Raw genomic sequence first — 72,089 nt, forward strand, 5'->3', positions numbered from 1 at the left:
AATGAATAAGAGCATGAGGCTGTGGATCCCGTACGCTACAACTGTACACAATCCTCCTGGAACACAAAGCCAGAGCTGAAGCCCGTTCCTGTGGAGCTCTGTGCACTTCACCTACTCCTCCAACATTTCTTCTGAAAGGTTTCTACTCTTCTGTGAAGGTCCAACCTTGACACTGGAATATTTCGGTGAAAATCTGAGGGCAGTCAGCCATGTAAACATTAATGAGGCTTGGTATTGATGTTGGATGATTAGTCCTAGACCACAAACACCAATCCAACTCATCCCAAAAGGAACTGGGGGAGAGCCAAAATGTTCAGCCCAGTACTGGTTAAGGTTTCAACCCCCATTAGGCGTTCTGAACTTGTCCATGTGCAGCTGCTCCAGAGCACACCATTCTGTGGTTTTCTGTGAAGACTAGGCCCATGTAAATTCTTTCATGTTCTGTTCTGAGTGTGAACGATGTGTGATCCTCAAAATACAGTAATTGCAGCAGGTGTCTGGATAATTTGCTGACTTGTGCTTTAAAATCTGCCCACACACACAGTATATAGACGTGCAGGTGGCTGGGAAGTCATGAACAATAAGGTGTGTCAGTTTTACTTAGCTAGTTGTAAGCTATGTGTTTGACTGCATTTGTTATCACCCAAAAGGCATGTTCCTTGCTTTGTGTGTGTTGTTGTGTACTTTATGAAACACAGACAGCTAAGCTACATCGATAAATTAAGTCAAATTAGTCTCTGCCAATAAGGCTGCATTTTACAATTTATTCACGGCACTGAAAAAAGTGAGTGACTATTCAATAACAAAGTATTAGTTTCATTCATTCATTATCTGTAACCCTTCTCCAGTTCAGGGTCGCGGTGGATCATTGGGCGCAAGGCGGGAATACACCCTGCAGGGGGCGCCAGTCCTTCACAGGGCAACACACTCACACCTACGGACACTTTTGAGTCGCCAATCCACCTACCAACGTGTGTTTTTGGACTGTGGGAGGAAACCGGTGCACCCGGAGGAAACCCACGCAGACACAGGGAGAACACACCACACTCCTCACAGACAGTCACCCGGAGGAAACCCACGCAGACACAGGGAGAACACACCACACTCCTCACAGACAGTCACCCGGAGGAAACCCACGCAGACACAGGGAGAACACACCACACTCCTCACAGACAGTCACCCGGAGGACACCCGGAGGAAACCCACGCAGACACAGGGAGAACACACCACATTCCTCACAGACAGTCACCCGGAGGACACCCACGCAGACACAGGGAGAACACACCACACTCCTCACAGACAGTCACTCGGAGGAAACCCACGCAGACACAGGGAGAACACACCACACTCCTCACAGACAGTCACCCGGAGGAAACCCACGCAGACACAGAGAGAACACACCACACTCCTCACAGACAGTCACCCGGAGGAAACCCACGCGAACACAGAGAGAACACACCACACTCCTCACAGACAGTCACCCAGAGGAAACCCACGCAGACACAGGGAGAACACAACTCCTCACAGACAGTCACCCGGAGCGGGAATCGAACCCACAACCTCCAGTTGTGTGACTGCGACACTACCTGCATGTACATTTATGTTTTCTAATTATTACAAATTATTTTACATTCATTAAGTGAGCCCCCACCAACTGTTGACAAGAAAAGCCACAGAAACAGTGCTGTTAACTGTTTGTGTGAGTGTTACACAAACACAAAACCCTGCTGTTTTTAATCTTTTGGGGATTACATTTAGGTTTACAGTTATGTTTAGGGATAAGGTTAAACTTGTGATTAGGTACAGGTTTATGGGTTATATTTCACACTGGTTAGCCGTCAGAAATCTTCTGTTTCTTATCTTCTAAAGAGTTAGCTTTAAGGTTAGCTTTAGGGTAAATGTTACGTTCTCACAGCCTAATGTAGCCTAATTAGCATGTGCAAGGCTTGCATAACTACTGTCTTGAATTTCCACCGCTGGATGGAAACTGGCTTCAGCAATGTCATGTGTGTAATTCACTTTCAGTTTTCACAACAGATATTCTCACACTTGAAGACAACATTATTTCACAATGTTCAGGGGTAAAGTTTTAATCTTCCTTCTTTCTCCAGATTTGCACAGAAACAGCACGCTCTTGCACCAGAACGCTGTAAATTAGAGCTGCACACTGTCTCTTAGCCTCTGCTTGTGATTTGCTAAAGTCATTACGGCATTAGAGACTGCTGTGGTGTTGGTTACAGTGTTTTCCTGGAAAGAGCTGCTCTCTAATACTGTGAAAACAGAGCGGCGGATCATGAAGGAGGAACGCTGAGCAGGACATGAGAGATGATGGCAGACTCCAACATGTTGGAATCAACCTCCTGTATTACATAAGATTCCTGTCAGAAACATTGTACAGAGCTATCTTCCTCCGTCACAGTGGTTGGAACTGTGTTTCTGAGCTAATATGAGACTTTACTTGTGTGTTGTTAAAGCAGAAGGTCAGAGAATAGCACACTCCCACGATTTTCTTTTATTTTCCCTTACTCCAAATGTAGGCAGGTTGAGTGTCAAGAAATGCCCTGCCTTTGTTGTGAACCCTTGAAGCTTTATTTAAGTAAAGGAAACTAATACTTGGGTGGCACTGTGGCGCAGCAGGTAGTGTCACAGTCACACAGCTCCAGGGACCTGGGTGGCTGTCTGTGAGGAGTGTGTTGTGTTCTCTCTGTGTCTGCGTGGGTTTCCTCCGGGTGACTGTCTGTGAGGAGTTGGTGTGTTCTCCCCGTGTTCGCGTGGGTTTCCTCCGGGTGACTGTCTGTGAGGAGTTGGTGTGTTCTCCCCGTGTTCGCGTGGGTTTCCTCCGGGTGCTCCGGTTTCCTCCCACAGTCCAAAAACACACGTTGGTAGGTGGATTGGCGACTCAAAAGTGTCTGTAGGTGTGAGTGAATGTGTGCCTGTGTTGCCCTGTGAAGGACTGGCGCCCCCTCCAGGGTTTATTCCCGCCTTGCGCCCAATGATTCCAGGTAGGCTCTGGACCCACCGTGACCCTGAACTGGATAAGCGCTTACAGATAATGAATGAATATAGCCTTATATGTAAATGTTTAGCATTTAAAGCATTTTTGAGTTACAAGGTTTTATCACAACAGTAGTAAGAAAGATGACGAAAACAAGCATCTGTCAGAAGATTGGTCATATGCAGAAATGTGAATGTACCCATGGCCCAAAGGCTTGTATTGATATTTTGGAGAGACATATGCTGCCAATAATTTGATATCTTTTCCAGGGTAATTCCTGTCTACTTCAGCAGCTGACCGTCAGGTGTGTTCAGACCTGGTTTAACAGCAAAGACACCTGCGAATACCAATTGTAAACCGGCTTTTTGAACATCTCCATGTGGAATTTTGTCTTAATGACTTTGAATGCCTCTCATATCTTCAGTTTGAACTGTAGAGAAAAGAGAGGCACTGCATCAATTCCATGTGAATACAACAATACACAGTCATTATCTGAGGGAAAATAAGCAGAGTGAACCGTGCTGAAATGACTTCATTCAATGTACAGCTCATATTCAGTATAACTCCCAGGTTGCCAGTGTGTTCAGGCCACGTTCCAGCAGAGCCCTGGCATCTGGGAATTTAGTATTAAACTAGAAAGGCAACTGTGGTGTGCTCATTGTTGGCTTTAACAATCCATCCAAATCATTTTTGCGTAATCTCCATTTCCCCGCACTGGTTCGGTTTAAAGAGCTTGGCCAGGGAGTGTATGTTTACGTGGGTAATGAAGAACAGGATGGACTGGCTCTTCTGCAGGACCCTGGAGCCTTCACAGAGGATAGAGCCTAATAATAACAGTCTGCCAAGATGCAATAATATTGTAATATTAATAATAATGACGACGATGATGATGATGAAGATATGTGTATATAACTGTAAAGCTTGTAAACAGTTTGACAGTATAAGAGCTGGCAGCACTGGACGGTAGTGAGTAAAAGCTGGACTGGACGTTGAGTTTATCAGGTTAGGATTTTAATGCAACTTGCCATGTATTTAATATCTAATTGGATTTCTCTGTGTTGTAACTTTATGCTGCTGGACAGCAATGCACTGTGATTCAAACCTTAACCTGCAACAAAAGAGACCAGGAAAACAAAAAGTGAGAAGACGGAAGAGGCATTTTGCCTAAAGCTGTTTGGACTGATGCCTCGAGCGTAATGCTGAGGCATGAGGATGTTCTAAAGTGTGCATTAAATATGCCGTACAGGGTTTTTTTTCTGGTACAAATAACACCTGGCTGCAGCATGTGTGATCACAGATATGTTCATCTGTACAAAAGATGATTTTACTACCAACGTGCACATGTAGAGAGGGCTTAATAAAACATCTGACCTGCTTTGGTCAAAATACCACAAGGATCAAACAACACAGCATTGTCATCCCCCTGTCCAAACCGCCCAATTCTAAACCCCTGTACCTTTTAAATGGGGGTGAGCCACAGCTCAGTTCAGCACAAGAGCCCAGGAGTGAGGAGCAAAGAGTAGGAGCTCTGGATTTTAGTCATTTTTGATTGGTCGTCTTACTTGTCCGTTCTTCTTTTCAAGGTGTGAATTCAGTGCTCATGTTTCTCCATACTAAATAGTGGTTTGCTATATTTAACATTGTCTTTGAACTCTCATATAAGCAAGGGCCCAACGCTGTGATTGGAGAGATGTAGTCAAGGAGACAGGACAATTGTAAAGTCTAAACAATGCATATCAATTTATGCAGAGCACAAAATCAGAACAACTCAATGTAGCAGAATACAGTAATCCCTCGCTACTTCGCGGTTCATCTTTCGCGGATTCGCTATAGTTTCTGTCAAGGAGGGGGTTATTATTTACATGTATTAGACTGGGCCTGTAGGTGACAAAATATATAATTTACAAGTGTTTCTTACGTACAGTACATGTATTGTTCATGTCCACATCCGAGTGAAATTTACTGACGCTAAATCACAGCTTAGGAACGACTCAATTTGTCACGCCCTCGTTCTGTCATGCCTGTTTTCCCTGCCATGTGCTCTCTCTGCACATGGCTCTGTCTGTTGTTGTCCTTGTCTCCGCCCTTGTCCCGGCTTCTGTTCCGCCTCCTTGTCCTTAAGCCTCGTTATCTGTTTCAGGTGTGTCTTGTCTGTTCATGTATTTAAGTTCCCTTGTGTCACTTCCTTGTATCGGTCACTTGTTTCGTGTTGTTTCCTAATCCTAGTCATGTCCACGTTTTAATTCCTAGTCAGTTGTTCCTTGTTTTCGTTTCCTCATTTCATGTTGTTGTTTCTAGTCCTTTCATTTATTCAGTCGTTGTGTTTGCCCTCAAGTCCGTTTGTTTTGTTATATTCTTTCGTTAATAAAGTATCTGTGTTTTAGCGTGTGCGTCCGCCTCCGTCAGTCCGCCCTCCGCAATTCCTGACACTATTAAAGAAACTGGTGGGATATCACATGTAGTTCCAGCTGAAAAACATTATAGAACGACTGTTTAATGCAATGGGTTGGTTCTTAACAGCACAGGGAGGGTTTTAAAAGTCCAAATACTCGTTAAATAAATAATATCTTTCCTCTACTTCGCGGAAATTCGTTTTTTCGCGGTTGGTCTTGGAACGCATCCCCCGCCAAAAACGAGGGATCACTGTAACAATATGTAAATTGCTGTCCAGCGTGCTGATGGAAAAGCAACGTGAATGATCAGCATCTGAACAAGGCATGATAGTGGGTACCAGACAGATGGGACATGTACCATTCTTCAGTTCAGAGTGTCACGTGTACCAGGAATGAGTAACAGAATGCATTACCACCCACAGTGGACAGTGCAGCAGTGTCTACTCACTTAAATTAAGTAAATTCGGTGCAGCGTTTTTTAAATGTCCCCTGCCCTCGGTTTTTTCCTGGTTCCTTTGTGACTTGTTCCATTTGGATTTAGATGAAAAAGGCCAGAGTAAACACAGAATGAATGACTTCCACTGCTCAAGGCTTCAAATGTTACAGAACTCTTTAAGTTACATCAGTAGCAAATGGTCACTGATAAAACGTCTCAAATATATTTTCTTGTCAAAATCCTTTCTGCTCTACTTTCAAATAATAGACCAGTCATAGGAGCTCACACGTTTTCAACAGAAATAGGTCCCGATTATTAAAAAAAAAAACAGGAAAAACGTATTCAGAGCAACCAATGGATACAGTCTGTAATTTTAGGACGGCAAAGTTCCCCCGTGTGGTCAGTGGAGCTGAGAGAACGTAGACTGACTTGAGAATCAATGCCTAGTCTGTCATATGGAAATCACCAGTACCATGAATCACCATGAATATTTCACATTATTGTAGTTACTGACAGATATAAGTATGAATTAAAATGAAAATAGCAGCTTAATTTGCTTTAAAACTGACAATTTTATTAAATTGACGGAAAAACCCGAGCTCGCTACGGAAATTCTTGAACGCGACCGTGACGTCACTGGTGGACAACAGCTGAACAACGCCGCGGTAAAACATCGTTATGACTGACTGTTATGACAGCATCTAGCTAAATAACCAACATTATTCATGACAATAGCCTAGCAATAAGCTAAACTCAAATGTAGAGGTACCGTTATTCTTGTAAATGTGATCGAAGTCGAACTCGAATTCATCCGACACTATAAACCTCCGTAATGCAGCTACGTAGCCGAGTATAATCTGAGCCACCGAGTTTAGCGAGTCAAGCTAACGTTAACTAACACCAACTAAAACAGGCGAAGTGAGTGTCCTTACCCTGTTTACCTCCATGTTACAGAGGCTCTTGAACACCTTTCGTTGGTGTCCTTACATGCCCATATTGTTGGAAAAGCGCCAGTGAAATGAGCTACAGATAACGGAGTGAGCGGATGGTCCTTTCCAAAGTGCCCGTTTAAAGTGGACAAATTTAGTCCATTTTCTGGATATTTTGGGATCTTTGGGCCATTTGTTCACAGATGTCCCACTGTACATTGAATGATTGCAGCCAAAAACAACACACCTTTTCCTCATTTTGCATTAAATTAAGTGCAGCTTCTAGAGTTGTTGTCCACCATCTACGTCACAGACAAGACGCCTATTAGAGTTTCCCAACAGCGTTTGGGGGGGGGGGGGGACCAACGGTCTTTTAAACCTTATTCCTTCAATTAGTAAGAAATAACATGTTTTCTGACTATCAATAAACACAAGTTAGGAACTCAAACTCCACTGTATTTATTTGTTTGACACTTTCATATCGCTGGTGCTTAGCCTTTAAGACTCCATAGAACTATATGTTAACTTGTGGAAAAGGGGTAGAATAGGTCCCCTTGCTTGTTCAATAAGTACAATCCAGAATAATATTAGTCTGAATAATAAGTGCCAGTGTGGTCAAGAACATACTAATGTTAATGAATGTTAAGTCATTGTTATTTTGAGGTGTATTTGAACACTATTAAAAAAGTTCTTTCAATGTTCTTTGAATATTTCCATGGTGAAATGTAAGAAATGGTGCTTCAGATTGTTATATGTGTTATATTTGGTTCTATGAAGCAAATCAGGTTTAGTATACACATAAATATGCAGGTTTCTTATGGGTTTCTTGAGTTACTTCCATCTAGAGCATGTTGTCATCAGGATGATTTGAATGAATGTGGAAAGCCAGTAACTATGGTATTACCTCTGCATGTAAACACACTGTTTGGCTGAGATATGAGAGCTGTGTGTTTTTGGCATTCATTCAATACAAAAGAAGCAAACAACATCATAGTCTGGAGTGAGAAACAACGTGTGGAGAATGAAGGATTAGATACGGCTCAGGGATGATTCAGTCTCATCATTATGGGATTCTTGCAGTGGAAGACGGCGTTATCCCAGCTCAGTGACTGCTGACACTGTGAATAATGAAGAAAATGGCATTTGTTCAGTTTTTAGGGCTGAGTCACGCTGTCATTGTAGCATCTGTCAACACCAGCTCTCTCAAACTGCTTCTGCAGTCTCCCTTTTAAATCTGAACAGAAAGAGCGTGGTATTTAAAAAGATTGGGAGTATATAATGACAGAGTAGACAGAAGGTGTGATAGAGTTAAAGAACAGGAGTAAAATGAGAGAGAGAGAGAGAGAGAGCGAGAGAGAGAGAGAGAGAAAGAGAGAGAGAGAGAGAGAGAGAGAGAGGGAGAAAGAGAGAGAGTGAGAGAGGGAGAAAGAGAGAGAGAGAGCGAGAGAGGGAGAAAGAGAGAAAGAGAGAGAGAGAAAGAGAGAGAGAGAGAGGGAGAAAGAGAGAGAGCGAGAGAGGGAGAAAGAGAGAGCGAGCGAGAGAGGGAGAAAGAGAGAGAGAGAGAGGGAGAAAGAGAGAGAGAGAGAGAGAGAGAGAGGGAGAAAGAGAGAGAGAGAAGAGAGAGAGAGAGAGAGAGAGAGAGAGAGAGAGAGAGAGAGAGAGAGAGAGAGAGAGTTGGCAGTAGTGCCGTGTAAGTTGAGCTGATCATCAATCACTCTCAGTAATGTTATGTAATGCAGTGAAGGGCCTGTGGAGGAGGGGGTTGGAGGGAAAGGAGGGGGAAGCTCACCAGAACAGCTGCTGTATCTGAGCTTGTTCAGTTCGAGCCAGAGCTATTGTAGCGGTTAAATTAAAGAGTGAAAGTGAAAAAGTTATGCATTGAATTTTCTCAATCCAGATGTGTTCATTTTTAAAAATGAGTGAGGTGCCTATTACATCAAAAGTTATTTTCAGAAGTGTGAACATGGAACGATAACTGTGTGTAATGGGTTTTAATCAGGTTTAAATGCTGCACTTCAGTGCAACACATTCATTAGTAAATATATGGGTACCACTTTAAAATAAGACTACACTTATAAAGGTTTATAAATGGGTTCAAAATCTGATTATTACGTGTTTATTAATTAGGTTGCAAACACATTAAAAGTCATTAATAATAATTTGTAACACGCAGCAGGTAGGTGTCGCGGTCACACAGCTCCAGGGACCTGGAGGTTGTGGGTTCGAGTCCCGCTCCGTGTTCTCCCTGTGTCTGCGTGGGTTTCCTCCAGGTGACTGTCTGTGAGGAGTGTGATGTGTTCTCCCTGTGTCTGCGTGGGTTTCCTCCTGGTGACTGTATGTGAGGAGTGTGGTGTGTTCTCTCTGTGTCTGCGTGGGTTTCCTCGGGGTGACTGTCTGTGAGGAGTGTGGTGTGTTCTCCCTGTGTCTGTGTGGGTTTCCTCCAGGTGACTGTCTGTGAGGAGTGTGGTGTGTTCTCTCTGTGTCTGCGTGGGTTTCCTCCGGGTGACTGTCTGTGAGGAGTGTGGTGTGTTCTCTCTGTGTCTGCGTGGGTTTCCTCCGGGTGACTGTCTGTGAGGAGTGTGGTGTGTTCTCTCTGTGTCTGCGTGGGTTTCCTCCGGGTGACTGTCTGTGAGGAGTTTGGTGTGTTCTCTCTGTGTCTGCGTGGGTTTCCTCCGGGTGACTGTCTGTGAGGAGTTTGGTGTGTTCTCCCTGTGTCGGCGTGTGTTTCCTCTGGGAGCTTCCATTTCCTCCCACAGTCCAAAAACACACATCGGTAGGTGGACTGGTCACACACAAGTGTCCATAGGTGTATGTGTGTGTGTCGGCCTGTGAAGGAATGGCCATGCACCCAATGATTCCGGGTAGGCTCCGGACCCACCGCGACCGTGAACTGGATAAGGGCTACAGACAATGAATGAATGAGAATCTCATGTTAGAGTACACCACATTATCATTGAAGTATAAAAAGACACTGCCTGTGGTTAATTGATTAAACTTGGTTGTTAAAGGGTTAAACTTGTTAACAAATATGTGGTGAAGCTGACAGGGTTTATTTTGACTGATGGAGAAGACAAAGTAGGGTAAGTATCCAGAGATCTGAGTTTTAAATCTGTAGTTCGATGTGGGTTCACTATTTGGCAAAGAGCAGGTCATTTTCGAACTTTTATAAGTGATTATTAATGACTTTTAATGCATTTACAGCCAATATGGTACCAATATTTGTGGACTGTATATAAATGAAGCAGGGCTCTGTAACCACTTCATCCTGATCAGAGTAGAGGAGGGTAACACACACCTGGTGCTTTTCAACTGCATGGTACCTACTCTACTCAGTGCTACCTGTTTTTGGATGTTAAGGGAGGAGACAGCACTGTTCCTTACCTCACGTGGCCCCAGTTTTTCAGCATCACTCAGTGTCATGCAACCCAGCTTGGGCATGTGGTAACTGGCATAAAACATCTTGTCAGTTATTGTATTAAGCGTGATGTGCTCTGGTAGTGATACTTTAGGAATAGTTCAAAAAGAACTGGTGGCTTGTTTCAATGATCCATTTCAAACGGAACTTCCCAAATGACATGCTCTCTGACTGCAGGTTTGCCCCAAGACTGACCCTGTACTTTTATATTCCAGTGAGAATAGCTTTACAGTATAAACACAGTGAGCATGTGACTGTAGTGGGTTTTCATATCAAGCTCTGGCATCTATCCATAGGACCTGTAGCAACAAAACAGGATTTACTGACCAGACCATGTCTAACAGATGATGTGACAGCAGCGCTCATATGATCTTCATTCATAATCTGCCATGGTGGTTTAGGCCCAGAGTTCCTTTTTCCAATGAGTCAGTAAATGTTAAGGTTTTTAACTATCTTTCTTCACAAAGCAAAGCTTTTATCAGCACAACCACAGGCTCTGAAAACTGCTTATAAGACATCATTTAAACCATCCCGAACCACCAGGGGGCCCCACATGCATGAGGTACCACTATAAATATATGTTTAATTGTTATTTTAAACGTATACATTATTCATTACTAAACACAGACCCAGTGGCATGCATCAGTAGTCTCCAAGATTGTGTGTGTGAGAGAGAGAGAGAAATAGCGCCCCTTGTGGTGCAACTCATAAGTAAATGACTGAGTAAGTTGATGAGTATGTGTGAGTGAAGTACTGAGTAAACACTGAGTGAGTGAAAGTTACAAACCTGTTCCATGAGGTGCTTCCCAAAGATTTTGAGCCATTTCTATTGCATCGTTTTCAATCACAGTCTGGAGTTTTCAAATGATGTCACAAAAGAAAAGACATTATTTTAAAAACAATGCAAAATCTAGGTTCCAGACCAAAAGGGGTCCAAATCAATGCTCATCTTCCTTTTGTTATAAAAGGATAAGGTCACGCTGAGCGGTGCTTAAAGCTCAAGCAACCGTTCTATAAACTGTATATCTTGCTAATTTGCATAATACGGCAAATGTCTCAACCAAGTCGACTCTCTAACAGACGTTGGGTCAAGTACGATGTACGGTTTTTACAGCTACACAGGAGTCAATGCATACACAGTGATAAAAGCAGCCCAAATAAAGATGTAAGACAGTCTGGTCATTAGGGGCCCCCTTTACGCTACAGGCCCCAGGGCAAGGACCATATAAAAATCCTTTGCTGTCCCACCTTCACATTACTCAAACATGTGCAAAGCTAACACTGTTACTTTGTCACACATTACTTTCCACTGATATAATCCCAACAATCATCTTGCAACAGTTTTACACAACACTTGTTCTGTCTGACTGCTTATTATTGGTTAAAGATTTGGTGAGCACTGAGTGGTCAAGGTCAGTCACCCAGGTCCAGGCGTATTTGCACTGGCCTGCCTATAATAGAAGTACTTGCACCTTGGATCACTCTTTACTACAAGCGAATTAAAGATGTCCACAAAAACAGATCAGTAGCTTGACTCAGAACTCAGTACATTCTTCCTGGAGCTCACTGCAACAACCCCAGCTGAGCTGCGCTGTCTGGGAGTTGTTAGCAACGCGCACTTTTGTTGCGCATACATCTGTAACTTCGTTTGATGTGACAGTTTTATAAAGTAACCCAGAGCTAATGCGCATGGTGGTAGCAATTAGGCATGAGATACTTTCTACAAAAACGGATATAAGAGAAGGCTCTTGCAGTTACAGTGAGTATCAAGACCCTAGCCGACTTCTGCAGCTCTGGATTTGATGAGATCTCACACACTTACAAGTAGACCTCTGTATGTCATAGGGGTTTTCAATGTGTTACCCTTTAATAGTGTCTCCCAGTAAGGAAATGAGAGGCAGCGAGGACGTTTTATGTAGAAAGAGCCTGCCAACGCAAAACATTTTAGGAAATACTCCCTGCTCTCAGTGAATGAGCTGGAGCATCCAATACCTAGAGAGGCACTTTTAAAAATGACTCTTCATTAGGAGCTTGAGGATCAGAACACAAATCGCCAAAGCTCAGCATGCACTAGATATATGCAGATATCAGAGGCGATTGCTCTAAGACTGAAAGGGAAGCTCAGCTTCCCCTAAAATGTAAAAAAATAAGTGATCACATATATACTGCTGTGTGTACGTCATTGAATAAATATGCACTACAACACGCTCAACTTTTGTTCAGAATCAGCTTCTTATCACTGGTAAAGACGCAGCTTTCCTCTCAATCATTCCCACAGCTTCACAGTGCTTTAAACAGTGTCCACAGAGTTCAAACGCGAAGCAGCGAAACAAGACGAGTAATTGGATAAATGCTGGGCTTTGTCCCGCCCATCGGACGCTCAGCGTCTCTGGGGGTCTATGGGGCAGTGGGCTGGCCTCGGCTGGCCCGGATGCTCAGCTTCTGCATGATGATTGGATGATCTGTCTGAGGCTGAATCCCTTTTTGATTGACAGTGAAATGAGCGAATCAGCGATCCTTTGGTGTAGAGATCCGTGGGAGCATTACATTTTTCATTCTGTTCTGAGTTGAACCGGAGACTTAATCCTCTTAGCGGCATTTTCTTTGTTAAAAACGACTAGCGACAAATCGAGCTTCTATTTCTGGTGGGTTTTTTGTAGCTGCTTGTGTTTGGAGACTGACTTCTATCACTCTTTCTGACTTCTATCGCAGTTTCTGTCCAGCGGGTGCTGCTGAGCCCCTCCACCGTCACAAAGCACTCACAGGCGGACACACTTCACATGGGCCAAGGCCGTTTAAGCCTAGCTCTGCTGGCCATTGAGAGGACACTAGTCAAGTCCCTGGAAGAGACGCCTTGTTGGTACGACAGGGTCACAGATCATTTTCTTAAAAAGGAACGGAGGGTAGAATTTACGTATAAATAAACCGACACATTTTATGATGTAGGCCGAAATTGAGCTTCCCCTCCTTGAAAGACCAGCATCCGCCACTGGTAGATATGTAAATGATTACAGCAGGGCCTCCACCCAAAAATAAAATTCCCTGCTGCTGTATGTAAAGGGTCTCTGAAGCTACTTTTTGGTAGTGTACCTCTTGGTGAGAGATAGTTAACTGCTAGACATCTCTACGACACACTCAGCCATTTTGCCCAGTTGACAGACTGAGAGTGGGCTGAGAATCTGAAAATCAAGATGGATGTTTTGACACACTGTCCACCATCTAGGACGCAACATTTCCTTGACCTGCCCCATCACCAGATTTATGGCCAATCCAGCATTCCCGGGACCAGCTTGTATGCCAGCTTCAGCAACCTATGAGTACGAAGGGTCTACAGGCCCAGCTGCGACATCTGTAGGAAAATGAAACTGTAGGTAAATGCCACTTTTGAACTGTTGTCAGATGAAGGACAAAGTTGGCTCACTATATGTGAACTGATATGTTGCGATGCTAGCAGCGTGGGGGGCTTGGCAAATCCCCTGATGTTAAAACAGCAGTTTGACAACTTTATCCAGGCTCAAGTTGGGTCTGAAGCTAATGTGAAACCACTGTGTGAGGAAGAAGCACACTTTGGACACGGTGCCAGTCCATCGCAGATTATCACATGCTTATCCAGTCACTCACATACTCACCCCTGAAGACAATTCCACTCACAGAACACAGTTCAAATGTTTCTTAGCCCAGCGCTAGCGGTGCTCTTTCCTACCCCACCCTCCTATGCATGTCAATGAACATGACCTTAGGCTTGTGTGCAGCTACTCCAGTGTCTATCTTCAATGCATTTCAGTGGAGATTGTGTCAGTAACAGGGATACCTTAAAACAACCGAGAGTACACATTAGAGCCTGGAAACTCTTGGATATTACAGAGCACTAAAATCTTCCTTAGTTTACTTTGAAGTCATTCTCTCTCTGCTCTTGTCTTCCCAGCCTTCCGTCTCACACTTAAAAGAAAGCTGTGTTTGACTGGAACCACATTGCCAACTGACCAATGTCCAATAAACACATTTATTTAGAGCCTTGTGATGCTGTCTGCGTGTTGTTTTCTGCACGCAAATCTCAGTTTCCTGGAAGTGGACCATAGCCCATATGGTGTTTTGCTGGAGCAGCTTGTGTTAATAATAAGACACCTTCCTCAATGACAGTTTTGTGGCTATTCCTTTAGTGCGAAAACAGCACGTCCTGTGGAGTAGTACTACCATCTAGTGGAGGGGCTGAGCAGTTACACCACTAACTTGAATTGTGTGTAATACTCATTTTTTTTAAAGGCAGCTTTCATTTATATAAAAAATAATGTGGTTTGATGTGAAATGTTTCATTGTAGAAGCCTCAGTGGTGACCTTAGGGCCAAGGGTCGTGATACCACTATGAAATTATTTCTGAACCTAAAGTCACTGTAAGTAACCCTGATAATAACAGTGTAAAAATTAGTATGTTTTAAACCTTGGATGATCATTTAATGTTTTAGATTACTACCTAACCCTCTCAAAACCATCTCCTGGTGATTACCAACTTGTACTCCAACCCCGTTTGTGACCGGGAATACAACAAATAAAAGGCCGTCTCTGGCTTTCGCACACTAGATGATAACCAAAGTTAAGGGCTTTTTATGAAGGTTTGGATTATGGGCTGCTGTCGACACTATTCTCCTGAGACTGATGGGGTCAGACAGACGGGGATGTTCTGCCAATCTGCCAACAGGCTGAAATTTAAGACCCTCACTCCCGCCCTTCTCCTCTCTCACTCTTACACACTCCACTCTAAGATCAGTTATTCTGGGCACCTACCAAGATTTATGCCACGCGCTTGAGTCTGTCCTCAAGCCTGAGACAGCTGGAAGGGTAAGGAGCTTGATTCGGGCCTTTGCATGGAGTAGACTTGGAGGACTGGCATTTTTCAATGGGCTAAAAAGGGATTTTTATCTAGTTCTTTTTTTATGGGGAAAAACTCTGTAAAGCATTGTTTGACGTACAGATAAACCTCAAGCTTGGTCTGTGACATGCATGGTGTGCACTGTTGTACATTGAATGCTTAAGTTCATATATATGGCCAGCATTTTCATAACACAAGTTTACCACCAGCCAAAAAATACCCACACAGAAACACCCTATTAGAACATCTGTAAGGTTGTGACCTGTGTATGTATTAGTCCTAATGCTATGAGAATTAGAATGCTACTAGGACGCATGTTAGCCACATTTTATGTATGCTACTTGCTAATATGCTTAAAATCTACCACAATTTAAACCAGCCTTGTAAAACCTGGTGGGGTGTTTTCCTGAGATGGTTATACAGGGCCGGGGGGGGCGTTGTGTGCTTATCTGAGCCTATGTGTGCTTTTATATCATTTACAACTTTATTTGCTGCACAAAATATGCGAATTTCCTTTTTAATTCACCCGAGAACTTTCATTTACGTTTCGGCATAGCTGCTCGAGATGAGGGTAGGTTCATGAGCTTTGCCTGACGTAAACAAGGACTACTGACTGACCAATTAAATGTTTACAGAGAAGGTTATCGACCAATAACGGTAGCGCTACAGTCAGACCGTCCAATCAGAAGATTTTAGGCTACTTCACCACGTCCCCTTCTCGCTCAAGCGAACCAATCGGAGTAGGGGAGGGCGGGACTAGTTTGTGAACGAAACTTCTCGAAGTTCTATGTAAGCTCTAGAAAAACAAAATGCCGGACGTTTGTGAAATTCCGCTCGGACATTTTTTAAGTCTAAAAAAGTGGACATGTCCGGGTAAAAGAGGACGTCTGGTCACCCTATGTATATATATATATATATATATATATATATATAAGACTACAATTAAATTAAAAACAATTAATTCGCTCTACAATTAAAGCCCTGTATATTTGTGGTGTGGTGGTTGTGGTGTGTTATTGTGTAGCTCTGACTGGATTAGACACAGCAGTGCTACTGGAGTTTTTAAACACTTTGTTGACTCACTGTCCACTCTGTGAGACAATAGCTCATTTGTTGCTGATCCGTAGTGTTCACGTGCGGGTAACGAGCATCGAAGAACGGGGTGAAATGGGGGTAAAATGTATGTAGGACAACAGATGAACTAGAGTCTGTAATGGCAGAACTACAAAGTGTTCCTCTATGGTCAGAACTGTGATAGGTGCAAGCTGTTAAAGGCTGTAGTAAGAAAAAAACAACACTATACTCCGGAAATAGACTGTGGTACCAGCTGTAACAAGGCGCAGAGTCATTGTAGAATACAGTTTGATCCATTTTACTGAGCTTTAAATGGGATCTGTCTGCACATGCGTTTACTTCGTAGACATGTGAAAACCCCTTGGACTTGCTGACGTCAGCAGCGCATGCGCAGACGCAGGATTTCTCTCTAACGTGGATAAAGTGTTGTAAAAATGAAAATACGCTGTGTAACAAGGACAACCCAAGACGTGATAGAAATGTACCCATTGTTTTGGGAGTAGACCCCCCCCCAGACCCCGTAAAAACATAATGAATGCCGGGGGCTCCTTTTGAAGTCCTAGTTAATGCAGAAAAACGGAAGCGCGCACCAGGCTGGAGTTGCTTGTCTGTGATTTTTCGCTGGTTTTGGGGATGATCACTTGATTCTGAGCTCGTGGGTGAACGCAGACACATACAAGTATCTTCATGCAAACACAAATGAGTGTCTAGTGCAAAACGGTAGGCTCCGCTTCTTTGTGTTTACATGCAACAGAGAAACAAGTGGGTGGAAAGTTGCATGCAGCTCTCGTGCAAAACACTGCTTCCTCTCGCCTGATTCAATGGCGTTTGACTAGTAATGCACAGCAACGCAGCGGGTATAAACGTTACATGTATTACCGCTGGAATACTGTTCGTAGATAATGACGTTTTAAGCATGTTGCATGCTTTAGTTCACTAACCTGTGGGATTGCATTGACTGACCCGTTTTCCTGTTCTACCATTCTATCCCTCCATAGATGCACCAAGTGCTGAAGCGCAGGGTTTTAGCCCTGGTCCTTGATATTGAGCTTTTCTGCTCGATCAAACCTACTTTACACACCCCTACCCCTCTACACTTGGCTTTGGTGACCTTAGGCTCAGCTGAGAAAGCTGATGTGTTGTATACGGTGTGTTAAAAAAGTGCAGGACATTTGTCAAGGACCAGGTTTTAAAGCCACTGTGGTGAAGCAGCACTACGTTACTCCACATTCACAAGGACAAAATACACAACGGGATGCTGGACGAGTGACTGTAGCAATGCGTTGTCTTGTGCTTTAACTATAGTATTTTAAAGGAACACTGGATTACATTTAGGGCGGCACGGTGGCGCAGCAGGTAGTGTCACAGGTCCCGCTCCAGGTGACTGTCTGTGAGGAGTGTGGTGTGTTCTCCCTGTGTCTGCGTGGGTTTCCTCCGGGTGACTGTCTGTGAGGAGTGTGGTGTGTTCTCCCTGTGTCTGCGTGGGTTTCCTCCGGGTGACTGTCTGTGAGGAGTGTGGTGTGTTCTCTCTGTGTCTGCGTGGGTTTCCTCAGGGTGACTTTCTGTGAGGAGTGTGGTGTGTTCTCCCTGTGTCTGCGTGGGTTTCCTCTGGGTGACTGTCTATGTCCACGTGGGTTTCCTCCGGGTGACTGTCTGTGAGGAGTGTGGTGTGTTCTCCCTGTGTCTGCATGGGTTTCCTCCGGGTGACTGTCTGTGAGGAGTGTGGTGTGTTCTCTCTGTGTCTGCGTGGGTTTCCTCCGGGTGACTGTCTGTGAGGAGTGTGGTGTGTTCTCCCTGTGTCTGCATGGGTTTCCTCCGGGTGACTGTCTGTGAGGAGTGTGGTGTGTTCTCCCTGGACAATGTAGTGTAGGTACTAGCTGTTCCTGATCCAGTGATTGTTCAGTGTATGACATTGTTGATTTTGCCAAATGTCTCCCAGGATTGTAACTGTGAACCGGTTTCTCTGAGCATTTTTTAACACTAAGCTATGATTATGTTTGTGGCAGAGGCCATGCCTGCAGAGGACATCCGCCCGAGGAAAGGAGGAGGAGGAGGAGGACGGAAGAAGTCGAAGAAGGGAAAGGGAAAAGGTCAGGGAGGTAGTGACCACAGTGGCAGCTTAAATGGTCAGGATGAAGCACCGCTACTTCCTCCCGTCGTTCCCCCCAAAAAACCTGTGGAGGAGAAGAAGAAGACCTTGCAGGTGAAGACAGAGGAGGAGTCGTCCAGGGCCATCTGCCTCCAGGTCATCTTCCCGTACCTGCTGGCAGGCATGGGCATGGTCATGGCAGGCATGGTGCTGGACAGCGTGCAGGTAGGACGCTTCTTGTTTTGCTTATTAAGGGTTACTTATCAGGTTATGACTGGGCAGCCATGGCCTTGAGGCTAGAGAAGCGAGCTTGAGGCCGGAGGGTCGCTGCTTCATCTCTGAGGACAGGCAGGAGAAAATTAATTCACGGCTCAAGTGCCCTTGAGCATGGCACCTAACCCCCAAACTGCTCCGGTTGTGTGTATGTTCATTGCACTTAAGGTATGTGTGTCTGTGTGTTCACTGCCACGGATAGTTCAAATGCAGAGAAGCAATTTCCCGAAGGAGATCAATAAATGTGCTTCTTCTTCTTAAACATTATATTAAAGTGGTCACGAGCAGCAGTACATGCTTTTAAAGAAACACGGTGTAAAACAGGAGTTACATAGCTCAGTTTCTTTAGTGCTGAGCCCATAGTAGCAATGACAGAGGCTGTATTCTCTCTCTTATAGTTCAGAGTATCATTACAATGATTTTGAAGGTGTAATTTTAAGGTAGGGCGGCACGGTGGCGCAGCAGGTAGGTGTCACAGTCACACAGCTCCAGGGACCTGGCGGTTGTGGAATCGATTCCCGCTCCGGGTGACTGTCTGTGAGGAGTGTGGGGTGTTCTCCCTGTGTATGCGTGGGTTTCCTCCGGGTGACTGTCTGTGAGGAGTGTGGTGTGTTCTCCCTGTGTCTGCGTGGGTTTCCTCCGGGTGACTGTCTGTGAGGAGTGTGGTGTGTTCTCTCTGTGTCTGCGTGGGTTTCCTCCGGGTGACTGTCTGTGAGGAGTGTGGTGTGTTCTCTCTGTGTCTGCGTGGGTTTCCTCCGGGTGACTGTCTGTGAGGAGTGTGGTGTGTTCTCCCTGTGTCTGCGTGGGTTTCCTCAGGGTGACTGTCTGTGAGGAGTGTGGTGTGTTCTCTCTGTGTCTGCGTGGGTTTCCTCCGGGTGACTGTCTGTGAGGAGTGTGGTGTGTTCTCCCTGTTTCTGCGTGGGTTTCCTCCAGGTGACTGTCTGTGAGGAATGTGGTGTGTTCTCCCTGTGTCTGCGTGGGTTTCCTCCGGGTGACTGTCTGTGAGGAGTGTGGCGTGTTCTCTCTGTGTCTGCGTGTGTTTCCTCTGGGTGCTCCGGTTTCCTCCCACAGTTCAAAAACACACGCTGGTAGATGGATTGGTGACTCAAAAGTGTCCGTAGGTGTGAGTGTGTGAGTGTGTGTGTGTTGCCCTGTGAAGGACTGGCGCCCCCTCCAGGGTGTATTCCTGCCTTGCGCCCAATGATTCCAGGTAGGCTCTGGACCCACCGCGACCCTGAACTGGATAAGCACTTACAGATAATGAATGAATGAATGAATGAATGAATTTTAAGGCAAAATATTATGTAGTATTCATTTACATGGCTGTTCAGTCAATTTCTGCCCTTTTACAGTGTTCTGTAGAGTGTTGTACATTGTGTTTTTATACTAAGTGCTTTTTATGGCTGGATTTAGAGCTCTCTCACACAGATGACCAGTGAGGTGAGAAGGAGAATGTATCGCTTCTTGGAAAAGAACATTTAGCATGAAATTTAGGCACAAATACATGCTTCAAATAGTGTGCAGGGTATTTTATGTTCCTTTTATAGCATTAATGAATAACTAAATGAATGGATGAATGTTTCATTCTCTGGCTAAAAGCCTTGAGATCTAGAACCTCACCTTTTTAAGACTGTATTTAAACACATTAAAAACAGAAAGTTGCTCTCTTGCTCTCAGTGAAAGTATAACAGCTAAAGGGCTAAAGTATAACAGCTAGGTTGGTGGTGGATCATTCTCAGTGCTGCAGTGACACTGATGTGGTGGTGGTGTGTTAGTGTGTGTTGTGCTGGTGTAGAGTGGATCAGACACAGCGGTTACTGCTGGAGTTTATAAACCCTGTGTCCACTCTCTGTCCACTCTGAGAGACACTCCTCCCTCGTTGCTCCACCTTGTAGATGTAAAGTCAGAGACAGTAGCTCATCTGTCGCTGCACAGTGTGAGTCGATCGTCCTCTAGTCCTTCGTCAGTGGACACCTGAGCACTACCAGTATGACACACACTGACACACCATACCACGTCAATATCACTGCAGTGCTGAGAATGATTCACCACCTAAAATCATACCTGCTCTCTGGTGGGGTTCCTGAGGGCGATACAAAACAAAGACAATAAAATCTCACACTCAAAAGGACTCCTATGTAGCCCACTCTTTATCACTTGCTTATTACTTCCACAGTACAAGTGGATTCATATTCTACAGCGACTGCACTTCACAGGGTCGTGTTGCCCATTTGCTTATGGTAAAACGCTCCGGTGATCTGAGTGAGGACCCTTTAGGTCGAAAGTCACTGGGTTCATTGCAGTGGACTAGACAGAGCGTGTTCTATACTGATGTGGATGTTTAATAGATGAGCGGAAGTGTGGGGTGGTGGTAACTCAGATGAGGATTGGCAGAGAGTTTGCTGCGTCACTCGTCTGTCTCAGGGCTCCCTCTGTGGAGCTGAATCATGCTTCTCTCCCTCTCTCTCTCTCTCTCTCTCTCTCTCTCTCTCTCTCTCTCTCTCTCTCACTCTCTCTATCTCTCTCTCTCACTTCCTCAGTTCACTTTGTTTTGCTCATTTTATTTATGCCCTCTTTCATGCTCTTTGTATTTTCACTCTCCTTCTCTCTGTTTCTCACTCTTTTTGTCCTCACTCACTCTCTTGCTCTCCCTCCTCTCTCTGTTAGTAATCAGCTCATTTACTGCCGATAAGACAGAAGTGCATGCGGAGCGGCACCTCATCATGAGCAGGCACTAGCAGAGTTAATACTGAGATAATACTCTAGAAACACAGAGCTTATAGTGAACTGCTACTGAGTTTATACTGAACGGACACTGAACTAGTAGTAGTTGTATATAGATACCAGACCTGTGGCTATCGATCAAAGGAAGAGATAAAAGAGGAGGAAGGAGGAGGAGGGGAAAGATGAAAAGAGAAGAGGAGAGGAGGAACGAGGAGAAGATGCGAGGAGCGATTGGTGGAGGACGCCCAGAGGGTGGATGGCTCACGGAATGGAGGACAGAAAACAAAATCTCAACATGTGTTTGTGTCAGGTGCTGAAGCTGCTGGACAGAGCAGGGAACGCTTACAGGAAAGGAACTACTGTGTGTTTGTGTGTGTGTGTTTAAATCGCTAGCAAGTGTGTGTTGTGGAGACCGTGAGTCACGACAGCAGTGACGAAGTGAGGATGCCACACAGATATACACACATCCACCTCTAGGCTGGTGCTTTCACACAGATGGATGTGGCAGTGTGATGTTGTAGCAGCGATTCGGGTCTTTATGGGAACCTGGATTGCAGTTGAGTGCGAATAAATCGATTTTTGTATTATTTTTTTTGACAATTGAATGGAAATGTTCAAGGAGTGACACTCTGAAGGACCAGCCAAATCACTGACTTAAACCACCAGCTGGTCAAGAAGGACTTTAGAAGTTAAAGCAGTGAAGAAGACTGGATATGTTTTCATTTGTTCTTCTTCGTGTGAAAAATTAAGGATTGTGCAGAAAGATTCTTTCTCCATTCAGTGTAACTTTGTTGAGGGAAACTGTTAAAAAGCCGAAACACTACTGGAGTGACTCTGGACTGAAAACTATCAAGAAAAGATTTCAGAAGCTAATTTTAGTAGCAACACAGGCTTGTTAAGTTTAAGTTTGCTGTTGTGGATGTTGCTAAATTGAGGATTGTGGAAAAAAGTAGCTTTTCTTGTTCACAAAAGTGAGACTTTAGTCTTTTCAGCATAGTCAGCGTATGAAAACTGGAGAAAAATTGTCAAGAACTGAATTTCTGGAGGACAAACAGGCTTGTTGGCTCATGCTAGCAGATAATCAACAAGGACTATGCTAATATGAAAGCTAATATTAGCTTGTTATGATTTGGTGAATTATTGTAAATGTTGCTGAAGTAAGGATAGTGAAAATGCTGTAATCTTTATTCTGTGTCAGTAATTGAAATTTAACGGAAAACAAAGCTCTGGAAGATTACAAAATTACACTAGAAAAGAATCAAAAAATCATTTGAAGGCTAACTTGAAGATTTTACTTTATATATTTATTTATTTTGGTAATTCTGATAAACTAGGGTTTTGTGAAAAATAAGAGTTGTCCATTTTATGTCAGTGTGAAAATTTAAGGAAGTTTCTTTAGAAAAGTAACTCTGGATAACTATATGCTAGCAATTAATTAAAAAAATACTTTAGAGGCTAACATTAACAAAGGCTGGGTTTGCTAGCTTTTGTAATGTGAAGTATCCCATTTTAAGGGAGACTCAGGAGTGTCCACTGACTCACTGACATGTTAGCCTGAAATTTGACATCCAAAAGAACATTGTTAATGAAATTACAGAGGAACAAACAATTTACTTCTTGACTTTAGCTAGCAACAGACTTTAGAGGCTAGCAGCTGAAACCTGTGTCTCACTGTGTTCTTCTAAAAGCTGTGAAAAATTATGATGTCTGAAAGGAAATAGTATTGGAAATTCAGGAGGAATCTGACAATGAGTTACACTTCTAGCTAATTTAGGAGGATTGTGGAGGCTAATGCTAGTGTGAAGTAAACCGGAAACACTGCAGGTTTGCTACTTCCAAATTTTGTGTTAAATTTGTGTTTGATGTAATAGATATTATACTTTAAAGAAACTGAGAAGCTCTGCAACATTTTCACACATAACTTGAGGACTAATTTTAGCTGTTAAAAATTCATCATTATGAACTCTATGAATTGTGTAGCTTGTTCTCTTCATTTGAATTAAGAAGTCTTTCCTTTCTCCACACTCTGGACAGAGACTCCTCACCCTCTCTGGACCCTGTATTCTTACCATCATACATTTGAAAACAAGGAATTCAATGATTCAATTATATTGAATATATATTTCAATATAAATCAAATATATTGGCTTATATTCTCAATGTAAGGAACTAGCTGTTAGCATTGGGTCTTAAACACTTTCCGGAAACATACCAAGGACTTCCCAGACCCCTGAGAGTTGTCCCTGTTGGGGATGGGGTAGCAGCAATGGTGGTAACTCAGTTAGAGCTTGAGCTGTGCTACCAGGGGAAGAAGCTTCGAGGTTTCACCTGTAAACTGACCCGGTCAGCTCACGGCTTCCTGCCAGAGAGCTCCTACCTCATCGCTGCACAGGTTACTCTCCCATACCTGGTCTCTGGGCTGGGCATGGTGGCTGCTGGACTCGTCATGGACCTCGTTCAAGTACGGCTATTTCACAGTGATTTGTTGTGGTTTTAGACTTGGTGTCAGAACTGTAGTTGGTTTCTCTGTCATAAAATTGAACGGTATCTTTTTCCAGAGGCATATTCCGTTGTATTTAGTTTAAAAAAAGTCTGAGAAATTTGTGAAAAGTATGATTTTGCTATGCCACGAGCACTAGCACATTTTTTTGCGCTAAACACAGAAATTTGTTGATGTTGTACCAGTTCAAAAAAACTAACAAACAAAAAACTTATTTTGCATGTACTAAAACCACTTTATTATTATATTATTATAGTATATTGTTGCTGTCCAATTAAAAACATGTATCTCCATTTTAGTTTACTACATCATTTGAACACAGCAGCTGTTCTTCACATTGTGTAAAAATTTCATGAAGAAAAAAACCAATAGAAATGCTCCAAAATTACATGGATTTAAATCTTCTAACATTCACTTTCCATTGAAAGTTAAGAACGCAATTGGACAGCAACGATATGCAGACCCTCAAAATTTACATAGGAGTGAAAATACGGTACTGTGCAGAAGTCAGAGACCACTCTTCTACATTTATTTATTTTTCCAGTCGAAACAAAAGTACAAATTGTTCTTTTTCAGGAGGTATGTCCAATGAGATTAGATAACAATTTTAAATCAAAGCAAAAACGAAGGAGCTCCATGTGTTCACAGAGCAATTAACACGTCCCCAGAGCCCACACCTCAGCATCACTGAATGTGTTTGAGATTATTTGGACAGTGGGAAACAGAAAATGCAACTAAATTTTAAGACTGAAATTTGGAAGCATGAAGAAACATCCCTGCAGATTTCTTTGAAATAAAAGCAGGTCTCTTGATAAAATGGAAACTGTTGTAAAGGCAAAGGGTATAGTACCTTAAAAATATTTGATGTTGTATTTAATCATGGAGGCTTCTGACTAAAGTTCGGATTATAACACCCCCCCCCCTCCCCCAACCACTGACACCGAGAACTGTAAAACGTGTACGTAATAGGTGTTTTCAATGGAAATGAAAGGCAGTAGCTGTGATTGTGGGGAACTGATGTTCTTCCTGGTTTGTTTACATTCAGAAGCTCAGCATCTTTTAAGGTGGAATGGTATGTTTGAGGGGAAAAAAAGACACGGGGTGTTTAGTTTTGTAGCACTTTGGGTCTGGGTTAGGGTTAGGGTTCGTGCAGTTGGCTGTCTTCAGAATTTAGAGTCAGTTCCACATTAAGTAATTAATTAATGTTACCCACCTTTGTAGTTCGTGATTTTCAAAGTTTCATCTAAACATCTCCAGATGCAGTTTCTCTGAAAAATGAGAGAGAGAGAGAGAGCATATCACGTCAGACAGAGACCCTTTGTTTTTGCTTTGGTTGGTTTTGAGAACACAAACAGCCTGAAGAACCAGCAAATGGTGAGGAAACATCTGAATTTTATAAAAAGTGTTTTTTTTTTATTTTTATTAAAATTGAACATTGAGTTTAAATCAAAGAAATAAGGTGAAATGCTTTAGAAGTGTAGACTAGACTATAATCTAGAACCTCATTACAGTCCTGACAATCTAGAATGGAGGTTTGTTTGATGCCCGCTGTTTATGATTTTTTGGGTGTGGGGGTTGGGTGTAGTGTGAGAGGAGGCAGGTGGTCTGGGCACTGCTCTACGCCTGGTAATTGAATTGAGAGTGAGAGAAGAGATACTGTGTGTGTGTGTGTGTGTGTGTGTGTGTGTGTGGGCTTGCTCTCAGAATGAAGCTGGACAAAACTGGCGTATCAGAAGCATCTCAATCCCCCCGGGACACTGTTATAAGAGAGTTATAAATATCTGGACGATAGCTGCCTGGCACCACAGCCCTTATCTGTTTATTTAAACATTAGGGATATTTTTAGATGCAGGACTGTGGAGCAGAGAGCACTCAGCTCATTCACTAACAGCTGCCAAAACTGCCACAAACTATTTAGAGCTGATGTTTTAACATTTATTTCTTATTTGGAGTGTTTATCTTGGGTTTAATGGGCTGTAATGCTTTTCTATGGACCATGGATTGCCACAGGTTCCAAAGGTTGTAACAGCTGTAGTTTTGGTGGTTTGCAAGTCAGAGAGCCAGCTGTTAGACATCTGTCTGACTCTGAATCACAGGAAATATCTGGGAAATATATTGAGAAAGTACAGAGAGCAGGTAATGGAATTGATTAGCCATGGCTAAGGCTTCAGTGTCGTTTTCTAGTAGATAATTTACATATTCCTTGATGCTGAAATTGAAATGAGTCTGGAAAATTAAGACACGAAGCGTGGTTCATAACGTTGGAGCAGTGATGTTCACTGATCAACCGTAATATTATGATCACCTTCTTGTGCCTACTGTCACTGTCCATTCTCTGAGTTCCACTGACCACACAGGAGCAAGTGCGAGTGGATCAGACACAGCAGTGGCTGCTGGAGCTTTTAAACACTGTGTCCACTCACTGTCCACTCTGTTAGACACACTTCCTTCTTTGAATCACCTTGTAGATATAAAGTCAGAGACAGTAGCTCATCTGTTTGCTGCACAGTTTGTATACAGTGGACACAGGAAACTCCAGCTGCACTGCTGTGTCTGATCCAGTTATATCACCACAAACACACACTAACACACCACCACCACCACATCAGTGTCACTGCAGCACTAAGAACGATCCACCATCCCAATCAATGAATTTTATTAACGGATGAATAAAAAAGAACTGAGTTAGCGAGGCACTGATTTTTAGCTTTTCAAGAGTAACTCCATCTTAAGGCTTTCATTTAACAGCGTAATGTTATATGATATTAAAATATTAAAATTGGGGGCAGGAGGAGAGAAGGAACAGCAATGTCTGGATCACATCCAGTTCCACGCTATGGATTTCTTGTTCTGCAGCACTGGCCTTCTCGCCACAGATGGATTAAATGCAGAAAACTCCTTTATTTGTAAATTGTGCAACTAAATGCATGTTTACATTTGTGTTAAAAAATATACTTCCACTGTAAATGAAAAGAAAAAAACCCACAAACACATCCATGCTGTGGTTTGGCATCTACAGCGCCTCCATCAGGTTCAGGCTATAGATGCAGGTTATGTCTTAATACTAAAGTAAAATAACATGTACTCTAACAAAGTATGCAAATTAGTGGGTTAATGTTCTTGCCCTCTGATGATGCTCTCCTTATGCTGTGTGTGTGTGTGTGTGTTTGTTTCAGCACTGGGATGTGTTTAAGGTAATCACCGAGGTGTTTATCCTGGTGCCCGCTCTGGTCGGACTGAAGGGGAACCTGGAGATGACCCTGGCCTCTCGTCTCTCCACTGCTGTAAGCTCTTATAAGATTTTCAGTTCTGTTTTCTATACGTAGTGCTCACTTTCCAGTGTGACAGTCTGTCAGTGAAAGGAGCCCAGGTTTAATGTAGTCATGCTTGTAAGACTGCCTTTTCAGCCTGTAGCAGTGTTTTCTTTTTTAAGGCAAAGAAACCTGAAATGGCCTTTGAAATTTAGTCCTGTGTTTGAGGTTATATCCTGTGCTTGTGTCCATTTACAGGCGAACACTGGTCAGATGGATGATCCTAAGCAGCAGTGGTTAATGGTGTCCAGCAATCTGGCTCTCATCCAGGTAAACGTGCCTACGAAATAGTTCAGTGTTTGCGTTTAAAACTACAGCGTGCGTTATATTCTGAAAATCAGCAATAGCCTGTAATTCATCATATCGTATTGTATCGTAAGTCAACAGTGACCTCTTTTCTTGATAAAACATATGTCCATCAAATAGACAACAGGACTGCACCATGAGGAAACATTAATATTAGTGATTAAACTAAAAATACACACAGTGGCTGAGCTTATTTCAGATTATTTTGACTGAGAACTGAGGTACTGAGAATGCATTAACGGTGCCAGTGGGGATAGTTACGGCCTTTGTCACCAGGGAGGCAGATGTGGATCTACATATAGGAGCAGGTCTGCGTAAAAATCCAAAGCCACTATTGTCAGTTAATGATCCTCTTTTTTCATTCAGGTTCAAGCCACTGTGGTGGGCTTTCTGGCAGCGCTTGCGGCCGTGGCTCTGGGTGCTGTGTCCAGGGGAGGAGTGGAGTTAGACCAGGCTGCTGTTCTCTGTGCCAGCAGTGTGACCACTGCCTTTATTGCTGCCCTCTCTTTAGGTACATTATTGTGTTCCTTTCCCTTGCACTGTGAAAGTAAAAAAATAAGTAGCAAATTTAATTTTTCTGAATGATTGTAGCTGTGAATTGTACTGAAGATAATCCCAGCCGTGCTGATATTCAGTTACAGCATCACCTTGAGATGATATTTTATTTATACAAACATTACAGAAAAATAATAACAGTAATAAGCCACAACAGATTTAAAACACACACAAATTGTTCCCCAGCTGGGCTCACACTGGTCTGTTGCCACACAACACACAAACGTTTTGTTGCACACTAGTGTGCTTCTTTATGTAAGTCTACATTAGCACAGGCCACCTGCCTTGTATCATTTATCACATAAATGTAATGTGGAGTGTTACGTGTAGTGTTAAAAGTCCTGCTGCTGTTGTAATCAGGGAACATCTCAAATCTATTTACGTTTCTGGTGGAAACACTTGCAACAGATCCAGCGCCCTGGACTCCAAGAAACTCCAAAACTCAGAGACTAGGGACACCCTTGGAAATGCCTTGCTCACTGGAGCACACAGGGTACCAAGGGCGGAGTGGCTGCAAATGCTGTAGAAACCCATGAACCCAAGGAACCACAGAGTCATAATGCTTCCTCCACAGTGAATTTGTTTATTTAAAGTTTTCACATAGGATTGGTTTACAGATAAAAACCCTCATTTTTGTTCGTTACTAACAGACCTAATATGACAAAAAATCAGGATTACAACAGATTATACATTTATCAGTTAACCTTCTTCGTGTGTTAGGGTCTTGACCGAACCGTTTTTAAGTTTTTAAATATATACAAGTGCTCCATACAGCACTTGTTGTTTTTTGCATCAAGACTTTTTGACTTTGTCGGGAACTTCTATTTCAACAAAATAATAATAATTTTTTTTTCTAAATTATAAAATTAAAATTATTAAAATGATGGCTTTTCTGTTGTTAGGGTCAATTTCGACCCAGGTATAGTTTTAAATCAGAAAACAAAAACAAGTACCAAATCTGGATTCATAAACACACTATACACCAACAGCCTACAGCTGGCTCCTCCTACAACCACTCGAGCTTCAGTTAGGGGCTTCTGTCTTTGTCTGTTTCACAAAACAAGGAAAGACAGACATGTCCAGACATGTAAGGCCCAGTCAGTTTAGAGGTAGAGTTTTGTAGCGTGTTTTGTTTACAATCTGCAACAATAAACAATTAAAACCAATCCTTTCATGGATAATGAAGCCTAACAAGGTCAACAAGAGGGAAGAATCTAATTGGTTGATACTTAATTGTTTTTAGGGGGTCTTATGGCTGATTTAAGACACGGGTCAAAACAGAGTAACAGAAAGCTAACACAGGAGGAAGGTTAAGTAGAGTGGACAGAATCTTTTTATTATGACTTTCTATGACCCGCATTGACATCTGGCCACACACTAGTTATGGCCTTCAAGACCAAAAACTGCATCTTATCAGTGAGAGCCAGTCAGGGGAGATGGAAAGATTCCTCGGGATTTCAACCACAGAGTGTCGAAATTGCATTCCAGAGAGGGACAATATGCTGTTATTGTCTCTCACAAAAAACTTTAATGAAGAAGGAAAAGCACAGAGTAATGTGTGTGTGTGTGTGCTTTATTAAGGTAGGGAACAGTTGCTCCCTGCGGAATGCAGGATTTGTAAATATTGAGCAAAGGACTGCAACAGCACAGTCCTGACGGTAAATGTAAGCTGGTTGTATTCAAGGAAAATTGTGCTTAGCAGCAACCTTCACTTCAAATTGTCTCCCATTAAAGCAAGATTTTACAAATGTATTATATATTCAGCCTGTGATGGTGATGGTGAAGTCCTGTTATAATGGTTATGATGTGTATCATCAGGTCGTGATGAAGCCTTAAACCAGCACCCTTGTTCCACCCAAATAAATGATAATAAAAAGAATAGCCCCAATACTAAAGTAAAGCCTTAGTCATTTTTATTTGATATCTTTACATTTTTCAGCATCTTGACCTGTAGTTTACTTTTTACCTTTTTCCAATGTGGGAATTATTACTGCAGTCTGTCACACAACACCATATGTGTTTCTTCATAGTTTAAATGTCTTTTATATTAATTTACAATCTAGAAAAACCATTGAATAAGGATGTTGTCCAAACATGTACAAGGTAGGAAGGTATGTGTGTTACACACATGTAAAGTCGATTAGCATCTGAACTGCTAATGTTGCTAATGAGAGTTACCCAGTGTAATGTCCAGCATTATAATACTATCTTTATGACTAACACTGCTGTTTCCGCAGGGCTGGTGATGATTGGTGTAATTATCGGCTCCAGGAGAGTGGGCATTAACCCGGACAACGTCGCCACTCCCATCGCTGCCAGTCTGGGAGACCTCATCACTCTCTCTCTGCTGGCTGGGGTCAGCAGCACCTTGTTTCATTACAGAGGTACACAGCTGGATTAGCATAATGCTAGAACATACTTGTGTCTTTTAGCTAACATAAGAGAATGGGGTAGTTAGTGTTCTCCTCCAAGCAACGACAGCTCTGTTAGCATTAGGTTTGCAGCAAATAAAAATGGAAGTGACGTGTGGTTAAGACAAAACCAAGGACATAGCGTGTTGTTGATGCAAATCACACTAGCATTCAGCTGTAAATCAGTCCTTTAATGTGTGTGTGTGTGTGAGAGAGAGAGAGAGAGAGAGAGAATTAGCATTCACTGCGGTGGAGCTCGTACAGGGAGGAAGAGAGATGCATTTAAAAAAAAAAAAAAGACCAAGCTTTTTCAAGTGAATGTGGCCAATAGGCTCTTGTTGCAGTGAAAGCATGGCCCCAGTAGAGGTCAGTGGACACTTTAAATGTACTGTGAGTAGCCATTCCACTGTCCAGTCTGAGCTAGAGTGGTAAAGATGGTGATGGGAGGTCATATTTCTGTGACATATGTTAGTCATATGTTTAAAGTGACACCCTTGTTTCACACAAAACAAAGCTGATAATCACACAGTCTTTCTGTTTAAACACCGTCAGATATTTACCGCAGATATTTACCGTTTCATACTTGGGTCAGGCTACTTTAAGTGAGCTTTATTTAATCAGCACAAAATCAAACACATTTTAGAGCGGAATAAAATGGAAGCAAAGATTAACACTGATGTCTAAAGATAAACAATACATAAAATGACAAAGGAATAAAAACACAATTAACTAACTAAACTAACTCTCTATATATATTAATGCAATTGTTCATTCATTCATTCATTCTCTGTAACCCTTATCCAGTTCAGGGTCGCGGTGGGTCCAGAGCCTACCTGGAATCATTGGGTGCAAGGCGGGAATACACCCTGGAGGGGGCGCAAGTCCTTCACAGGGCAACACAGACACACACACACACATTCACACCTACGGACACTTTTGAGTCACCAATCCACCTACCAACATGTGTTTTTGGACTGTGGGAGAAAACCGGAGCACCCAGAGGAAACCCACACAGACACAGAGAGAACACACCACACTCCTCACAGACAGTCACCCGGAGGAAACCCACGCAGACACAGAGAGAACACACCACACTCCCCACAGACAGTCACCCGGAGGAAACCCACGCAGACACAGGGAGAACACACCACACTCCTCACAGACAGTCACCCGGAGGAAACCCACGCAGACACAGGGAGAACACACCACACTCCTCACAGACAGTCACCCCGAGGAAACCCACGCAGACACAGGGAGAACACACCACACTCCTCACAGACAGTCAACTTACAAAAGTACAAATAGGTCCAAACACCCTTGGTATTGTTCTGACAATGAGTAAGAAATAATAGAGAATTATCAAAGCATAGAAGCAACAACAAACACTCCCTGTGTGTTCTCAACTAGAAAGAAGATCAAAAGTTAGATGCAAATACCATGTGCTTCAACCAGTACTTAATGCTCGTTTAAGTAGTTTAGAAAGCAATGGGCCTTCAATTTTCTCAAGTTCACTCATGTCGCTTCCCTGCTGCGTTCACTTCACTGGCTTCCTGTAGCTGCCACATCAGATTTAAAACTTTGATGCTTGCCTTCAAGGCCAAGAATAGACCACCCCCTCCCTACCTTATGGCAATGGTGAAGAGAGGATCTGCACCTCGAGCCCTTTGAGCTTACGGCTCGACTTGACCCACCAGACTTCAAGACACTTGGAAGACAAGCCTCAAGACTGTTCTCTGTCCTGGACCCAGATGGTGGAATGAACTGAACGGCAGCCTCTCTCACAGTCTTCAAATGCTGACTGAAGACAAAAACAAATAAAATGATAATAAGATGAAATTGAAACATGTAACAATTATATTTTACATCATTTGAACCTAATATTGAAGGAAACAGAAACACAGCATGATCTGATATACTGGTCCGATAAACAGGTTTGTGATGTCTAGTGAAACAAGTGTGGCTGCTCCTCTTATTAATATGTATCAGGCCTTTATCAGCTGGCTGATATATTTCAGTGGAAATGTGAAAGTGAAAAATAAATCAGTTACTGCGTGATGTAAAGCCCCAGCAGAAAAGTCTCATTACTCTGACTCTTTACCTGGGACTGGGAATATAGTTACAGCAAATGTGAATCTAGTGCTGGACCTCAAGTTACTCCTGGCTTCCTTTATAGTGGAGATAATGAGTAATAGAGTTTGGGCTTCTTTATCAGACTTGTGCACTATATTTACAGCAAGGAACGGGGCTGAATCCCAAATGGTGGTTCATGTGCAGATTTTAAGACCTACATTGTGCACTATGTAGGGAATCTAGAGCTATATGGGATTCAGACCTAGTTTCTTGTTTGTAACACAACAGATCCAGATAGGACCACATCTTTCGTCATATTGACTGTATTTGCCTGTATTGTCATGTACAGAAAAAAAACTACGGATACTGGAAGCCTGTGCTAGCATTTCTCCTGTGGTGTTGCTATCAGTGTGTGAAGAGTGGGAGAAGGGGGTTGCATTGACAATCCAACACAATGGGCAGCAATTTGAACACATTTTATAAGTGGTCAGAAACGTGTAAATAACTCATGAACAAATAAAGTGACGTTAAAACCAAGCACACTGTTGTTTTTCTTGTGAAATTCTTGTGAAGTTTGATGTGTCACATGACCCTCTTACCATTGAAAAACAAAAGTTGGATCCAAAATGGCCGACTTCAAAATGGCCGCCATGGTCACCACCCATCTTGAAAAGTTTCCCCCCTCCCATATACTAATGAGCAACAGGAAGTTAATATCACCAACCATTCCCATTGTATTAAGGTGTTTCCATAGAAATGGCCCACCCTGTACTGTATTATTTGATAAATATATATTTTACGTATATATATTAGTATAGGTTTTTCCTGACCAAGCTGGGAACTGAACCTCTGAAGTCTCTTATGTGGAGGGCAGCTGTGTGTATCCCACTGAATTTTACCAGCCGCATCTGTTTACTGATAGTTGTGTGAGATTGTAAATGTGAACTGAAGTGTGTGTTGTGTGTTCTGTGTTGTAGATATCTGGTACCTCTCTCCGCTGGTGTGTTTGTTCTTCCTCATAATGATTCCTCTGTGGGTGGTGATCGCTCGACGGAGTCCTCAGATCAGAGAGGTGCTGAGGTCTGGCTGGCAGCCTGTTATAGTGGCCATGTCCATCAGCAGGTGCACATTTTTACCTCTTTCATGAATTCCACATAACATTTAAAGATGCGTAAGCAATGTATCACCAATAAGAAGCAAATCGTATTCATGCAAGCGATTGTCTGTTATGTTTTTCTCACAGGTAGTTTCGCTAGGTAGTATATTTACTTTAAAATTACTGCTCCAAATCATAGTGAGTCTTTGCTACTCTGGGCTCAGCACTGCAGAAAATGTACTGTGTAAATTCTGGAGGTGAGATGGAAAGCACCCCGTCCCTCTTGATTACACTCTGCATCAGTAGGGGGAGACTAGGAGCAACAATGCTATATCTTAACTAGTGTTCCTTTAGCTAACATGAATGTCTTAGTGTTCTCCTCCAAGCGTGTTGAGCTTCTAGTTGCATTGAGCTAGTGGCACATACACAGTCAGCTCATGATACGTTGTTGAGAGGTAGGAACTCACCTCACTCTTTAGTGTATAATGTGGTTATTTCTATAGGAACAAGAGAAGTTGTAACGTACGTGAATTATGTTAATCTCATCATTTTGTCTTTCCAGCGTTGGTGGCCTGATCCTTGACAAAACGGTTAGTGATCCCAACTTTGAGGGCATGGCTGTCTTTACACCAGTTATCAATGGTGAGTATTGATGTGCTTTGAACAGGCTGTTGTTGTTTCTCTGTTCCAGTTGTGACTGCTTGCCTGTCATTTCCAGATAAGATTTATCTGTGTTCCTTTTACACCTGGACACACAAACACTGCTCTGTTGGACAGAGAACATACTGCTTTGCATCACTGCTATTTTCCAGCGCTTACATGCAAATCCATGGAATTCTCATCTGGAATGGTTTCGTTTCACCACTGGGGTTTTTACTTCTATTTTTTAAAGATATAAAGTGAATAACTCTCCATAGGTTTGTCACCCTTGCTGCAGTAACAACTTTTACTCTTCTTCGAAGGTTTTTATTAGCTGAACATTTCTGTGTTTAATGGCATTCAGCCACAGGAGCAATAGTGACGTCAGGTTCTGATCCTGGATGATCCTAGGCCTCACCAGTTGCTTCAGAAGCAAGAGCTCAGGCTGTATCCCAAAGTACTTCCTACCGAGTGCACATCACAGATAATAAAACTAAAAATACTGCACACAGTAAACATAGCAATTACTGTGCTAATTTGACAGGGAAAAACAAATCCTTATAGCTGACTAAATACAACTCCCAAGGCGAGATCAGATCTTTTACCCTGTAAACAAGGGCAAAAGGCATGAGACAAAATAATGTGTGGCTTGTGTCTGTAGTCTCTTACACGCTAAAACAAATCACAACTGGAATAACACAATTACTGAAGCTTGTATATGATCTGTGTGTTAATGACTCACTTAGATTCGGTCACAAGAGCAGAGGAAAGCGTTAAAGTCGAACATGCTAACAGTTTTCCATTAGAGCCTATGATGAAAATGCTAATGTGGCTAACAGAGTATAGCAGTCTTTTTCTCCTCGTTATACTACATAGTACAATCCTTCATCCCCCTGACGTGAAGAGGCGGTGGGCTTCTAAATGTTGTGAGACAAGTCGAACATGCTAACAGTTTTCCATTAGAGCCTATGACGAAAATGCTAATGTGGCTAACAGAGTATAGCAGTCTTTTTCTCCTCGTTATACTACATAGTACAATCCTTCAACCCCCTGATGTGAAGAGGCGGTGGGCTTCTAAATGTTGTGAGGCACAGGAGAGAACCTCAGAGAACCTTTCCCATCTGTTTATATTAGTGTTACACTCTGAAACTAGACAATAGGTCCCCAATATGGTGCCCATGCACCACCACCACGTCAGTGTCACTGCAGCTCTGAGAATGACACACCAAACAGATCATACCTGCTCTGTAGAGGTCCTGACCATTGAAGAACAGGAAGTAAGGAGGAAAACAAAGTATGCAGAGCAACAGGTGTACTACTGTAAATTCACAACTTCAAGAGAATGAAGAGAATACATAGTGAGAGGAGAGGGAGGTAGTTATAATGTTATGGCTGATCAGTCTACATTTATTCAGTTGTTTTGCTGCGTTTTTTTGAGTGGCCTTTGGTTTCGATCCCAGAGTCAAACCACCTTTGTCAAAACGGAACGTCTCGTTCTTTAAAACCCTTCAATAAGGCGTTTGAGTGTGGGCAGGTCTGTAGTGTGTGTAGAACTTACTGTAGCTCTTCCCAGTAAACAAGGAACGTCCCTGGACGTTCAAAATAGGTCTAAAAGTAGTCTGTCCGTCAAGAACATATTTTAAACGTCAATGAACGTCCAAAACCCATCTTAATAAGTTAGTTAAGTGGTGACCAATCGATAACGTCAGTGGACGTCCAAAACGCGTTTTATACAAGTAATTTATTTCGGGACCAATTAATAACGTCAACGGACGTCCAAAATACGTCTAACAGTCGTCTTTTCAATGTCTGTGTTTGGACGTCTTTTCAACTTTCATTTTCAACCTTAAGAGAACGTTGATTAGACGGCAGTCATTACGTTATTTCAACGTTGAATCAACAGCTAAATGTTTACTGGGTTATATTTAGAGAGGCGCTCCAGTGGCAGAGGCGGAAAGCAGCCGTTTCCAGGAGTGTGCAGATGTTTCAGGGCTGCAGAGTCATGCTCTCAGTAAAATACACGTTTGTGAGTTGAGGAGCTGTGGTGGGTTTTGTAAACAACAGTCTGGATTAGATTTCCCTTCAGCTGTGAGTGAGTGATGCCACATTGTGAAGCGTACACACAGTGAACACCAGAGTAAAACAAGCCAGTAATGCCAGCATCAAGAGTACACAAGCATGCATCTGTCTCTGCCTCACAGGAGTCGGGGGGAACCTGGTGGCCATCCAGGCGAGTAGGATCTCCACCTTTCTGCACTTCTGGAGCATCCCTGGAGTTCTGCCGTATAAGATGAGACAGCACTGGCCAAACCCCTGTATCACTTTCTTTTCTGCAGGTCAGTCTCTCACTCCATCCACCTTCATTTAATCTAACAGCAACAGAGAAATAACACCTAGCACCAGACATTGCTCTGTGTTGTACACACTCTCCTCCAGAGTGGGAGTCAAATCTGTTTAAACAGGTGTTTTTGCTCAGATCCGTTTAATATTTAATTTCATCTCGCTGTTGTTTAATCAACGGACAATATTTCTTTACACAGTGCTGTTTTAAAATGCACAGATCATCTTTCAATAACATTGTTTGTCAGTGTGAGGTAATGGGTCATACAGTGTGTGTAATATGAAAGACCTTAGAATAAATGAATGCCTGCATGATTCTTATTGATTCGGTTACTGGAGGACAGCTAACGTCCCTGGTCAAACCCCCCCCCCCCCCCCCCCCCACCAGGCACACAAAGTAGATGTAAACAAACATGGCGGATGGCAGTGAGACCATAACCCTAGCTCAGCACTCATTGGTTTATGGTTTTTCAGGCTTGACGTTAACGGCACATTTCATACCTGGAAGTCGGCATCCACCCCACACTACGGGATTCTGCCTCGTAAATATTGATTCATATTTACAATTGTGCCGGCGCCGACTGCACTGAGAGAAGGTCGGAACGCTTATGGACTCTCACATTATTGGAGAAGGAGCAAAATCAGCCTCAGAATCTGCCCCATTATCCTGAAGTATGGGCCAAGCATAAGCTATCATGATGGAGAACATGCCCCACCTCATGCAGGACGCTTTGAGTCCACTGGGCAGCTCTGTTAGTGACAGGGTGATTGAGCTTTTTGTGTTGTGTATGTATTATGTCCTTTATTTTTATTTGCTTGGTTTTTATATTAGCATTTTTCTTTTATAATGCGTCTAAAGCTACTGTAGCACTCCTCTTTGATGCTTTAACACTGTGGTGGGTGTGTGGGTGAGTGCCAGAATGGAAACACCGGTGACTAAACACCAGTGGACTGCTCAACACACTTGGAGGAGAATGTTAAGCACAGATGCCCACGTTGGCTAGCATTATCCTTGTGATAAGAGCTGATAAGATAAGAGCTGTAGGGGCAAGCTACACACCCAGTGAGAGCGAGGCCTGCTGTGCCCCTGTTGTGCTACAAGGACCCCAGGTGTCAGGAGGGTGAAGCATCCCCGGTGATCCCCTGTTGATAGAAGACCTTGGGAGCCCAAACCCACCCTTAAATAATGGGCCCGCAAAGGGTTCTTTGAGTAATGGTAGAAGAACCAGTTTTGGTTTTCTTAAAGAACCGTATTTGGAAAACAACGTTAAGGGTTGTTTTCACACTTTACACAAATGTTTTTCAGAAATACCATCCTTTAAAGTTCTTAAAAGACCAAGTGTCATCCTACAGCATCAGCTTTAATATCCTTTTACGCACCTTTAAGTGTCTACTAAAGCTGGCATTAGCTGAATCTGATGTATGAGTGCTAAACTGATGTGTGTTGGCCAGCCACAGTGAGTCAAAAACAAGTTCCCCACATGATGAATAAAGTATATTTTTCAGATAAAGCCGGAGAACCATGTGTATCAGGGTGTGTTTCTTTTTTTCCCCTCAGGGGTGAACTCAAAGTCAGCCAGGGTGCTCTTCCTGCTGGTGGTCCCGGGTCATCTGGTCTTTCTCTTTGCCATCAAAACACTGCAGGGCGGTCACACTCCCATCACACTGGCCTTTACCTGCTGCTACCTGTGTGCCGCGCTACTCCAGGTCAGTACACACACACACACACACACACTTTTTCCACATGCCTTTGGTAGGCGTGCTTGGATATTGTCAGAGTGATTGATCCAGTCACCGTTCAGCTGTGGAGTTTTGACACTTAACACATTCCAAAATCATATTCTTCTCGTTATTGAAGTGAATAATGTGCTCTGCGGTAGTTTTCCTCATTATTTTGCACCATTAAACTGTGAAGACTTGTCATAAATATGTTGATCCAGCTGTTGAAGATGTAGCAGAAAGCTGAAAGATTAGGAGAAGAAGTAGACTCTGAAAATAAAAGAGATCTTTGAAGTGGTGCCATAGACCAGTGGTTCTCACCCACCGAGCTGTGGACCCGGGTGTGTTACTGGGTCTCAACAACTGCCCTGTGAAGGCAGCAGCGTAATCACGGAACTTCACTTTTTTTTTTTTAAACGAATGTTTTTTTTAAATGAAAACACTCAAAGTAATAGTATGTGATTAATATTATTTCAAATTATGTCTCCATCTTTCAGGATTCTTGAGTGAAGTCAGAATGCCCTGAACTTGCCAGAGTAGCAGTGGAAGAGGCTGTTGCATTTTTCCATCCTTATATTTTTGGAGCCTACATTTTTATTCCATTGTTTTAATTTACAGTGTGAGAGCATTATTTATGGAGCACATGTGCTTGGTTCGGTGAAATCACTCCTGTGAGACTCCTGCTAGAGTTTCCACAGCGTTGCTCTATTGTATGTCCCAAATCATTGGCATAGAACATCAATGTAGAAAGGACACCTGGAGTTTTCTGAGGAGCAGTTCGACTATTTTGAATCACTGTTCTACTGAAATATCACTGGCTGGTTTGTTACAAGGTGGAGCAGCAGGTAGTTGTCGCAGTCACACAGCTCCAGGGGCCTGGAGGTTGTGGGTTCGATTCCCGCTCCGGGTGACTGTCTGTGAGGCGTGTGGTGTGTTCTCCCTGTGTCTGCGTGGGTTTCCTCCGGGTGACTGTCTGTGAGGCGTGTGGTGTGTTCTCCCTGTGTCTGCGTGGGTTTCCTACGGGTGACTGTCTGTGAGGAGTGTGGTGTGTTCTCTCTGTGTCTGCGTGGGTTTCCTCCGGGTGACTGTCTGTGAGGAGTGTGGTGTGTTCTCCCTGTGTCTGCGTGGGTTTCCTCCGGGTGCTCTGGTTTCCTCCCGCAGTCCAAAAACACACGTTGGTAGGTGGATTGGTGACTCCAAAGTGTCCGTAGGTGTGTGTGTGTGAGTGAATGTGTGTGTGTCTGTGTTGCCCTGTGAAGGACTGGCGCCCCCTCCAGGGTGTATTCCCGCCTTGCGCCCAATGATTCCAGGTAGGCTCTGGACCCACTGCGACCCTGAATTGGATAAGGGTTACAGATAATGAATGAATGAATTAATGGTTTGTTACAGTTCTTAAGGGAACCAAGAGCTACCGTTGCCTAATTGCAATTATTAATTGAAAAAAATTCTGGTACCTCATGGTGCTTCTTGCTTGAGATCCACAGTACATTGCTCACATTTGGCACTTCCCCGCTGCTTGGTACCTACTCTGTGTGGCTCAGCTCTACTCAGCTATTTTGCTTTTCCATTAGGAAAATAAGGTACCTTTTTTTTAGTTGTGGTTCCAAGCGAGCCAAGTGGACGTATAAACCTTACAGAGCATTGATTGGCCAGAGAGACTTGTCAGTCATGATAAAATCCAGACATCCGACACTATGCGTTTGTGAAATCTCCAAGCTACAGAAGCAGTCGTAGTATTAGCAGCATTATTGGGTTGGTGGCTGGCGAAAGAATCCAACCCTGCCAGACAGGGTCTTGGGGTTCTGGGTTCATTTCCCACCTTGGGTCACTGCGGTTTCCTCCCGCTATTAAAAAACACCTGCACAGCCAATCCACCTACAAACAGAAGTGTCCAAAGCTGTGCACAGTGTGTGAGAGTGACAGGTTGAGTGTGTGGTGCCCTGTGATGGACTGGCGCCTCGTCCAGGTTGTGTTCCTGTCTTGTGCCTAGTGATTTGGCTCCGGACCCACCACAACCCTGATCAGGATGAATCCGAATTTTGATTCTAATTTCTTTTACTCTCTGTTTAGGTGGGTATCCTGCTGTACACGGCTGACCTCATTGTCCGGCTGATGTGGAGGAAAAGTCTGGACCCAGATAACTTCTCCATTCCCTACCTGACTGCTATGGGAGATTTGCTGGGCACTGGCTTCTTGGCCTTGTGCTTCCGTCTGGTCATGGTAATAGAGGGGCTTGGCTTTTGAGAAGTAGCCCTTCACTCCCACGTACAAAGACAGCATGGACTGGCACTTGTTTTCTGTGGAAGGTCAAATGAGAGGGTCCAGGTAAGAAAGGACACAGACCAGTCAGACTGGGGGCGAGGAGGCTGACACATGAGGCGTTCTCTGGGACACTGGAGCGTAAACATTGGATGTAACAGCAGCTGTCTGTGTTAAATGTGTAGAGCAATTTATAGCGGTTCAGTGGATGGTGGCCTTTGATGATGCCTCCACACACAGATCCACCGACTTATTTTGCAGGGCTTTTTAATCTAAAGGACTAAGCATATTCCACCATGGGGACTATCTGTTTCGTCCAGTCATCCACTGTTCCACTGTGTTAAATGAGCTGACGTATAGGGACATATGAAGATGCATGGCCTTGAGGCCTGATGTTTGGGGTATTTTCTGTAATAGCAGAGATATTTTAAAGGCAGGATGAAGTGTGTTAAGCGATGCAGAGCTGTTCCGAAGCTCATTCTGGGGGCTGGATTGAATTACAGATCAAAATATGAAGAAATCTCAAAGGGACCTGACTGGATGGGAGAGATTTGGAAGGATTTGCTGCTAAAAATATTACTACAAAGACAAGATCTTCACATTTTTAGACGTCTTATTAATATTTGATGTGGTCTCAATTAATCTGTGTCACTATTTTTGCACAACTGAAAATACTGCTCCTCTTAAATGTACATTTATCTGTCAGTCGTCCACGTTCTAAAGGAATGGTTCAGCAGAATTCATCCAGTGTTCCGAGTTTTCCACTTACTGTAGATTTGGTGAGACATGTATTGTTTGGCTCCCATGGGCCCACCACCTGTGGGAGAGGTAGTAATCCGGGTCTGGTGCATTGTGGATCGGGTGGTGGTCGGGGTCGGGGGCCCTGGCATTCTGATCCTCGGTTACTGAAACTGGCTTTTGGAACATGGAACGTAACCTCTCTGGTGGGAAAAGAGCCTGAGCTGGTGCGCGAGGTTGAGAGGTACCGACTAGATATAGTTGGGCTCACCTCGACACACAGTATGGGCTCTGGAACCAATCTCCTCGAGAGGGGCTGGATGCTCTTTCACTCTGGAGTTGCCCAGGGTGAGAGGCGTAAGGCAGGTGTGGGCTTACTCATAGCCCCCCGGCTTAGCGCCTGTACGTTGGGGTTTACCCCAGTGGACGAGAGGGTAATTTCCCTGCGCCTTCGGGTTGGGGAAAGGGCTCTGACTGTTGTTTGTGCTTATGCACCGAACAGCAGTTCAGAGTACCATGCCTTCTTGGGGACCCTAGAGGGAGTGCTGGAGAACACTCATTCTGGGGACTCCATTGTTCTGCTGGGGGACTTCAATGCTCACGTGGGTAATGACAGTGAGACCTGGAGGGGCGTGATTGGGAGGAACGGCCCCGCTGATCTGAACCCGAGTGGTGTTCAGTTATTGGATTTCTGTGCTCGTCACAGTTTGTCCATTACGAACACCATGTTCGAACATAAGGGTGTCCACAAGTACACCTGGCATCAGGACACCCTAGGCCGCATTTCGATGATCGATTTTATAGTCGTATCATCTGACCTGCGGCCATATGTTCTGGACACTCGGGTGAAGAGAGGCGCTGAGCTGTCAACTGATCACTACCTTGTGGTGTGTTGGATCAGATGGCGGGGGAGGATGCCGGACAGACCTGGCAGGCCCAAACGTGTGTTGAGGGTTTGCTGGGAACGTTTGGCAGAGGAACCTGTCAGAAAGATCTTCAACTCCCACATCCGGCAGAGCTTCGACTGCATCCCGGGGGAGGCTGGTAACATTGAGTCTGAGTGGGCCATGTTCCGGACCTCCATTGTTGAGGCGGCTGAACGGAGCTGTGGCTGCAAGGTTGTCGGTGCCTGTCGGGGTGGCAATCCCCGCACTCGGTGGTGGACACCCCGGGTGAGGGGGGCTGTCAAGCTGAAGAAAGAGTCCTATCGAGCCTGGTTGGCTCAGGGGACTCCGGAGGCAGCCGACAGATACCGAGGAGCCAAGCGGCTTGCAGCCTCGGCGGTCGCTGAGGCAAAAACTCGGGTGTGGGAGGAGTTCGGTGAGAACATGGAAAAAGACTTTCGGTCGGCTCCGAGAAGTTTCTGGCAAACCGTCAGGCGACTCAGGAGGGGAAAGCAGTTTTCCACCAACACTGTATATGGTGGGGGTGGGGAACTGTTGACCTCGACTGGGGACGTCACCAGACGGTGGAAGGAATACTTCGAGGATCTTCTCAATCCCACCGGCACGTCTTCCGCAGAGGAAGCAGAGCTTGGGGACCCCGGGGGGGGCTCGTCTATCACTGGGGCTGAAGTGGCCAAGGTGGTAGGGAAACTCCTTGGCGGTAGGGCCCCGGGGGTGGATGAGGTTCACCCCGGGTTCCTCAAGGCTCTGGATGTTGTGGGGCTGTCCTGGTTGACACGTCTTTGCAACATCGCGTGGACATCGGGGGCAGTGCCTCTGGACTGGCAGACTGGGGTGGTGGTTCCCCTTTTTAAAAAGGGGGATCGGAGGGTGTGTTCCAACTATAGGGGGATCACACTCCTCAGCCTCCCCGGTAAGGTCTATGCGGGGGTACTGGAGAAGAGAGTCCGACCGATAGTTGAACCTCGGATCCAGGAGGAACAATGCGGATTCCGCCCCGGTCGTGGAACACAGGACCAGCTCTTTACCCTCGCTAGGATCCTGGAGGGTGCATGGGAGTTTGCTCAACCAGTCTACATGTGTTTTGTGGATCTGGAGAAGGCATTCGACCGTGTCCCTCGGGGTATTCTGTGGGGGGTGCTCAGGGAGTATGGGGTACTGGGCTCTTTGTTACAAGCTATCCAGTCCCTGTACAAACAGAGCAGGAGTCTGGTTCGTATGGCTGGCAGTAAGTCCGACTGGTTTCCAGTCGGAGTTGGACTCCGTCAGGGCTGCCCGTTGTCACCGGTTCTGTTCACAATTTTTATGGACAGAATTTCTCGGCGTAGCCAAGTGGCGGAGGGTGTCCGGTTTGGTGGTCTCAGGATCCCATGTCTGCTTTTTGCAGATGATGTGGTCTTGTTGGCTTCATCGAGCCGGGAACTCCAGCTCTTGCTGGACCAGTTTGCAGCCGAGTGTGAAGCGGTAGGGATGAGGATCAGTACCTCCAAGTCCGAGTCCATGGTACTCAGTCGGAAAAGGGTGGAGTGCTCTCTCCAGGTTGGAAGTGAGATCTTGCCTCAAGTGGAGGAGTTTAAATACCTCGGGGTCTTGTTCACGAGTGAGGGAAAGATGGAGCGTGAGATTGACAGGCGGATCGGTGCAGCGTCAGCAGTAATGCGGGCTTTGTACCGGTCCGTTGTGGTGAAGAAAGAGCTGAGCAGAAAAGCAAAGCTCTCGATTTACCGGTCAATCTACGTCCCAACCCTCACCTATGGTCACGAGCTTTGGGTAGTGACCGAAAGAACGAGATCGCGGGTACAAGCGGCTGAAATGAGTTTTCTCCGCAGGATGTCTGGACACTTCCTTAGAGACAGGGTTAGGAGCTCGGACATCCGGGAGAGACTCGGAGTGGAGCCGCTGCTCCTCCACGTCGAGAGGAGCCAGTTGAGATGGTTCGGGCATCTGGTTCGGATGCCTCCTGGACGCCTTCCTGGAGAGGTGTTCCGGGCATGTCCAACGGGGAGGAGGCCCCGGGGCAGACCAAGAACACGCTGGAGAGACTATATGTCTCGACTGGCCTGGGAATGCCTCGGTATACCCCCGGAGGAGCTGGCGTCGGTGGCTGGGGAGAGGGAGGTCTGGGTTTCTTTGCTCCGACTGCTTCCCCCGCGACCCGGACCCGGATAAGCGGTGGATAATGGATGGATGGATGTATTGTTTGGTGTCCAGATTTCCTTCTGTAGTTTAAAATTAGAGATATAAGACTTGAGATACTAATGAAGTCTAGTTTTTTTCATAAATACACCATCAAATCCTTCCACCTCTGACTTGAAACCTCATTCAGATTTCCTTAATGTCACAGAGACTGGAAATTTTGATCCAGAGCGCAGTTTGACTTAACTATTAATTATTATACAAATTCAACTGACTTGTATTACAGTGACTCGTGACTCAATTCAGATTCTCATCCCAATGACTCTTGATTCAACTCAGATTATCATCCCAGTAATTTGGGATTCAAATCAGATTCTCATCCCAATGACTCTTGATTCAACTCAGATTCTCATCCCAGTATCTCATAAATTGACTCAGATTCTAATCCCAGTGATTCTTAACTCAAATTCTCATCTCAGTGACTCTTGAAATCATTTCATGCCAATGACTCTTGATTCAACTCAGATTCTCATCCCAATGATTCTTGATTCAACTCAGATTCTCATCCCAGTAATTTGTGATTCAAATCAGATTCCCATCCCAATGACTCTTGATTCAACTCAGATTCTCCACCCAGTAATTTGTGATTCAAATCAGATTCTCATCCCAATGACACTTGATTCAACTCAGATTCTCATCCCAATGACTCTTGATTCAACTCAGATTCTCATCCCAGTAATTTGTGATTCAAACCAGATTCTCATCCCAATGACTCTTGATTCAACTCAGATTCTCATCCCAGTAATTTGTGATTCAAATTAGATTCTCATCCCAATGACTCTTGATTCAACTCAGATTCTCATTCCAGTAATTTGTAATTCAAATCAGATTCTCATCCCAGTGACTCTAGATTCAACTCAGATTCTCGTCCCAGTAATTTTTGATTCAAATCAGATTCCCATCCCATTGACTCTCGATTCAACTCAGATTCTCATCCCAGTAATTTGTGATTCAAACCAGGTTCTCATCCCAATGACTCTTGATTCAACTCAGATTATCATCCCAGTAATTTGCGATTCAAATCAGATTCTCATCCCAGTGACTCTTGATTCAAATCAGATTCTCATCCCAGTGACTCTTGATTCAACTCAGATTCTCATCCAGTAATTTGTGATTCAAATCAGATTCTCATCCCAATGACTCTAGATTCAACTCAGATTCTCGTCCCAGTAATTTGTGATTCAAACCAGATTCTCATCCCAATGACTCTTGATTCAACTCAGATTATCATCCCAGTAATTTTTGATTCAAATCAGATTCCCATCCCATTGACTCTCGATTCAACTCAGATTCTCATCCCAGTATCTCATAAATTGACTCAGATTCTAATCCCAGTGATTCTTAACTCAAATTCCCATTTAAGTGACTCTTAAGTCTGATGCTTTTTCCTGTGACTCTTGAATCAATCCAAATTCTCATCCAAGTGATCTTTGACCCAACCCCAGTTTTTATTTCAGTGACTCGACTTGCAGAGTATGAATTCTCCTTTTTAATTTGAAAATAAACATTTTTATTAAAGTTATTTATACAGTTCCAACTGACTTAGTGACTTAGTCACTGACCGTGATCCTAATGAGTCCTGATTTAACTCTGACTCATGTCTCATATACCAGTGACTCGATTCAGATTTTGAATCTGAAACTTGACCTGGATTTGCTTTCCAGTGATTCTTGTCTCATACCAGTGACATGAAGACTTGACTCGGGTATGCATTCCAGTGGCTCCTGACTCAACTTGTCTTTAGTGACTGGTGAACGTCTTTGTAGCAGGAGTGCTAAACTAAAGAAGCAACATCCGGACTCCAAACATGTCTTAGCTGATCAGGTCGATCAGGTCGAGTGGAAAATTAGGTTCATTAGATTTGTTTGCCAAAACATTCCTGCAATGTTTACTGAAACATTCAACTGACAAGTAGAGTAGATGTGGCAGTTCTTTTTTTAAAGCCCACCTCCAGTCATCGGAGAACCCTAAACACTCGTCTCACTTCCCCAAACCTCATGTTAAGAATTCATAGCTTAGATATAACTCTACTCCTTCAACCAGTGCATGCAGTTAGTCCCCTCCTCTATCTCCACCCACTCTGCCACCACTGCTTGCAGCTAGAAAGCCCTTCTAGGATTGGCTCTGTATGTTTATGACATAAGAAAGCCTGACTGCATGAATCTGCCTATCGGGGACTGTCTTGTAACATTGCATTTTCAAAGCAGAAATGTTCAGCCATGACTCTGAGTTCTGGTTTCACTCAAGAATAACCACATGGATAAGTTAAAAAGACTAAACACTTGATAATGACAGGAGGGGGACTTTAAAACACCTTGAACTGAATTCTAGGTAACCTCGTTTGTGTGTTTTTTTTTTTTTTGTGCAGTTGAACTGCTGCCCTCCAGTAAGATTTAAAGATACTCCTTGTTTCACTGGTTTAATGTCTGTAGAAAAATGTTACTTCATATTTCACACAATGTAAACTGATTTGGAAAGGTTCACACTAACCATCCCAGTGTCTGACAGTGTACCTCCCACTCTTATAAACACCACTGAAATAAAGCTCTAAACAATCTCTAACCAAAATACAGGTGCTTGAGTTCTTCACTTTAATCACAGTTCCAGATAAACTCACCTTTACTGTAATTCTAAATGTTGCACATATTTTTTATATCTTTGGCACATCTTCTGGCAGCTGAAGTATTAAAACACACAGCTTCTTTTAACAGTGATTTGTATTAATGATGTAGGGTGAGAACAGCCCATTGGAATGAATGAGTATGAGCTCTGTGTAAGAGACCGAATGTTTGAATGCTTGGTGTTTGGGAAAACCTCCAGGGACCTGGAGGTTGTGGGTTCGATTCCCACTCCGGGTGACTGTCTGTGAGGAGTGTGTTGTGTTCTCCCTGTGTCCGCGTGGGTTTCCTCCGGGTGACTGTCTGTGAGGAGTGTGGTGTGTTCTCGCTGTGTCCGCGTGGGTTTCCTCCGGGTGACTGTCTGTGAGGAGTGTGGTGTGTTCTCGCTGTGTCCGCGTGGGTTTCCTCCGGGTGACTGTCTGTGAGGAGTGTGGTGTGTTCTCCCTGTGTCCGCGTGGGTTTCCTCCGGGTGACTGTGAGGAGTGTGGGTTTCCTCCGGGTGACTGTCTGGGAGGAGTGTGTTGTGTTCTCCCTGTGTCCGCGTGGGTTTCCTCCGGGTGACTGTCTGTGAGGAGTGTGGTGTGTTCTCCCTGTGTCCGCGTGGGTTTCCTCCGGGTGACTGTCTGTGAGGAGTGTGGTGTGTTCTCCCTGTGTCCGCGTGGGTTTCCTCCGGGTGACTGTCTGGGAGGAGTGTGGTGTGTTCTCCCTGTGTCCGCGTGGGTTTCCTCCGGGTGACTGTCTGTGAGGAATGTGGTGTGTTCTCCCTGTGTCCGCGTGGGTTTCCTCCGGGTGCTCCAGTTTCCTCCCACAGTCCAAAAACACACGTTGGTAGGTGGATTGGCAACTCAAAAGTGACCAAAGGTGTGAGTGTGTTGCCCTGTGAAGGACTGGCGCCCCCTCCAGGGTGTATTCCCACATTGCGCCCAATGATTCTGGGTAGGCTCTGGACCCACCGCGACCCTGAACTAGATAAGGGTTACAGATAATGAATGAATGAATGAATAAAGGCGGTTCATGTGCCCTGTGACTGAAGAAGTTTCAGATGCTGTGAACATTTCCCGTCTGAGTATCGATGACTGAAATGATTTTTTTAATTGATTAGTATTTTGGGCACACAGCCCAAAAACCTGTTGGTAGCTGTGAGTGACTGGGTAAGTGTGTGCGCAAATATGGAAAGTGGAACTTCACTGGGTTAGAGTCAGGAATGGAATGACAACTGACACCTCAAATCAAAACTCTCTCTCTCTCTCTCTCTCTCTCTCTCTCTCTCTCTCTCTCTCTCTCTCTCTCTCTGTAGCTTAAATTCAAAGGGTTTAGTGAACTGAAGAAGCTTGAGTAAAATGCATCACAGCAACACAGTTCTCCATTTAATTTTGGCAGTAACTGTGTTGATGTAATCCATCATGTGGAAATAAACAGTAGCCTGTGGTTCTAGAAGAGAAAAACAGACTTTAGGGGAAACACTTCTTTCAGTTTTGTTTACGTTTAGAAGTGCAGTGTCTTTTAAGGTGGATCCGTATAATTGAGGGGAAAAAAAAGACTGTTGTTTGTGCGTGGCTGAAGTTTAACTCGTCTAATTTTTTTCCACTGTTAGAATTACCACAGAATCTCATTTAAAACTCAGGTTGTTTGGTTTTGTAGCACTTTTGGTCTATGTTTACTTTGATGTTATAAGCTCTATCATGAATTTAGAGTCAGTTCCACCTTAACTAATAACACCAGCTAAAATAAGTCAATATTACCCACCCTTAGAGCAGGAATACACCCAACTGAAATACACAATATGCAAACTAGCACACACTATGTTCAATAAAAACCAGGTCAAATCATCCCATTCGCTCAGAAGCACAAAAGCAGCATGTATGAATAGAACACATGCTCCAGCTTATGGGGGGCTTTCTCTCCTCATCCTGGGGTCCATAAGCAGCCTTAATTCCATGATGCTACATTTATCACCTGACAGTAATTCATTATAATGAATTATAGTACTGCAGCAGGTAGTGTCGCAGTCACACAGGACCTGGAAGTTGGGGGTTCGAGTCCCGCTCCGGGTGAGGAGTGTGTTGTGTTCTCCCAGTGTCTGCGTGGGTTTCCTCCGGGTGACTGTCTGTGAGGAGTGTGGTGTGTTCTCCCTGTGTCTGCGTGGGTTTCCTCCGGGTGACTGTCTGTGAGGAGTGTGGTGTGTTCTCCCTGTGTCTGCGTGGGTTTCCTCCGGGTGACTGTCTGTGAGGAGTGTGGTGTGTTCTCTCATTGTCTGTGAGGGTTTCCTCCGGGTGACTGTCTGTGAGGAGTGTGGTGTGTTTTCCCTGTCTGCGTGGGTTTCCTCCGGGTGCTCCGGTTTTATCCCACGGTCCAAAAACACACGTTGGTAGGTGGATTGGTGACTCAAAGGTGTCCGTAGGTGTGAGTGAATATGTGTGTGTTGCCCTGTGAAGGACTGGCGCCCCCTCCAGTGTGTATTCCTGCCTTGCGCCCAATCATTCCAGGTGGCCTCTGGACCCACTGCGACCCTGAACTGGATAAGGGTTACAGATAATGAATGAATGAAATAAGAAAATGTTGAGTATGAATATAAAATTTTATGATATTCATCGAGGATGTTCTTCGCCAGGCTTGACTAACCCCACCCACCAGCACAAACCAGGCAAGTAGATTACACAGCGAACAGGTAAGTGATTTTAAGGATACACTTACAGATAATGGCCATTTGTTTGCCCATAGTAAGGGTGTATGTACAAAGCTTGCTTTAAGAAATATAAAAATTTGTTACAGTATCAAGATTGTGTTTGTCCCCCGAATCAAACTTAAACCCAGAAAATATCAAACAGCGTGCCCCAATAACCTAATCACTATTAAACCATCAGAAACAGAGGGTAGTATCATCCCCACAGACCTAAAGTTTGGCCTACTCAATATAAGAGCACTTAACTCTAAAGCACTCATTATACATGAAATAATAATGGATCAGAAACTTGATGTTTTATGCCTTAGTGAAACTTGGGTCAGAAATGATGAATATTTAGCACTAAATCAAGCCACTCCTACAGGCTATAAATATGTACACAGCCCCAGACTGACAGGCAAAGGGGGTGGATTATGTATAATTTACAAAAATAATTTAATTATTAACCAAAAACATGGTTACAACTGTACTTCCTTTGAAATCATGTACAATAACATAATTAACCCCGCCACAAATAAGAACACTATCTCCTTATTAAACATTTATAGACCACCAGGGCCCTATTCAGAATTTATAAAAGAATTTGGTGAACTAGCTGCTAATTTAGCAGTGTCATGTGATAAGTTAATAATTGTAGGAGACTTTAACATTCATTTTGAGAAAAGTGATGATCCCCTAAAAAAGGCGTTCACATCAATCATAGATTCTGTTGGGTTCACACAAAATGTATCAGGTCCTACTCATTATTGTGATCACAGACTAGACTTGGTTTTGACCCTGGGCACAAACATAAAAAACCTAAATATTCTCCCTCAGTCTTCCACAGTCTCAGACCACTACCTAATTTCATATGAACTGAGTTTAGATATTAAAAAATGTACATGCCCACATTATTATCTAAAGCGCTCACTAACCCCATCTACAGCCCCTAAATTTACTGAAAACATCACTGATTTATTGACCTCAGTCAGTAGTCCAGCAGACCCACTGGAGCTGGACAGACTATGGGACTACTTAGATAACACTCTTCGATCAACTTTAGACAGTGTAGCACCGCTTAAGCGTAAAAAGCTACAACAGAAAAAACTCGCTCCCTGGTATAATGAAGAAACACTCACCCTAAAACAAACCGTAAGGAAATTAGAGCGGAAATGGCGGTCGACTAAACTGGAAGTATTTCACTGTGCCTGGAAAGACAGCCTTATCCAATATAGAAGGGCACTCGTCAATGCACGTTCAGCACATCTGTCCTCACTGATTGAAAATAATAAACACAATCCTAGAGCACTCTTTAATGTAATCTCTAAACTTACAAACAATCGGGCAGCTACTGATCCACAGATCCCAGCCATTCACACCAGCAATGCTTTTATGGACTTTTTTAACAATAAGATTGAAAATATTAGACAAACAATAAATACCATATTACTAAATCCAGCCTGTCTGTCATCTGGTGTGGATGATATAGAACAAAACATAGAAGAAAGATTAGAGGACTTTGACCCACTACCACAGCTAGAACTGGAGAAAATCATCTACTCGTCAAATTGTACGACCTGCACACTTGATGCAATACCAACAAAACTATTTAAAGAAGTATTACCAGTCATAATCAATCCCATTTTAACAATCATAAATTCGTCCCTTAGACTAGGTCACATACCCAAAGCATTTTAACTAGCAGTTATTAAGCCCCTGATCAAAAAACCGAATCTTGATCCTAGTGTACTATCCAATTACAGACCCATCTCTAACCTTCCCTTCATTTCTAAGATCTTAGAAAAAGTGGTGGCCCAACAACTTAGGTCATACTTGCATAAGAATAACATATATGAAAAATTTCAATCTGGTTTTAGGCCACACCATAGCACAGAAACGGCTTTAGTTAAGATAACAAACGACCTTCTTCTAGCCTCTGATCGAGGCTGTGTATCCATGCTAGTTCTACTAGACCTCAGTGCAGCTTTCGATACAATTGATCATACTATTCTGCTAGAAAGATTAAAAAACATGGTTGGAATAACAGGAACAGCCCTATCATGGTTTAAGTCTTACCTCACAGATCGCTATCAGTTTGTAAACGTAAATAATGTTTCTTCTACTCATACAAAAATGAGATTTGGAGTTCCCCAAGGCTCCATTTTAGGACCTTTACTATTCATATTATACATGCTGCCACTGGGCAGAGTTATTAGCAGGCATGGCATTACCTTCCACAGTTATGCAGATGACACCCAGTTATACATATCAGCCAAACCAGATTACAAACCTACATTAAAGAAAATGGAGGACTGTGTTAAAGAAGTGAAGCATTGGATGTCATACAATTTCCTTCTGCTAAACAGCGACAAAACCGAGGTTCTCCTTCTAGGTCCAAAACCTGCGATAAATAAGGTATCAGATTTAATACATAATTTTGACTTACCTGTTCTCCCTAGCTCATCAGCTAAAAATCTGGGTGTTATAATTGATTCAGATCTATCATTTGATCAGCATATAGGTAACATTACAAAAACAGCTTTCCTACATCTTCGGAACCTCGCTAAGTTAAGAAATTCCTTATCCCTCCCAGATGCGGAAAAATTAGTTCACGCTTTTATTTCATCAAGATTAGATTATTGCAATGCACTTTTATCAGGATGCTCCAGCAGAAACTTGAGTAAACTCCAGTTAATTCAAAATGCTGCAGCCAGGGTCCTCACTAAAACTAGAAAATTTGATCATATCAGCCCAGTATTATCGGCCCTTCACTGGCTTCCAGTTAAATTCCGTATTGATTACAAAATTCTTTTACTCACGTATAAATCCTTACATGGTCTCGCCCCTGAATACTTGCAAGACCTCATCACACACTATGAACCACCAAGATTACTCAGATCTCAGGGCGCCGGCCTCTTACGAGTACCCAGAATTCATAAGACTTCAGCGGGGGGGAAAGCCTTCTCCTACAAAGCCCCTCAGCTCTGGAACAATCTTCCAGCTAGTGTTCGGGACGCAGACACAGTCACTATGTTTAAGTCTAGGCTCAAAACACACTTGTTCAGTTTAGCCTTTGGCAACTAACCTCTGTCTAGTTTAAGGTTGTCATTTCAGGAACTCATGGACATGGATAATCAGGGTAAACCTGGATGATGTGCTCACAATTTCTCTTGCTTGGAACGAAAGGATGTCTTTGCCTGAGCTCCTTCTGGTTTCCCTACTCCCAGTCTGTTACAGTCAGATCCCTCACTACACTAAAGAAAATATTCACATGCTGCTATTCTCTGCTGCACTCAACTAAACTAACTGCTTCCCTTTTACTGTTTTACTGTTTTCTGAGAGAATGGTGGCCCACTGATGGAAGATTGTTTGCTGGATTCTCCTGCAGACCAGACCAGACCAGCTGCTCACCTTATTATTATTATTATGTAGCATAATGACACTTCATTGGTGAACATTTAAAATTCAATCTATAGTTTGATCAGAGGAGGATGGGTCCCCTTTGTGAGTCTTGGTTCCTCCCAAGGTTTCTTCCTCCAGCCTCGAGGGAGTTTTTCCTTGCCACTGTCGCCTTCGGCTTGCTTGCATTGGGCTTTGATTTAAATGTTCTGTTTTGAAACTGTGAAGCTGCTTTGTGACAACGTCAGTTGTAAAAAGCGCTATACAAATAAATTTGATTTGATTTGATGACAGTCACCAGCACCCCCTTCAACTCCTTAACCCCCCGCCCCTGACTGAATACCTCTGCTTTAAAATTTACTGCTCACACCCCTTGATACTTCCATTTAATTTTCCCCCTCATTTAAAAAAGCCTTTTAAAAAAGACAGCCTTTGCAGAAAGGTGTTCCGTCTGACCTTCAGTGGCCATTTACTGCTCTGCACCTCACCCTGGACGACGCAGCCCAACAAGGACGGCTCTGACGAGGGTCAGCTCCCCCCTGACCACAGCTATGCACTGTTTATCCAGCCTGAGCACGCTAGAGAAAGCGGAGATTCTGTGAGGAAGCCAGCATTTACTCTTTTAATTCCAGAGGCGCTGGACCGGCCGAGCCGAGGCAAAGCTGGTCAGCCCACTCCTCAGAAAGAACACTTTCATCTCCTCCTTCGACACTGAGCACATTGAACACTTTTAGTACACGTTGTTGTGGTTGTGGACCTGATTAAATTGTGTGTGTTCAATTTACTCAATACAAACTTGAACCAAACCTTTCAAACGGAAGAATCTCCACAAAACACAGGGTAAACAGACCCCCTCCTGGCTCTTCCAGTGGTCCCTGTGTCGCATCTGATGTCCAGGTTTAAAGACAAAGAATATCACCTTCGAATGACGCAGCTTGAAGGTGGAAGTACATTTTTTTAATTATCATTATCATTATTTCATTCATCACTGTGAATAATGGAAACAAAAATGTTTATTTACGTGGAAAAGATACATTAGACACATTTAAGTCAAATCAAATCTAACACATCTCTCTGCCTTTAGAGGGACACGCTCACATCATTGTTTTTCATTGTTAGTCAAGTTTTCTTAAAGAATAAGTGATTCACAGCATTGAGTAACATCTCTGCTGAATTCAATCCAAGAGTCCAATGTACAATGTTTAAAATAAATATTTCAGCAGAATCTTAAATATAAAAACAAGAATGGACATTTAGGGTAAACTCTGTTGTTTTGGTTAACGAAGAATCCCGCTTCTATTAGCCAACGTTCAGAGTCAAAAAGGCACACGATTGGATGTTGGAACAGTATGGAACACAGCCTGAAGCATCGTGGGAAGACTTGGCCACTGCAGAAAACGAGGACTTGGCAAGCAGAATCATTTCAAATCTAGTCAATATAACGTCTGTTTATGTAAAGATTATACGTTTATTTCGTTTTCTCGAGCTCCTTATGGAATTAAATAAAAACTATCTGAATCTTTAAAGAGTCTATCACTACAACCGTTCATTTCACGTGAGAAATGTACTGAAACGTGTAAATAATAAGAATGATTAGCGATATACTGACTGGGTTCATCGTAATTTCACTTGTCACAACATTTTCTGTAATGTGGGTGCAGCTCTTTGCCATGAGTAATCAGTTCTGGGCTGTGTTTACATCTTCTGGGAAGAAACTATGGCTTATTCAGGGCCTCCTCTACCCCCCACCCCCACCCCTGGAGCCCCTCTCCAGCAGCACATCTCAGGGACACACACCAGCACATCTTCACCATGACTGTTCACTGCCTGAAATACAATCGTAAAACCGAACAAGCTTAACACATCCTCAACAGGAAACACGTCTGCATTTTAACCCATGGTTACAACACAATTGTGCAATTTTACTGACTGGAAAACAATAGACAATGGGACCTGCGTTTTAGATTAGATTGATTAGTTCTGTGGAGGATATGTTTGCTTAATTTCACTAAGAAAAACGAGTGCTCGGGCTTATGAAACGATGAACATGCGACGTGTCCTCGTTTACTTGGGAGTTCTCGTTTAACTGATTTCAATGCATCGGTTTTTCAGGCTGTAAACTCCAGTACACACTCTTCTCCACTGCAGGGCTGGATGGTTCTGAGCAGAGTGTAACGGCTTCAGCGGCGTTTCCACGTGGGCAAGTTTAACGTTACTAATCACACTGTCGACTTATCGTACAATATATAAACATTAACTCAGTCATTTTGCTGACGCCCACTGTGTTTGCTGCCGTGTTTGTTTCCATAAGAATAAACACCACGAACATTTTAGCCATTTAGCCTCTGTTATCTTCTTTGTTTTTGTTTGTTTTTCTCCGGTCTCTGTTCTGGGGCCGTTAAGTGGATTCATTTAAAAACAGTGGTTTTAGTTTATTTATACTTTACTTATTTAGTATATTTACATACAGGGGGTCCTCGACTTACGACGTTGATCCGTTCCTACGTCGCGTCGTAAACCGATTTTTGGTGTAAGTCGGAACATACGTACATACTGTACGTAAATAACATACTGTAAGCACTTGTCCTATCCTAACACCTATCCTCCTCGGTCCAGAGCCGCGTAACCGTGTATTCTTCCGCCGCGCCACGCACACCACACACGTTCACGTTACGTTTACGACGCAAAACCACTTACGTTGAAACAAGGCTTTATACAGTAAATGGGAGATGTGTCGTAACCACGAAACATCGTAACTCGGGACTGACGTAACCTGAGGACCTCCTGTATTTTAATTCCAATAAAAATGTGCAGTTTTATTCCAATTGAGTAAATATGCTGTTTTTTTTTGTTGATGTCAGTGGCATAAAATAGCTTTAAAATTACAGTAACATTATTTATTGTAATTATTTCTGGGACAATATTTGGATGACATCATTTGGCTAATTTGAGAGGCCTACGCTTACAAACTGGGTTCAGCCTGGTGTCTTCTGTGTGGTTAGCTAACCACGCTGAGAGCTGAGGAACCGTTCTGGGGGGTTGGGTTAATGACATAGAGATTGGCGACATCACAGCAGCTTTCTTAAGCCCATCCCCATCTCAAAAACAGAGGGAATCAAAAACGAATCAAGAATGGCACAACGCATATATGTAAACCATTCAGCCCTGCAGTGGAACAGAGTACGGACGAGTGGGAGACACTGAAATCGGTCTCATCTCAGCTTCAGGTAGGCTGGCGTTGAGTAGTTAAACAGGAGGAAGTCCATCCGGTAGAGGTTGAAGAGTTTCTTCTGATAAAAGGGGCTAATGTTGTCAAAGAATTTGGCCGCCATGTCCCCGGTGGTCCTTGTGCTTTTAGAGGAGGTCGGGAACCGGACCTTCTGGTCGACGCCGGCCAGTTTCAGCAGGTACTGCGAGTCCTGCTCCAGAGTCTCATACTTCCCCACCACGTCGTAGTGAATGAGGCAGGGGTGGCACAGGGAGTGGACTCTCTCCCAGTGCTCATTGAAGGGCTCTTCTTTCTGAGTCCGGGGGTCCACCAGGTAGTAGACAAACTCCTCGAAGGACACGTCGTTGCCTTTGTCCAGCGCATCCTGCTGGGGGTTGGCCCGGTGCCTGCGGATGATCTTGGTGCCGTAGCGCCTGTGGAAGGCCACGTTGTAGTTGCGCGTGAACTTGTTGCGGTAGGCCGACACCAGCCTCTCGAAGGGCTCCCGAACGAACATGAACTTGAGGTAGCTGCGCAGACGCAGGTTGATCTCGGTCTTGTTGTACTCGGCCAGCGAGCGGAGTCGTCCGGCCACGTGCGCCTCATTGGCAGGGATCGCCAGCGGCTCGCGGTAACGTCCATCTCCTGTCAACACCATCAGCACACGCTTCCAGTTGGTGCAGGCCACTTTGGGCACGTAGCAGTAGAGCAGGCGGTGCTTGTCATCCACAATCAGGTGCCGCAGGTCCTCGGCGGTCAGTAACCGGCGTTTACGAGTGTGTGAGTGACAGGCTCGCTCCAGCAGCTCCCGTCGACCCTGCAGCACCGAGGCCACTGAGGATTGGTCCAGCTGAGGAGAGGAGATAAAAAAAATATTCAGTATAAATAAAAATTTTATATTATTCACTATGCAAAGTTGATCAGTGTGTACATCACTGAATTAGTAATGGCTATCTATCTATCTATCTATCTGTCTGTCTGTCTATCTGCCTGTCTGCCTGGGTCTGTCTATCTATCTGCCTGTCTGTCTGTCTGTCTATCTGTCTGACTGTCTATCTGCCTGTCTGTCTGTCTGTCTGTCTGTCTATCTGTCTGTCTATCTATCTGCCTGTCTATCTGTCTGCCTGTCTGTCTGTCTGTCTGTCTATCTATCTATCTATCTATCTATCTATCTTTCTGGGTCTGTCTGTCATACCCTGTGTGTTTTGTTATGTACTTTAAGTGTGTACTATACAGCTCTACTATATCTGAAAGTACACATAAAATATACAAATAAAACAATTCAAGAATATAAGAAATTAAAGTGAGAGGTACTGAAATACCGAACTATGTGTTTTCCACCAGTGGTGGGTGTCTGACAAATATTGTTTGTAACAGAAGAAGAAGAAATAAAGTGGAGCAGAGAAAACAAACGCCGCTGGAACAGCAGCTCTAAGTTATATATAATAGAGCAAGTGTAAACAAGGCCTTCCTTTAGGATACAAACTGCAGAGTGAGAGGAGCCAGCGAACACCAGCTCAAACCGGAGCCCAAGGACAGATGTTTTGAGCCAGAAAAGGGAAGGGCTGTAATGTCTTGCTTTGTGTGCAGTTTTCTAGCTTGTTTTATACCTGTTTGTGTTTATCAGAATTACACGTAACTCTCTTTGTTACTCTGATAAATAAAATCCTCACTATAACAACACCATTTCCCTTAAACATGCCCTGACAAGTCAAGCAGATTCACCAGCAAGGAACAGTCTATCTCTCTATCTCTCCCTCCCTCGCTCTCTCTGACACAATCACACAGTGCCATGCCGCCTGCTTCACTTTCATGGAAAGTACCCTGAATATAGTGGGCTTTTTGTGGACATTATTATAGTTTCAGGTACTTTCTACATCAACTGATCCTGTCTGTGTCTGATCCACAGTAACACCACCACCACCACCACGTCAGTGTCACGTCAGCTCTGAGAACGACCCACCACCCAAATCGTACCTGTTCTGTAGTGGTCCTGGGGGGGAAGGAAGTATGCAGTGAAGAAATTGCAATATTAAATTTTATTATATTATCGATTTAGTACGGACTACATCTTAAGATTTTAACAGGAATATACAGGGGTTGGACAATGAAAGTGAAACACCTGGTTTTAGACCACAGTAATTTATTAGTGTGGTGTAGGGCCTCCTTTTGCAGCCAATACAGCGTCAGTTCGTCTTGGGAATGACATATACAAGTCCTGCACAGTGGTCAGAGGGATTTGAAGCCATTCTTCTTGCAGGATAGTGGCCAGGTCTCTACGTGATGCTGGTGGAGGAAAACGTTTCCTGACTCGCTCCTCCACAACACCCCAAAGTGTCTCAATAATATTTAGATCTGGTGACTGTGCAGGCCATGGGAGATGTTCAACTTCACTTTCATGTTCATCAAACCAGTCTTTCACCAGTCTTGCTGTGTGTATTGGTGCATTGTCGTCCTGATACACGGCACCGCCTTCAGGACACGATGTTTGAACCATTGGATGCACATGGTCCTCCAGAATGATTCAGTAGTCCTTGGCAGTGACGCGCCCATCAAGAACAAGTATTGGGCCAAGGGAATGCCATGATATGGCAGCCCAAACCATCACTGATCCACCCCCATGCTTCACTCTGGTGGTACGCTTCTTTGGGGCTGATGTGGGGAAAACAGTAAAGGTGGACTCTTCAGAGAACACTACATGTTTCACATCGTCCACAGCCCAAGATTTGCGCTCCTTGCACCATTTGAAACCGACGTTTGGCATTGGCATGAGTGACCAAAGGTTTGGCTACAGCAGCCCGGCCGTGTGTATTGACCCTGTGGAGCTCCTGACAGAAAGTTCTGGTGGAAACAGGAGAGTCGAGGTGCACATTTAATTCTGCCGTGATTTGGGCAGCCGTGGTTTTATGTTTTTGGATATAATCCGGGTCAGCACCCGAACATCCCTCTCAGACAGCTTCCTCTTGCATCCACAGTGAATCCTATTGGAGGTGTTTGGTCCTTCTTGGTGGTGTGCTGACGTTACCCTGGATACCGTGGCTCTTGATACATCACAAAGACTTGCTGTCTTGGTCACAGATGTTCCAGCAAGACGTGCATCAACAATGTGTCCTCTTTTGAACTCTGGTATGTCACCCATAATGTTGTGTGCATTGCAATATTTTGCTCTACCCTCTGCTAATTAACCCTTCACACTCTGCTCTTACTGGTGCAATGTGCAGTTAATAAAGATTGGCCACCAGGCTGCTCCAATTTGGAAAGCCTCCTCCTTTCGAACAGCTAGGCTACTGCTACAATGCCAATGAATAGTTCAACACACTTAAGGAGAACACTAGCACTGTGTCTGCCCGATGGGTGAAAGGGGACCACCGTTTCTCCTGGAGAGGGCAAGGCCAGGGGTCCCAGCTTCAGATGGCTGTGCCTTAACCTGGGATTGAACCAGCAATCTCCCAAATACAGAGTCAATGGTTAGTGCCACTGTGGCACTCTGAAGCCCCTAAAACTATATAATATATTTATTACAAACTTGAAATTACAAATATTACATATTGCTTACATTTAACTTTTTTCACTTGCCAAGACATCATTATTTATAGTGTAGCTTTTAACAGAAAAGCGACTCCTGCTATAAATCACAAACCTGAAATCTGCTATCGGAGAACAGGGCGAAATTGCACAGCCAGCTTTAGTTATAACTCAAACAGACAGGACAAGACACAGCGGATAAATCTCAGATGAACTTCTTGTGACCTCTATTAAAAGTTATTCATGAAATAGATAGAATCTGACTGGAGGAGGTCTGCACCAAGCAGCAGGTGTAACAAACGTTATAAATCAAAGTCCACTTCACAACAACAGGAATATGTACTTTAATGGACCACTGAATATCTTGTCATATAAAACCAGACATACATTTGGATATTAATTAAAGGTCTGAAACAGTATTAAACACATCATTGAGCCTGGTATTGTCTGAAAGTCTTTGCTTAATGGTTAAAGCAAATAGGCTAATCATTGTGATCCAGAAAAAAAGTCTTAAATCAGACAGCTAATGTATACAGGCTGCTCTATAGACCATTTTTTTGTTTTCATAAATTATGCGGTTTGTGCGCGGAGCTTAATTGGTGGCAGAAAGTCACAGTCAGCATAGTGGGGTCCAGTGTAGGGAAATGGGAATGTGGCTAATCCGAATGCTCTCTCCGGTTATTTTATTAGTTTATGAGTAAAAGAGAGGTTGTTGGACACAGGGAGAACACACCACACTCCTCACAGACAGTCACCTGGAGGAAACCCACGCAGACACAGGGAGAACACACCACACTCCTCACAGACAGTCACCTGGAGGAAACCCACGCAGACACAGGGAGAACACACCACACTCCTCACAGACAGTCACCCGGAGGAAACCCACGCAGACACAGGGAGAACACACCACACTCCTCACAGACAGTCACCCGGAGGAAACCCACGCAGACACAGGGAGAACACACCGCACTCCTCACAGACAGTCACCCGGAGGAAACCCACGCAGACACAGGGAGAACACACCGCACTCCTCACAGACAGTCACCCGGAGAAAACCCACGCAGACACAGGGAGAACACACCACACTCCTCACAGACAGTCACCCGGAGGAAACCCACGCAGACACAAGGAGAACACACCACACTCCTCACAGACAGTCACCCAGAGGAAACCCACGCAGACACAGGGAGAACACACCACACTCCTCACAGACAGTCACCCGGAGGAAACCCACGCAGACACAAGGAGAACACACCACACTCCTCACAGACAGTCACCCAGAGGAAACCCACGCAGACACATGGAGAACACACCACACTCCTCACAGACAGTCACCCGAAGTGGGACTCGAACCCACAACCACCGTGATACTCTTAGATAGTATGTTTAACTTAAAAGTATAACTTAACTGTGATCTGACCTGTAATAGGGAGAACAGTGCATCTGTCATTGCTTCCCTGGGCCCAGCACTGCAGAAACTGGACTATGTAACTTCTGGAGAAGGGTAGAAAACCACCCCTCCCCTTGGTTGTCATATTATTTTGCAATATTTTTTAAATGTTTTTACTTGTTTTTTTTTTTTTTTTTAACCTGCCTTTGGGTTCTCACATAAAAGCAGGTCCAGCGCTGGGTTGGAGATATTCAGTATAGGAGGCGGTACAATTCTGATGGTTCCACTTCTTGTAATAAGACCGGCTTGTTGGACCTAGGCATCCTGTAAAAAATGACTGGGTGGCCTTGTTTCACTGTGTGTGGGTTGGAAGGCTCCAGATGGACATTCAATGAATAAGTAATTTTTTCATAATATGTCCCCTTTAATACTGATCGCCGGAGCACAGATGGAGGCAAGTTCCTCATCATATAAATCAGCTTTCTGTTTTATAGCTGCAGCTCAAGGAACAGCAAAGCACTGCTGTTGTGAAACATTATTTAATGTAAATATATGGAGCCCCCGAGAGTTTGGGCTTGTACGAAATCTGAGCTTGAACAGAAACACACGTGGCATGTTCTCAAGAGTTTTAAACCCGTTCGGTTCCCTCGGCGAGGCTTCTATTCGTCAGCCCTGAGGGTCTGGAGATGGTGAGCAGGGGGTTAAAGGGGTGACCCTTTGGGAATGTAGAGGAGTTTGGAGTTTTGTTTTCCCAGGATCTCACTTTCCCCCCCCATTCTCAAGACAGTCCCTTCATAAGCCGAGCCTGAGGAATGTGTCCTCAAAGTTGGGCTTAAATCCAGATTTCCCCCTTAAGGCAACTCCATCTCCATTAAAACATGGAGAGAAAGCAGGAGGTTCAGGACTCTGATTACAGCCCAGTTTGGGTTCCACAATCATTTTATGTTCAAAAATTTAAAAACACTTTTCAATTGTGCACACACTTCTCTCCATAGAAAAGTATGTTATAAACAGAGATAACTAAGAAGAGCTCAAGGTCCACTGTAAAGCTCCCACACAGCAACGTATGGAAACCACACTCACTGATCACCTCAAATTGTCAGACAAGGAGAACTACTTCATTAAACTTTAAGCCAAATAAGAGAAATCATTTAGGCAGACAGTCACTTGTATACAGAGGCGATTGCTCTAAGACTGCAAGGGAATAAATGCTGGGCTTTGTCCCGCCCATCGGACGCTCAGCGTCTCTGGGAGTCTATGGGGCAGTGGGCTGGCCTCGGCTGGCCCGGACGCTCAGCTTCTGCATGATGATTGGATGATCTGTCTGAGGCTGAATCCCTTTTTGATTGACAGCGAAATGAGCGAATCAGCGATCCTTTGGTGTAAAGATCCGTGGGAGCACAGGTGGACACACTTCACATGGGCCAAGGCCGTTTAAGCAGCCTAGCTCTGCTGGCCATTGAGAGGACACTAGTCAAGTCCCTGGAAAAGACGCCTTGTTGGTACGACAGGGTCACAGAGCATTTTCTTAAAAAGGAACGGAGGGTAGAATTTACGTATAAATAAACCAACCGAATGCTGTAGACCGAAATTGAGCTTCCCCTCCTTGAAACACCAGCACCCGCCACTGCTTGTATATGACCTGTGTATAAAATAACTCACTCAGATTGTATCACAAGAGCTGAGAAATGCATTGGAGCCTGATGTGTGAACAGTTTTCTATTAGATCCTATCATGAAAACGCTAATATGGCTAACAGAGATAACAGTCTTTTCTATTTATTATGCAACACAGTCTGACCATTTACCTCCCCGACGTCAATTTATCCATCTTTCCCGTTCACACTCTGATGCCCATGTTGGATGAGCAACTGTCCACAAGTGTGTCCACCGTTCCATGGTACAGTTTACGGTCCTCTTCTTGTTCCAGGATATCAAGAACCATGATTTAGGAAAGTATGAGATTACGGTTCTATTTTAGTTTCCAGACTGTAATTTACGCAAGGTTGATGCTAACTGGTGCTGAATAAGGTTCCACTGCTTGTTGGCCACATTAACCACAGCGGCTCCGGTGCAAAATCTAAAGAAGTGAACCTCAGACATCAAACATGCCTTGGCTGATCAACTACATTTTTTGAGAAAGAGAGGAACCATAAGGCTCTGTCCAAACACAGAGCATGTACGAAACCACCTTTCAGAGCCACCATTCACACAGGAACCCTGCTCACTGCAACAGGGAGTTAGACAGCAGTGGAATAATCACCTGATCCCCCTCGTAGAGTGTCTGTAGGGGGCTTCTCCCAGACTTTCCTGGCAAGGTGGTCCTTTCCAAAAATGCCTCTGTAGCTGCGAACACAAAAAAACATAGGAATATATCATGAGAAATGGAAGTCGTAAGAAATTGAGGCTCATCCTAAAGTCATCAAATTAAACAAAATATGATTGTTTTAACATAAAATGAAATAACAGGAGGAAAACAGCTGCTCATAATTCTAAGGTCACCACGCTTAAGCATTGGCTAGAAGGGTATAAAGCCCCAGGACTGAGCTGTGGAGTAGCACAACCCTCTACTTCCTGAAGAGATGGAGCTTTATCCAATACCTTTACATTATAGAGGCTGGACCTTCACTAACATTACAAAGACATCACCATCCAAACGTTTGGCCCTACTGACACAGTTAATGAATAATGTGGTTTATGATTCATTAATGAATAATAAACCTATGTTTCATGGGATTAAAAGAGTTGCAGTCTTTATCCCCATGGCAATCTGCACTAAAACGTCCTCCTTAAACTGACATGCTCTATAGGAACACTGTGTTCTCTCTAGATGTTCACTAGTCCTCTCCCCTTACTCCCCTCCCCTAATGTGTCTCACACACACACACAAGCCCCTGGATAAAGACATGTCTTTGCTGGAGCCCGAATGAATGTGATTGGATTTGCACATGTGCCAGAAAAGTCAGAGAGAGGGAGAAAGAAAGAAAGAAAAACGCAAGAAAGAAATAGGAAGGAAAACCAACATTGAACAAGGAAACAGAGAGGGAAAAGTCTATAGAAAAGAAGAAAGAAGAGCAATCGGGGGAGAATAGGAAAGAAAAGGAAAGGGACAGAAGGAACTAAGGAAAGAAAACCGAGGAAGTCAAAGCTTGGGAGGGGGAGGGGGTAAAGTAAACAGAAAAGATGAGGGAATCAGGCGTAAAAGATGGAGAGAGGGTGGACAAAGTTAGGAAAAAGCCAAAAGCGAGGGAATGAGGGTGAAGGGAAGTAATGACAGAGTGAATGGGGCGGAGGGGGTGGACACTTGGATTCAGATGTGGACCATATGCTCTGTTGTGGCACACACACACACACACACACACACACACACACACACACACACACACACACACACAAGCGCACCCCACAAGGTCAATCCTCCTTCCCCCTCCATATACTCTGGAATCCGGCAAAGCCCATATATAAAAACATAGCTGACTGGTGTTTGCTGTGTTTTGATTGTACTTCGGACGCTCTGAGTTCAGAAAAATTAGGGGTTACCCTTCGCAGGTTACGGTTAGTGTTAGCAGTAATGTAACCTATATTCATTTTATGTCCCAGACAATCAAATCAAAGTGCCATCCTTCAGTTATCGTTGTATTGGAGACTACTCATAACTACCTAGATTATTGTTGTCTGTACTCCACTAACTCCTGTCCTGACACTCGTGAAACATTAATGATTCATAGTTATTCAAATATGTAAATATTAAGATTCTTATTTACTCATTTCTGTCTCACCCCAATGATGAGACAAGTCTTATTCACCGTCTGAAGCTTGATTCTTTAGCTTTGAACTAGAGCTATGAGGGGGATGTCTCTAACTATTACAAGAAGCTCATATGCTACCAATTAGCATTGTAAAACTGTAAAAACAGACAAAAGTGTATTGACCAAGTAAAAACAATGTATTAATCTTTGTCCTTTAACCAACGGAGTGTCATACAATGACAGAAACCACATGAGAAAGACTACTTCACAGAATTATTTATGCTAATTAGTGGGATATAGCCTTAGCATTTAGCACTAGTTAGCTACTTTAGCCTCTAGAACAAAACAAGCAAACTTCAGACACCAGTCACATTTTGCCTGATCAGATTTGTCTGGAATAAGATGGAAAACTATGTACATATACATTCCATTATGGTTTTGACAGACATTCTGATCCAGAGTGACTTACATTTCTAATCATGCTAGTGACGTAGGCTAATGTAGTGCTAGAAGCCTTGCCCAAGCCTTGCTCAAGTAAAGCTTTAAAAGTTGTATATAAAAGAGTGGATTTAAGTTAGTTGCGAGAACGCTTTAGTGTCTTGAAGGGTGATTTATTTTTTATAAGACTGAAATAAAAAGGTTTGGACTCTGAAGATAATAAAATCCATACAGAAACAAACTTAAGGATTCCAAGCCTTGGTTTCATGCTTTTCTCTTTATATTCTTTCATTCACCTCTCAAAGCTGATAAGAACGGGAAACAGATAAAAACTATTTTAAAGGCAATGACTCTGTACTACAAGTCACGCTTTACGTCGGAACTTATCGTAATAAGATTTTGCATGATTTGCACTTCAAAGACTGCACGGCAGAATCCAAAAGAGGAAATGACTTTGGGCTGTTTTTCAACCACAAAATGACACCAGCATCACACTTCCGTTTCAGAGTGTCTGACTGTCACAGGATACACCAGAGAGAAAAATCTAACCAGACGACAGAGAGTAAAGTTCTTTGGTGATGCACAACAGGAACGTTTAGGCCAATAACCAAACCTGCCGTTTTCCCCAGTATTCCACATGCAGCCAATCAACCAAGATTTGCCCGGTGTCTGAACTTTAGTTTAGTTTTTCACCACAGCTATAAAACTATTGCTAACGTATTAGCTTTGTACAGACTTTGTATTCTACAGAGAAATGTACTTTAACTAATTTTGACATTTGAGTACCTGTCAGAATTGACGAATGTTTTTTTAAAGCAGTAAAAAGCTACAACAGCAGCACCCAGGTCAATATTAGTACAGTACTTACGTTTACTTTTCTGTTTTCTGATGACAGGAGATTAAAATCTGAAACACGCGTTATTATTAAACCATGCAAAACAGGAAGGCATTAACTAACGGTTAGAGAAACATCAATGTTTCCTCCCTCAACATCCATAGCTGCAGTGCCCTTAAAGCGAGGTACCTGACCCCCAAATGCTCCCTGGTGGCTGAGGGTAGCTGCTCTCTGTGTGCTCAAAAATAGCCAAAGGAAATCAGGGAAGAGTAACAGAGGCTGGAGTTACAGAGCAGTAAGTGAGGTAGCGCTACTGCTAATTTAGGCAGCTGGAATGACTATGAGAGTTATTTTCTCCGCAGTGGGCAACGTTTAACATCAACTGGAACTGACGGCACCACATTCATGGTTATTCTCAATGCAGCCGTGATTCACATGAGTTCATTCATGATTAACTGTAGCCAAATATAAATGTGTATGACAGAATCTATAAGAACATTTAAGAGTGATGCTATTGCTAACAGAAGCATCCTGAAGCCATATTTTACACTCAAATTGTTTGATACAAGTAGATGTAAATGTAATCATGCACTTTGCACAATGCTAATTTGTGATTATCTATTAGCCTCAGAGCTCTGATGGAAAACAACTGAAACAAACGTAGTGCACCAAACAAGTCGTCTGATAAATTGCGTAATTCTATTTTAAAATGTCACGCTAATAGAGCTTTGGGAACACTTCACTTCGACAGAAATTACATAATACCTCCATTTTGTGTAAGTGTTGTGAAATTACGCTCAACGAAGACAACGCATGCCAGGACTTGCTCTCTTTGGCGGTTGCTTGATGAGACGCCAGTGGCTTTTGAAGGTTCCCAACAATGGAGGCCTTTTAAGACCTAGTTAGTATTCACAATGAACGAGTTTTCCCAAGTCAACTGAGGCCAGGCGGCAGCAACAAAGCTGCTCACTGGAATGTTGCAGAGGTTTGTGGTCATTTTTATTGGCTTTCGATGGCTTAGGGAGGACCACATACAAATCAGCGAGCTTTTATCTAAGGCTTTAAACCCCACTAGAGACAGGAATACCTCCTGCAGTGAAGAAACAGCTCACTTTCTAATCTCCAACCTCCTGCGGCTCGCGTATCGCTATGTGCACGTCCGTGTGTGTGTGTGTGTCACTTCCTTTCATCACACTAAGCCTAGAATCATCCATACCACTGATTACAATTCTCTCAGGCTGCCCCCAGTGTTTTGTACGGCATATTTCCTTCATATACAAAAACATTACACAAATTAAATAATGATTCTGATCTAAGACACTGTGTTTTGTGATTAGAAAATATCACATGGTATTAGTGAAAATGATGAAGGAAGCCTGTAAAGGTCAAATGTCCTGTCGATGCCTGAAACTATGTGCCATACTCTTTGGAAGGAAACCAGACTGGTTCCAATTCATCAGGTCTAGACAGAACCTAAAGTTACGTAAAGCTGTGGTTTACATTAGTCAGGCATGAGGTGCGTTAGAACGCTGAGTCAGGAACCTGGGTTTTTTCTGTGCTTTCCTGGAAAAAGAAGTCGTCAAGAGCTTTACTGAAACTGTGTCCTTCATTCCAGCAAACGTAAGACCAGAAACTGAGCCAAATTCTGATAAGACATCAGTAGAAGAAATAAAAGGCACTGAACTCTTAAAGTCAGTGAACTCTTGAGTTAAAGCAGATTTTTTTTAATGGACATTTTCAAAATAGCTGCTACTGTCAACTGTGGTTGAAGTCTGTCATAAGCTCATCATCACATTTATATGAAGAGTGACCAGACACCCTGGTTTTTTAGTTCATGTCCTGGTGTCCCGACTTATTTTTGAAATATGTATTTGTCCCGTATTTCAAAAGCAACAACAAGAAAGAAAAGTCAACAGGAAAGAAATTAATATTTGAAATAAAATTTCAGTCAGAAATGAATTTCATTCACGCAAATATTTCACGAGAGAGATAGAGAGAGAGAGAGAGAGATAGAGAGATAGAGAGATAGAGATAGATAGATAGAGAGAGAGATAGATAGATAGAGAGAGAGATAGATAGCGATAGATAGAGAGAGAGAGAAAGAGAGATAGAGAAAGAGAGAGAGATAGAGAGATAGATAGAGATAGAGAGATAGAGAGAGAGAGATAGAGATAGATAGATAGATAGAGTGACCAAACTAATTGACACATAGTGATGATACCACACAGAAATTACAAATCGAATAACACCATTTGGCCATGGACCGTGGCAATCTGATAAACAAAACATGATGATCACATACACACATGCCGCATAACAAAAGAGAACTATGTCTATTTGAATTTCCCCTGGGGATCAATAAAGTATCTATCTATCTATCTATCTACAGTTATGTGCAAATAAGAAAGAAATAAAATATCAGAGCTCTCTGCAAAGTGAACACACACATGTTCTGAGTACGCGCACTCCAAATCAAGCAGCAGGCAAATCTGGTAGCGACAGACCCCTAGCAGATTGTGAAGCTCTGTTTGGTGGTCTGGCAGAAAAGAAAATCACAGCCTTTATATGCAGGAGCTTGGCACATATGGGTAGAAACAGGGTGGCAGCAGCGGTCAAACGAATGGCACTCGGCGCTTCTAGTGTTAAACGTAATTGGTTAAACATCATTCTCAAATTTTCAGTATCAGCTCTTGAGAAATAAAAGACCAAAAATAATTTGCACATAATACTGTTTTGTTTTCTCATGGGCGACTATACTTTCCAGTTATAAACAGTAAGAGTTAAAAAAAGGCTGAGAACCTCTGAGAACCTCACGTGTATTACGGCGTCAGAAATCTGGTCGCCCCATTTATATGGATTGTAGTTCCTCCTGTAGAGGACATGTAGTAAATAGAACATGTGAAGTCAGCCCTCCACATTTGAGGGGGTTTGTGGGCTAGTTCATTAAAGTAAGTGAAGGTGACCTTACAAGGTATGCTTTGTACAGCAATGTCAGAGACCGTCTCCTGCGATATCAGCAAGTCAACCATAGGATATATCAAGAAAACAAAAATGGAAATTCATGACGCTGTTGCTGCAGCTCACCAAAAGGTGTGAAGACTCTATCAAGTGTGAGATCCATGTATCTCTTGTCTATTAAGTGCTACTTTTAAGTGTATGCAGGATGGCTATAAAAATATTATTCCTGTGAATTCATGATATTTTGCCCTGTTGTGCATAGTACTGTACTGCATCTGTCTCATTCTGTATGTGTGTGTGTGTGTGGGTGTGGGTGTTAGCTTACATAGCTGATACACTAATTTGAAAATATAATTTGCTCAAGGCTGATATCAAGGGCTGATGGTTAGGGGTCCAGTAATATTCACAGTTTCTCCACTTTGGCAGGGATCGCGGTGCCCTAAACCTCAAGGATATGTAGGACCCAACAAAATTTAACCAGAACACTGTAACTTTTTGCAAACAACTGTAAACTTTCAGCCATTTAAGAGTCTAATAAAGCTACACCTAAAAAAACCTAGGAATTGCCCCTTATTTCAAAACATGTCAAGCTCCTGATTAAAAACACTTTCCCAATGTTCTGAAGACACTGAGGAGGATCTGGGGAGTTTCTGCAAAGAATTAGGGAAAAGGTCAGTGTGAACGTATCCCATTTTTTTAAAAACTCTACGAGGGTGAGATGAGTATGTTTCAGGAAAAAGTTGAGAAACAAAAATTACTTAAAATCAATGAAAGATCGAACAATATTTGGCTCTTCAAGGCCAATCCAGATACTATTAATTGTATCAGTTTTTGTAGTTAATCATTGTTTTATTTGCTCACATTTACATCTAAAATATTGATTTTCCTGTTTAAAATAAGTGCAGTAACAGACAAAATGTGCTGCTTCTCCAGCTGCTTACTCCTACATAGGGTTAATGCCTCTGGTCCTTGTGGCAGTGAGCTCTGTGTAGATTAAATCATCTGAATGTGTTTTTAATCATTAAAAGGCTGTGAAATGCAATTTAATCAGCCAAAAAGAACACGGTTTGGATGCTGTCAGCTGCCAGTTAGTCTACTTAAACCATCTCCTGTTGATGGCCAACATCTGGGAAACTTGCACTTTGCACTTTGACTTTGTTTATTCATTTTCTGTGTTTCCTTCATCCTCTTAAGGGTAGTGGATCCAGAGCCACTGTCGTTACTTCAGGATCCGCACTGCAGAAACTGAACTATGTAATAGGATAGGAAACCACCATCTTCCCTCCCCCTTAAAACTTAATTTCAATACAGTGTTGTAAATGTGAATTACATTCTGTAACTCTAGGAGGAGTCCAAGAGTCAAAATACCAAATCTTACCAAGTGTTCCTTTAAAACAAGAGGTTTTTATGTTATAAAGTCATTGTCTTATTCACTGTATTATTGTATTATTGTATAAAGTCATTAACTATTATATTTCAGTTACTGTGTATAATCTGATGTAATATGATTTTTTAAATAAAAGAATGAAAAATATTTATTTACTCGCTGAAACATGTCAAACTTTAACTGAGAGTAACCAAACTTTTGCCCATGAATATGTACCAAATAAAACAATAGTGTGTGCTTGAAAAACCTAATATCCCCCCTCCCAGGTCTCAGGTAAATGATGCTATGTTTATTCCATGGAAACGCTGAGTCAGCTGGACACATAAATTCCATTCCGGTTCAGTCTCTGATCGAGTTTCACAGAATTTAAGATGTGTACGACGTTCAGCTTCAGCCCACAGTCACTCCGAGTGCAGTGACTAGAGTGAAAGTCTGCCGAAGGTCATTTTATAATGAGTGACTTAAAGGGGATCCATTGTGGACACTGTCATTTAACTGTGCACACGGCTTTTATAATTTCCATTGAAAAGCATGTAAACACATAGGACGGTCAGTACCAAGTGTGGACTAGAGGGGTATTGGGTTTACACACATTACTAGGTAAATTAGTAAATTACAAAATGTCGGTAACAGATTATAGTAAGCGTTTGTTTATAAAAGTGTATAAAGGCTTATTCCAACAAGTCTTAATTAGCATAACACTTTCAGGGGTGAAACTGACTTTAATTACAAAAGAACACCGTTTGTTGTTTACGTATATTTAGTTCACTTTCCTATAACAACAGACGTAGGTGTCTTGTAGCTATACGAACAAACACCTACAGTAAAGATGTGTATTTTTTGACGGGGTGGTTTTTCCAAACTGCAATCATTCACCCACACACTGATGACTTTAGCAGAACTCAGTCTGGGTCAACGTGCAGCATATGTTTTTGGCAGCACCCTGTAACAGTTACAGCAGAACGTGGGAGGTCCTCAGTGCATATGCAGAAGTGAGATCTGTATTTGCATGTTAAATGTTTTAACTCAGGAGACACTCAGCTATTCATTAACGTAATCATGTTTGTAAATAACACTTTCCTTAGTCTTCAATCTGGTGTTGTTTTATTTTTAGATAACTGATATAGATTTGAATTCCCATGGTGTGGTTGGATAGGTACGGTCCTGCAGATTGTAACCATCTGTGTCTCATGTCTGTATGACAGGGTATTCCTGAGTTATAAGGTGGGCTAAGCGTTTATGGGGTTAAATAAAACGATGTGGTGTATAAACATATCATTTAAACCAAGTGCACAGGCTAATAACCTTATTATCCCTTTCACACAAGCATTGCCTTGATAAAGACACAGACCTAAGTGCAACTAAACCAGCTGAAAACAGCAAGATGCTAATCTGTACCACTGTTTTTACACGCTGAGTGTGTCCCAGTCAGCAAGTCTGTGTATGAGTGGTGTTAGACAGTGGAAAAGCTGTGGAGAGTGACTAGGGAGGCTGACAAGGCGCTTCAGTGAAAACAGGCTTGTGTACATGGCATGGGAAACACACTTCCTGCGGCAGGCGATGAGTGTGTGAAAGGACACAGTGATTCCGAGACCAGGCCACAGTTTCCAAACCTAACCTCGGGTTAGCTTAGCCTGTAGCATGAATCCCCAGCAAGTAAGTCAACACCACACACGCTTTA

General features: G+C 43.4%; 2 protein-coding genes across 5 annotated transcripts in view; one reads left to right on the forward strand and one right to left on the reverse strand.

Moving 5' to 3' along the window:
* Positions 1 to 16,547: 16,547 nt before the first annotated feature.
* LOC136696865 (solute carrier family 41 member 1) lies at positions 16,548 to 41,903 on the forward strand. 3 transcript variants are annotated; one of them, XM_066671566.1, is made up of 11 exons: positions 16,548 to 16,829; positions 18,116 to 18,423; positions 26,872 to 26,979; positions 27,205 to 27,276; positions 27,679 to 27,823; positions 30,105 to 30,251; positions 33,326 to 33,470; positions 34,007 to 34,086; positions 36,285 to 36,419; positions 37,982 to 38,130; positions 40,213 to 41,903. In XM_066671566.1, exons 2-11 carry the CDS (start codon positions 18,121 to 18,123, stop codon positions 40,384 to 40,386), a joined length of 1,458 nt encoding a protein of 485 aa, XP_066527663.1. In that variant the 5' UTR covers positions 16,548 to 16,829; positions 18,116 to 18,120; the 3' UTR covers positions 40,387 to 41,903. The 3 variants fall into 3 exon arrangements, with proteins under 3 accessions (XP_066527663.1, XP_066527664.1, XP_066527665.1); XM_066671567.1 differs by having other exon boundaries at positions 16,548 to 16,764; XM_066671568.1 differs by lacking the exons at positions 16,548 to 16,829; positions 18,116 to 18,423 and adding an exon at positions 23,386 to 23,656.
* An 11,595-nt stretch (positions 41,904 to 53,498) lies between these two features.
* si:ch211-236h17.3 (carbohydrate sulfotransferase 11) overlaps positions 53,499 to 72,089 on the reverse strand; it is a 29,545-nt gene continuing 10,954 nt past the window's right edge. For both annotated transcript variants that reach the window (XM_066671343.1, XM_066671344.1), the window contains exons 3-4: positions 63,305 to 63,387; positions 53,499 to 56,977 (exon numbers count right to left, since the gene is read on the reverse strand). In XM_066671343.1, the coding sequence (XP_066527440.1) occupies positions 56,132 to 56,977; positions 63,305 to 63,387 (929 nt within the window). In that variant the 3' untranslated portion in view covers positions 53,499 to 56,131. The remainder of the gene's footprint in view (positions 56,978 to 63,304; positions 63,388 to 72,089) is intronic.

The sequence above is a fragment of the Hoplias malabaricus genome, chromosome 5, assembly GCF_029633855.1.
Source record: "Hoplias malabaricus isolate fHopMal1 chromosome 5, fHopMal1.hap1, whole genome shotgun sequence".
NCBI lineage: Eukaryota > Metazoa > Chordata > Actinopteri > Characiformes > Erythrinidae > Hoplias > Hoplias malabaricus.

Bases quoted from the DNA above. Each gene is read 5' to 3' on its own strand.
- LOC136696865 (XM_066671566.1), top strand. From the start codon at position 18,121: ATGCCTGCAGAGGACATCCGCCCGAGGAAAGGAGGAGGAGGAGGAGGA. The intron at 33,471-34,006 runs GTGCACATTTTT...TTGTCTTTCCAG, and splicing joins GTGGCCATGTCCATCAGCAG to CGTTGGTGGCCTGATCCTTG. The intron at 34,087-36,284 runs GTGAGTATTGAT...TCTGCCTCACAG, and splicing joins CTTTACACCAGTTATCAATG to GAGTCGGGGGGAACCTGGTG.